The 69933-nt window shown below is 38.3% G+C and overlaps 6 protein-coding genes across 12 annotated transcripts; 5 read left to right on the forward strand and 1 right to left on the reverse strand.

The window, feature by feature from the left end:
* The first annotated feature begins 6776 nt into the window (after window positions 1-6776).
* On the forward strand, window positions 6777-19156 carry LOC141677237 (mediator of RNA polymerase II transcription subunit 25). Of its 3 annotated transcripts, none has more exons than XM_074483066.1 (15): window positions 6777-7033; window positions 7943-7973; window positions 8453-8522; window positions 8773-8903; window positions 9365-9571; window positions 9662-9727; window positions 10624-10858; window positions 11664-11731; window positions 12896-13774; window positions 14951-15004; window positions 15251-15279; window positions 16060-16128; window positions 16235-16319; window positions 18317-18403; window positions 18520-19156. In XM_074483066.1, exons 1-15 carry the CDS (start codon window positions 6924-6926, stop codon window positions 19018-19020), a joined length of 2622 nt encoding a protein of 873 aa, XP_074339167.1. In that variant the 5' UTR covers window positions 6777-6923; the 3' UTR covers window positions 19021-19156. The 3 variants fall into 3 exon arrangements, with proteins under 3 accessions (XP_074339167.1, XP_074339166.1, XP_074339165.1); XM_074483065.1 differs by having other exon boundaries at window positions 6779-7033; window positions 8456-8522; window positions 18496-19156; XM_074483064.1 differs by having other exon boundaries at window positions 6780-7033; window positions 18496-19156.
* Window positions 19157-22663: 3507 nt separating this feature from the next.
* LOC141680809 (uncharacterized) lies at window positions 22664-25592 on the forward strand. The gene is made up of 3 exons (XM_074486926.1): window positions 22664-23523; window positions 23799-25134; window positions 25266-25592. Exons 1-3 carry the CDS (start codon window positions 22664-22666, stop codon window positions 25590-25592), a joined length of 2523 nt encoding a protein of 840 aa, XP_074343027.1.
* A 4698-nt stretch (window positions 25593-30290) lies between these two features.
* On the forward strand, window positions 30291-33308 carry LOC141677577 (lysine histidine transporter-like 6). Of its 2 annotated transcripts, none has more exons than XM_074483570.1 (8): window positions 30291-30885; window positions 30975-31111; window positions 31286-31669; window positions 31843-32236; window positions 32298-32403; window positions 32515-32606; window positions 32704-32772; window positions 32898-33308. In XM_074483570.1, the coding sequence occupies exons 1-8, from the start codon at window positions 30859-30861 to the stop codon at window positions 32994-32996; spliced, it is 1308 nt and encodes a 435-aa protein (XP_074339671.1). In that variant the 5' UTR covers window positions 30291-30858; the 3' UTR covers window positions 32997-33308. The 2 variants fall into 2 exon arrangements, with proteins under 2 accessions (XP_074339671.1, XP_074339673.1); XM_074483572.1 differs by having other exon boundaries at window positions 30291-30856.
* LOC141677578 (GDT1-like protein 4) lies at window positions 33147-39361 on the reverse strand. Of its 2 annotated transcripts, none has more exons than XM_074483574.1 (13): window positions 39165-39361; window positions 38996-39064; window positions 36978-37037; window positions 36835-36882; window positions 35818-35903; window positions 35679-35715; window positions 35557-35601; window positions 34797-34865; window positions 34666-34710; window positions 34494-34555; window positions 33821-33893; window positions 33623-33700; window positions 33147-33460 (listed from the first exon to the last, which is right to left on the reverse strand). In XM_074483574.1, exons 1-12 carry the CDS (start codon window positions 39183-39185, stop codon window positions 33629-33631), a joined length of 687 nt encoding a protein of 228 aa, XP_074339675.1. In that variant the 5' UTR covers window positions 39186-39361; the 3' UTR covers window positions 33147-33460; window positions 33623-33628. The 2 variants fall into 2 exon arrangements, with proteins under 2 accessions (XP_074339675.1, XP_074339674.1); XM_074483573.1 differs by having other exon boundaries at window positions 33147-33482.
* Window positions 39362-41977: 2616 nt separating this feature from the next.
* On the forward strand, window positions 41978-48012 carry LOC141678314 (uncharacterized). 2 transcript variants are annotated; one of them, XM_074484599.1, is made up of 8 exons: window positions 41978-42217; window positions 42295-42349; window positions 42422-42487; window positions 42686-43540; window positions 43682-44078; window positions 44285-44537; window positions 44616-45634; window positions 46312-48012. In XM_074484599.1, exons 7-8 carry the CDS (start codon window positions 45602-45604, stop codon window positions 47641-47643), a joined length of 1365 nt encoding a protein of 454 aa, XP_074340700.1. In that variant the 5' UTR covers window positions 41978-42217; window positions 42295-42349; window positions 42422-42487; window positions 42686-43540; window positions 43682-44078; window positions 44285-44537; window positions 44616-45601; the 3' UTR covers window positions 47644-48012. The 2 variants fall into 2 exon arrangements, with proteins under 2 accessions (XP_074340700.1, XP_074340699.1); XM_074484598.1 differs by having other exon boundaries at window positions 42422-43540.
* A 1429-nt stretch (window positions 48013-49441) lies between these two features.
* On the forward strand, window positions 49442-54644 carry LOC141678243 (replication protein A 70 kDa DNA-binding subunit E-like). Of its 2 annotated transcripts, XM_074484509.1 has the most exons (21): window positions 49442-49629; window positions 49717-49878; window positions 49997-50279; window positions 50369-50465; window positions 50537-50658; window positions 50747-50828; window positions 50906-51008; window positions 51109-51263; window positions 51356-51476; window positions 51570-51776; window positions 51846-51995; window positions 52113-52199; window positions 52669-52948; window positions 53020-53119; window positions 53193-53309; window positions 53387-53470; window positions 53547-53655; window positions 53729-53883; window positions 53967-54077; window positions 54294-54361; window positions 54434-54644. In XM_074484509.1, exons 3-8 carry the CDS (start codon window positions 50150-50152, stop codon window positions 51160-51162), a joined length of 588 nt encoding a protein of 195 aa, XP_074340610.1. In that variant the 5' UTR covers window positions 49442-49629; window positions 49717-49878; window positions 49997-50149; the 3' UTR covers window positions 51163-51263; window positions 51356-51476; window positions 51570-51776; window positions 51846-51995; window positions 52113-52199; window positions 52669-52948; window positions 53020-53119; window positions 53193-53309; window positions 53387-53470; window positions 53547-53655; window positions 53729-53883; window positions 53967-54077; window positions 54294-54361; window positions 54434-54644. The 2 variants fall into 2 exon arrangements, with proteins under 2 accessions (XP_074340610.1, XP_074340611.1); XM_074484510.1 differs by lacking the exons at window positions 49442-49629; window positions 49717-49878; window positions 49997-50279; ... (7 more) ...; window positions 51846-51995; window positions 52113-52199 and adding an exon at window positions 52415-52600.
* Window positions 54645-69933: the final 15289 nt, after the last annotated feature.

A 69933-nucleotide genomic window follows, 5' to 3' on the forward strand; every position in this document is an offset into this window, starting at 1 on the left:
ATTTTATTTCAAATTTAGTAAAACGTAAAATGATTTCTTTCATAACTTCGGTTGTTGTTTTTATATTAGTGGAAAGATCATTTGACCAAAAGTTATATTCTATAATTAAACCTTTTTCAAAAAATAAGAAATATTTTAAATTTAATTTACGTTGTATAGTTTAAGTTCATTTATTTTAAACCGATGATTAAAGTAATTTATAAATTATTTACGTTGCTTGATTAATTTTGTTAGGTGATCGATACGTTTATCACCTCCAAATTTCTAAAATTACATAACAATATCGTGTACTAATCATGTTCTGCAAATTGTAATTTAAAAATTTTCTATGTTTAACTTTTGTAGCTTATTAAAGAACACAATATCAATCTTAATATTCGGATGTCATTACTGATTGTAGTATTTGTTGTTACAACAATTTTTGTTAGTGCGTTAACTTAATTATTTTGAATAATAAAGTTTGTAAAACCGTTTGTACCGAGTTAATATATAGATGTGAATAAATACTGCATTTTTAATCAGTTTCATTTAAATGAATAACTACATATCTGGAATTTTTTAATTTAATGGAGGATGCTAAAAGACCAAATTCGCATATATCTTAAGTTTCGTATGTACTTAGCCACGTAATACTGTATATTGCTTATAATAAAATTGTCAAAAAAAGCATTATGTAGGTACATTATTGTATGAAACATTGTAATATTTACCCAGATAGAGATAAAGGTATATACGCCCATATTTTAGAAAAGTGGATTAGTCGTTTAACTGGGAGCTCTAAGTTTCTGATGTCAATTTTACTGTAGTCGTCTTATTCGTTACGACAGTAAGTTAAACTATGTTTCGTAAGTGTTCAATTAATAACTTCAACTACGTATTTTTGAATAGGATGTTTTGAACATTTAATCCTATTAAGTTATAATGTAAGCAAATGTATAAAATTTGTGATTATGTTATGGACCTACAATTTAATATAATTTGTAAGTTACAGGGTCGTGGATTATTGGTTGCAAGTGACTGATCGTAGCAGAGGTACAAATTGTATAAGCACGTTACGTAAATGTAGGTACAAATAATAATTGTTTATTACTATAAGTAGTACTTGAACAATGTATTGGTACGAAAGAAATATTAAAATTTTGAAGTTCAACCTAGTTTTTTAATAGCACTTTTTTTTACAATTAAAGGAATTGTGTTATACTTTTATAATAAATCTTCATAATGTACACGATGTACATACGTTACATTAACCAAACTATATGATTACAGTGTCCAAATAATTTCCATTTCTGTATCGAATATATACATACTGAAATATAATTAATGATGTAACTAAACAATTCATTATATACATAAACAATCTTATCTGAAATTGTTTCATTTTAAAATATCTTTTGAGTTTTAATAATTAAATAATATATAAAAAAATTATCATAATCGCATATTAATTTCTGAATATTTGTAGATTCATATGTGAATAAGGATACGAAATGGCATATATAATAGAGGCAATTGTTTTACATACTATTATTTTGACATTAGTGGACCTACTATTTTTAATTTAAAAATAAAGTAATATATGTTATTATAAAAATCACATTGATTAGTAAACTGAAAAGTTAAAAAAAATTTATTAAATATTTCCGAATAGTAGGTCAGCCAATCAGGACTAAAGTTGGTTGTCTTAAGAAGAGTTTGAGCTTTTCTTTCCCCCAGTCCGGATTGCGTTGAGTTCAGCCAATCAGGACTAAAGTTTGTTGTCTTTAGAAGAGTTTGAGCTTTTCTTGTCTTCCAGTCCGGATTGAGTTCAGCCAATCAGGACTAAAGTTGATTGTCTTTAGAAGAGTTTGAGCTTTTCTTGCCCCTCAGTCCGTATTGCGTTGAGTTCAGCCAATCAGGACTAAAGTTGGTTGTCTTTAAAAGAGTTTGAGCTTTTCTTGCCCCCCATTCCGCATTGCGTTGAGTTCAGCCAATCAGGACTAAAGTTTGTTGTCTTTAGAAGAGATTGAGCTTTTCTTGCCCCCAAGTCCGGATTGCGTTGAGTTCAACCAATCAGGACTAAAGTTGGTTGCCTTTAGAAGAGTTTGAGTTTTTCTTGCCCCTCAGTCCGGACTGCGTTGAGTTCAGCCAATCAGGTTTAAAGTTGGTTGTCTTTAGAAGAGTTTGAGCTTTTCTTGCCCCCTTTCCGGATTGCGTTGAGTTCAGCCAATCAGGACTAAAGTTGGTTGTATTTAGAAGAGTTTGAGATTTTCTTGCCCCCCAGTCCGGATTGCGTTGAGTTCAGCCAATCAGGACTAAAGTTTGTTTTCTTTAGAAGAGTTTGAACTTTTCTTCACCCCAGTCCGGATTACGTTGAGTTTAGCCAATCAGGACTAAAGTTGGTTATCTTTAGAAGAGTTTGAGCTTTTCTTTCCCCCAGTCCGGATTGCGTTGAGTTCAGCCAATCTGGACTATAGTTTGTTGTCTTTAGAAGAGTTTGAGCTTTTCATGCTCCCATTCCGGATTGCATTGAGTTCAGCCAATCAGGACTAAAGTTGGGAGTCTTTAGAAGAGTTTGAGTTTTTCTTGCCCCCAAGTCCGGATTGTGTTGAGTTCAGCCAATCAGGACTAAAGTTTGTTGTCTTTAGAAGAGTTTGAGCTTTTCTTTAGAAGGAGGTTCGCCCCCTCCTTCTAGCGCCAAATGATAATTCCTGGTGGCGGGGCTGCTCCTTCAACGCTGTGCCTGGATCCTTCGCTACGGTGGTGGTGTAGCTGTGGTGGGGTTCCTACAAAAAAACACCGGAAGGGGGGTTTGGGTCTCGCGGAGCCTCCAGTGTGAGAGTAAGAACTCGCTTTTGGGGAAGATGAAGATAAATATAAATGCAAGGTGGCTCTGTGTGTGTATATAAGTGTAAGAGAGTGATTAACCTCAAAGCCTTACCTTATTGGGCTATTTATAGCCCAATGATAGGGTTTTGGGGTTGGAACCTTTAAATCGTGGCCATTGGTTCTGGGAGCGGAGGACACCTGGTTGGAGTGAATGCTTTACACGTATCAGCGCGGGACTGGTTGAGCAATGTTCTGAGGATCCTCTGATACGTGGCTTGATTATTCCCGTTATTGATGTGTGACAGTTCTCCCTGTCATGTGCTTGGGCAAGTGTCTCACGTGCTGGGATTTCCCAAGGTAGGAATTGCTGGATTGGGCCAGTCAGGACTGGATTGAGTTAGGATTTTAGGACTAGTCCTTCCAGGATCCATATGGAGTTAGGAGTCCAGGACTAGACCTTGCAGGAACTACATGTACTATCATGTGCCCCCACTCCCTTATGCAGATTTTCTATATAGGGGAGTAAGTTCGGGCTTGTTTGAAGAACATGAGCTCTCGATTGTTGTCTTTAGAAGAGTTTGAGCCTTTCTTGCCCCCAGTCCGGATTGCGTTTAGTTCAGCCAATCAGGACTGAAGTTGGTTATCTTTAGAAGAGTTTGAGCTTTTTTTGCCCCCCAGTACGGATTGCGTTGAGTTCAGTCAATCAGGACTAAAGTTTGTTGTCTTTAGAAGAGTTTGAGCTTTTCTTACCCCCTAGTCTGAATTGCATTGAGTTCAGCCAATCAGGACTAAAGTTGGTTGTCTTAAGAAGAGTTTGAGCTTTTCTTGCCCCTAGTCCGAATTGCGTTGAGTTCAGCCAATCAGGACTAAAGTTTGTTGTCTTTAGAAGAGTTTGAGCTTTTCTTGTCTTCCAGTCCGGATTGAGTTCAGCCAATCAGGACTAAAGTTGATTGTCCTTAGAAGAGTTTGAGCTTTTCTTGCCCCCAGTCCGTATTGCGTTGAGTTCAGCCAATCAGGACTAAAGTTGGTTGTCTTAGAAGAGTTTGAGCTTTTCTTGCCCCCCATTCCGGATTGCGTTGAGTTCAACCAATCAGGACTAAAGTTTGTTGTCTTTAGAAGAGTTTGAGCTTTTCTTGCCCCCCAGTCCGGATTGCGTTGAGTTCAACCAATCAGGACTAAAGTTGGTTGTCTTTAGAAGAGTTTGAGCTTTTCTTGCCCCTCAGTCTGGATTGCGTTGAGTTCAGCCAATCAGGTTTAAAGTTGGTTGTCTTTAGAAGAGTTTGAGCTTTTCTTGCCCCCAGTCCGGATTGCGTTGAGTTCAGCCAATCAGGACTAAAGTTGGTTGTCTTTAGAAGAGTTAAAGCTTTTCTTGCCCCCAGTCTGGATTGCGTTGAGTTCAGCCAATCGGGACTATAGTTTGTTGTCTTTAGAAGAGTTTGAGCTTTTCTTCCCCCCAGTCCGGATTGCGTTGAGTTCAGCCAATCAGGACTAAAGTTGGTTGTCTTTAGAAGAGTTTGTGCTTTTCTTTCTCCCAGTCCGGATTGCGTTGAGTTCAGCCAATCAGGACTAAAGTTTGTTGTCTTTAGAAGAGTTTGAGCTTTTCTTGCCCCCCAGTCCGGATTGCGTTGAGTTCAGCCAATCAGGACTGAAGTTGGTTGTCTTTAGAAGAGTTTGAGCTTTTTTTGCCCCCCAGTCCGGATTGCGTTGAGTTCAGCCAATCAGGACTAAAGTTTGTTGTCTTTAGAAGAGTTTGAGCTTTTCTTTAGAAGGAGGTTCGCCCCCTCCTTCTAGCGCCAAATGATAATTTCTGGTGGCGGGGCTGCTCCTTCAACGTTGTGCCTGGATCCTTCGCCACGGTGGTGGTGTCGTTGTGGTGGGGTTCCTACAAAACAACACCGGAAGGGGGGTTTGGATCTCGCGGCGCCTCCGGTGTGAGAGTAAGAACTCGCTTTTGGGGAAGATGAAGATAGATATGAATGTAAGGTGGCTCTATGTGTGTATATGAGTGTGGGAGAGTGATTAACCTCAAAACCTTACCTTTTTGGGCTATTTATAGCCCAAGGATAGGGTTTTGGGTTGGTACCTTTAAATCGTGGCCATTGATTCTGGGAGCGGAGAACACCTGGTTGGACTGGATGTTTTACACGTGTTAGCGTGGGATTGGTTGAGGAATGTTCTGAGGATCCTCTGACACGTGCCTTGATTATTCCCGTTATTGATGTGTGACAGTTGTCCCTATCATGTGCTTGGGCAAGTGTCTCACGTGCTGGGATTTCCTGAGGTTGGAATTGCTGGATTGGGCCAGTCAGGACTGGAGGTGCGCGGGACTGGATTGAGTTAGGAGTCCAGGACTAGTCCTTCCAGGAGTCATATGGAATTAGGAGTCTAGGATTAACTATCAATAACATAACCTTTTTGGGAAAATAAGAAGAGTACTATTATAATCCATTAGGCTAGAATCCCATTTACCATCAATCTCATTATTTCATTCCGAACCACAAAACTAGACACAAATTTGCTAATCTTTTTCGGACTTTTTATTACTTTCAGGCCCAACCCAAAACGTCCACTCACGCTTCCTTTGTGTTTATAAAATTCTCCTTTCTCTATTTTTTTCATGTTAGACATTTGAATTTTAATACTGAACACCTAAATGTGAAAAAACAATGTCAAAAAAATTACTATTGAAGTCTTGAAATACTTATAAAAAAAGTTATCGAGAAAGTTACGTTCTTATGTCATTTTCGAAGTTAATGACTCCTATCAAATTAGTCATCAAAATTAACAACTATCATTTGAATCACTAAAATCAAAAAAAAAATATCAAACCAATATCTCTAAAAATGTGCTTATAAACTATTTTTTTAGTGGAGTTCTATACATTTTTCTTGAATGCTACTGCAACCAAATGAAAGTTATGAATTGTACTCCCTCCGTCTCGGTGGGTTGTTTACATTGGGGGACGGGGGACCGACACACATTTTAAGGCTCCCGTAAAATATGGTTCGTTAAATAATTTTAAATATGTTTTTCTTTTAAAAAAAATATAATGTTTAAACTTTTATACAGAAAAAGAAAATTCTAAAAAAAATTATAAAACTATATTTTATAGTAGTCTTAAAGTGCGTGTCAAACATGAGGCAAAAGTATGTAAAGAATCCAGTGGGACGGAGGAGATAGTATTTTAGATAATATAGTAAAAACTTCAAAATTCTATCTAGTTACTATTTTTAATTTTGTAGTTACTTTCTTTGATTTAAATAAAACCAACTAATAGATAAAAGTTTAAAAATCTTACCATATTATCTAAAATATTAGAATTAATAAATTTTCATTTTGATTATAGTAGAATTGAAGAAAAATGTATAAAAGTTATAAATTGATTTTTATTTCTCGGACACATATTTTGAATTATATGTTTGATGTTTATTACGATTATAGTGATTCAAATTATACCAATTAAATTTGATGACCGACTAATTTGATATTGTCCCATAATTCATTGAGCACTTTGAGATTTAACGGTTTTAAACAGTATTGTAAAAATCAGTAATCGGAAAAATTCGGTCGAGTTACTGATTTGGAATTAATTAAAAATCGGGGAATAATCGGAAGGAGTAATTGAAGTAAAAATCGGATGTATTATAATATTAAATTATATTTAATATATTATTATGATTATATTAGTTTTTTATTAACAAATATATATTTATTATATCATAATTTCTATAATTATTCATATTTTAATTAATATAATATTTTAATTTTAATATACAATGATATATACTCCAATAAAGAAAATTTGTAAGGATTAATCGGATTTCAAAAAATCGAATCGGTCAAATACCTTATAGGGGGATTAATCGGTTGAATCAGGGATTTTTAGAATACCGGTTTCACTTAACATTGTTCTTCATTTTATTTTTCTCGAACTTGTTGTTAACTTTCCTAATCTCTTCTGGGCTTATACAAAAAGCCCACTCCCAGGCCCTTCATTTTGGTCGGAGTATATAACATTACATTCGAACATCGAAATGACAGCGCTAAATTCTCGGATATACACACAACACAACTATACATACAAACTAATCACAGTCGTTACACAAGCTTGAATCATGGCGGAGAAGCAATTGACTAAGCAATTGATCGTCGTCGTTGAAGGCACTGCTGCTATGGGCCCCCACTGGCAAACAATCGTCACTGAATATCTCGACAAAATCATCAAGTAATTCACTAATTCAATTTAATTATTAATTATTTTTTTAATTGTTGTTAATATTTTATTATTATTAGTGTTTGTTTGTGTGTGTGTTTATGTGTGTATGGTGAAAGATAGGGTTTTTATTAGTGTGTAGTGGTTTATGATTGTGTGAAGTGAATTTAGGTTGTAGTGTGTGTGAATTGTTGATTTTAGTGTTTGTTTATGTGTGATTGTGTTTGCGGAATTACGGAATTTTACGGTATCTGATTTTGTTGTTTTCGAAATGATTATATAATTGTAAATTGTTTTAAATTGTTTTGAATTATTAGTGGCTGTTTATGGTGTGTGTGTTTGTATTTATGTGGTGAAAGTTAGGGTTTTATAAGGGTGTAGTGGTTTATGATTGTGACTGTAGAGTTTAGGTTGTAGTGTGTGTTAATGCGTGATTGTGTTTAAGGAATTACGGTATATGTTTTTTTTTTGTTTTTGAAATGATCATATAAGTGTAAATTGTTTTGAATTATATAGTGTTTGTATGTGTGTGTGGTGAAAGTTAGGGTTTTATTAGATTTTAGTGGTTTATGATTGTGATTAGTGATTGTATAAGAGAGTTTAGGTTGTAGTGTGTGTGAATTGATGATTTTAGTGTGTGATTGTGTTTGCGGAATTACGGTATCTGATTTTGTTGTTTTTCGAAGTGATTATATAATTGTAAATTGTTTTGAATTATATAGTGTTTGTGTGTATGTGTGTTTTTATGTGCGTGGTGAAAGTTAGGGTTTTTATTGGGGTGTAGTGGTTTATGATTGTAATTAGTGATTGTATAAGAGAATTTAGGTTGAAGTGTGTGTGTGTGCGTTTATTTGTGATTGTGTTTGCAGAATTACCGAATTTTACGGTATCTGATTTTGTTGTTTTCGAAATGTTTTTTAGGTCGTTTTGTGGATATGATGCAACCGGCCAGGTAAGAATTACTCTCATGTTTATACTTATTGCTTTTAATTTTTTGTAGTAGATTTTATGATGTAAGGGTTGGAAATGTATTGGCAGTTATGTGATTGTAGTATTATTTTGTGGTTTAAGAGTGTTACGAGTAATTTATGAAGATGTGGATGTATTTTTTGTGTTCTTTCTTCGGATGAGCAACATATGGAAGCCATGGTAACCTAAAATTATAAAGTAATGTAGTATCAATCATTTTCTATCACTCTGTCATAATAATGGAATATTGATATAGATTTTTTCACTCTATCGTGATAATTATTTTTTATATTAATGTTAAATGTGGTAGAGAAATCTTGGTACACTTAGATGTGTGTTTAAAAGTATATCTGCGTGCTGAATGTAAATATATAGTAAGGAGGTGTCCCTGCTTTATAATCTACTATCAAGTAGCTTGATAATCATCAGATTCATTGTTTTGATTCTTAACTTGTTTTATAGAAGCCATCCGTTCCTGTTCCTGTTGTTGAGTTCTCACTAGTCATGTTTAATGCTCGTGGGAATTATAGTGGTACGTATCTCTTCAATCTTAATTAATGTTTGATGAAATGTTTAAGGAAATCTATATCAATTTCTTATGAACTTCTTTTTGGCTGAAATTATTTGAAATTTGTATATTGTTTTTTTAACGTGAACCAATTATTTAGCATTTCTGAATATGCTTCGGAGTTAATAATTAGGGTTTGTGAATACTCTCTCTCCCCGCCCTCTCTCTCAAATTTTAGTTTATTTTTATCTCTCACCATCATATTTATGTGCAGCTTGCTTAGTTCAAAGAAGTGGCTGGACAAGAGATGTTGAAAATTTTCTCAACTGGCTATCAGCTATATCATTTTCTGGTGGTGGTTTCAGTGATGTTGCAATTGCAGAAGGGCTTGCTGAAGCTTTAATGGTGTGTAATCTTTTATTGTATCTTATTCATTCTTCATTGACATCTATTTTCTAGCTCAGAGCGAATTCCTATAAGAGTTTCATAGTGTCTTTTACCTCTTTTCTCAATTCTCTTATCATTTTACTTAGATTTTTCCAGCACATTTCTTATCTCAGCGGTAAATATGTGACTTTAGATGAATTTAATGTGGTGGCATTGATATCGTTTTATGTTCTGAACCTCTGATGACGTAAGAACTTGTAAAGTTATTGTCCTAATCATCACACATGTGAGGTAGAGATCAGGTGGATGGGCAGAACTTTGATGAATGCTAAACTCTATATGTTGAATATCATCTGAAGTCATCAAGCTTGATATGTAAATTTGATAGATCGTATACAAAATGTTTCTATGTGATACTTATTACTGCTGCTTTCTTAATTATACTAATGCACTTTCACGTCTTTCTTTTCATCAATCAGATGTGCACTCCCTCGAATTGGAAACAACCTCATCCAAATGTAGATAAGCAAAGGCATTGCATTCTCGTTGCTGCAAGTAATCCTTTTCCCTTGCCTACACCAGTTTTTCGACCACAAATTCCAAAGTTGGAGCAAAGTGAAAGCACTGAGTCACAGAAAGAGAGCCGTTTATCTGATGCTGAGGCACTTGCTAAATTCTTTCCGCAGGTGCTATTCATTTTTCTGTACTTCCCAAGTTCATCACAAAGCAATTCTATTTAAGGTTTTTAATTAGCTGATCATTTCATTTTACTGCAGTTAAATGTCTCTCTTTCAGTTATATCTCCTAAGCAGCTTCCAAAACTTAAAGCAATCTACAATGCGGTAATAATACAGTTTTTTTTTTGTAATTTTAAACTTGTTGGTTTATGTTACCTTGCCATTGTGCTCATCAGAGTTGCAGTCAAGCAGTACATGCATTACTTTATGTTTCTTTTTCTAGCTTCTGTTGTAGGTACCTGAATTTTAATTGAAAATTTTATGCACCAATCATCATTTTTTGCTTTCTTCTTAGCAACTGATCACAGTTTTTGAAATTAACTTTAGAGAACTAGTCACTTTTCCGTAAATGAGTAGGGCCTACCTGAAATAATTCTATAGTTGCATTGAATTGAGTTCTCATGTTATTGCTAGTGTGACGTGGTATGAAAATTATAAAATTTGAGGCAGGGTAGCAGGTAAATACTAATAATTATAGTGAAAAAGAAGAAGTAAATAATGCACAATCACCTCTTACAGTTTTCTGTCATTTACATTGTCTAGGAAATCTCTTTTAAACCTGTACTTCTAGTTATTTTGGATTTAAAATGAGATAACTTGTACTTGCACTGCCACTGTCAATCAACCGCTACATCTTAAATTACGAATGCACACTTCTGAAAAAATAATCTTTGATACCCATTCTTATGATGGAAGCATGTTACTTTATGGTTATTTTATGGATCACACCTAATTGATGCAACCAAATTTTCATTACTGTCTGAAAGTTATATACTTTTTGTTTATCAATAATTTTTTATTGCTTTGGTTGCGATATTATCTTGGTACATATTTCTTATGGTTAAGCTTCAGGCTTCTCTATTATTGAGCATTTTTATGTTCAAATCTGGCATCTCTTCGTATAGATCGATTTTATTTTTACAATTCTCTTTAATACACGCCAGTTTTTCTGTCACCAGCAATAATTGTTAATTTGATTTGGGGGTCGCTTTTATTTACAGGGAAAGCGCAATCCTCGAGCTGCAGATCTTCCGCTTGACAATGTGAAAAGCCCTTATCATCTTGTTTTACTATCTGAGAACTTCATAGAGGCGCGTGCGGCTTTAAGTCGGAATGGGATTGCTAATTTGGTATCAAATCATAGTCCTATGAAAGTTGATACAACCTCGGTTATGAAAGTTGATACTGCTCCTGTTCTTCCAGTTTCAGTATCGCCTCCAATATCTCTTCCTTCAGGTCATTGACAACTTATAGCATCTGAAACAACTCCCCTACCCGGTCTATCACCGTGTTAAATTATCAGTTGCTCTACCATTTATGTTACTCTAACTCTTCAATTTTCCCCAAGTGCCTGTGTCGGACACTCGTCACTCGGACATGGGTATGGGCACTTGGCCACCTATTTTAGGCCAAAAATATGTAAAATTTTCAATTTTTTTCCGAGTCCAGCGTTTGGACTCGTATCCATGTTGGAAACTTCTAGCGGAGTCCGGGTTACAGAACTACCATAGGTTGCTAGAAGACATACAAATTCATGTGATGTGTCTTGACAGATTGCTAGTATTGCTAATATTAGAAGTTCAATTTAGAAACAAATCTTTCCCCAAGTACCCGTGTCGGGCACTCATCATTCGGACATGGGTATGGCTTGGCCACCTATTTTAGGCCAAAAATATGTAAAATTTTCAAAATATTTCCAAATCTGGCTTTTGGACACGTATCAATGTTGGACACTTTTAGCCGAGTCCGGGTAGCATAACTACCATAAGTTGTTAGAAGATATGCTAAATTATGTGATGTGTACTGAAAGTCTGCTAGTTTTTGCTAATATTAGAAGTTCAATTTAGAAACAAATCTGTTATGGGATTGGAAATGAATCTTACTAGTCATTAGTAAAACTGTTTATAGGAATTTGCAGCATGTAAATACCATTAGATTGGACTGGCTAATAAATAATGGATGCCCATGAGTTGTCATTTCTTTGTTGTTTCCACTCGGTAATCTTCGTGGAAGATGCTAATATTCTGTTTTCATCTTCCAGCTAATGTATCTGTCGTGAGTCGGCAGCCAATAATTGTTGGAAATGTGACCCCGGCTACTGTAAAGATTGTAAGACTCATTTAATCCTCTTATTTCTTTTTGCATTAAATAATTGTATGACACTAAAAGTTTAGGTGTTTGATATTGGCATAGTTTTTTTCGCTATTTACACATAGTCAAACACCTGCCTTGTGTTTGACAAGGTTCGAACCGTCGACATATTGTTAAGGAAGCGAGTGATATACCACCACACCAAGAGGTGTTGGGTGATCTCGGCATAGTTTCTTGAACTTTATTAGATTATTAGTGATGTCGGACAAGGATTAAAAACAAGTAAAAAGGATAGATAATTGTGGATTAACCGCAGAAAATCCACAAGCCTAAGGTGTTCCAACCGAGGAAGAATCCATGGGATTTCTCAATCGCAGAAGCGAAGTTTGTTAGTATAGCAACCCATAACAAGAGAGGTCTCAATTTAATAATTAATCAATCAATGTCTTCTGATTAAGAAGCAGGGACACTTGGGTTGCTGCCGAGTCCCCGTGTCGGATTCTGGGACACACGTATCCCCGCATCGGACACGCAGATTCTTCCATGATACTAATATGAAATTTTATCTTTAGAAATTATAGGTAACCTCTGTGTTAGCAAACTACATTTACAAAATTAAGTATCCATGTCTATTTGTTAATACAAAAATATTGATTATCGCATTCATTTTTGCATACTAAAAGATTTTGCTTATATTTTTGTGTTTTAGATTAATAAATGATGCATTTGATTCATTTTACATGTAATTTTTGGTATTGTTATTAAGTTTTATTATGTTCAACATGAAATATATAATAAATTTTGTTTATTTTTCCCGTGTCGTCCCGCACCCGTATCCCCATTTTTTTATATTTGTCGAATTCCCGTATCCCCGCACTTTGCACTCGCACTCCCGCACTCGTGTCCTTGCTTCCTAGCTTCTGAATAATAAAAGATTACATCTTAACTTGGAGTAAATCTCTAAACTTAGCCCCCGAGAAAATTCTTCTAATAAAGTAAACAAATCCTTTTATTACTTTACTACAATAATCTACAATCTAGAATTTTTCTAATAGATTATATAATTATTAAAACAATACACACACTTATATCTTAATAATAATATAAAAAATGCAAACTAAAATTCTAAATCTTTGTTTGGCATCAAATTTTGTGGAAGGATATAACTGTATACCCTTTCAGGAGCCAACCACTGTGACATCGATGGTTTCTGGACCTGGATATACACATGTTTCATCGGTCCCTCGTGCTGCTTTACAAGGAGTTCCAGCCTTGCAAACTTCTTCACCGTTATCTGCTCCACAGGAGATGATCCCAACTACTGAGACTGTGCAAGATTTGAAACCTATGGTTACTGGTCTGACACAGTCCTTACGTCCAATGGGTCCAGCAGCAGCAAACGTAAGCATTCTAAACAACCTCTCTCAAGCACGACAAGTGATGAATTCTGCAGCCCTTGCTGGTGGTACGTCAATAGGACTTCAGTCGATGGGTGGAACACATATGGCAATGCATATGTCAAATATGATATCTAGTGGAATGGTATCCTCTGTACCTCCTACACAAACTGTATTGTCTCCAGGCCAACCAGGCATGACATCAATGGCTGCATCAGGACAACCAGGTATAACATCAATGGCTGGGACCGGAACTTTAGCAGGAAATCCACAGGTTGCACTAAATTCCAATCCTGGTTCATTTGCTTCCGCATCTTCCAATCTTTCTGGAAATTCAAGCCTTGTCATGTCCCAGCCAATGGTTAATTCTCAAGGTGTTAGTATAGGTCAACCAGTACCTGTAGTGAGTCAAGGAAATATTTCATCAACACAAATGATGCAAAATGGAATTGGAATGAATCAAAATATGATAAGTGGTGTTGGTCAATCGGGTATATCTTCTGCTAATAGCACAATGATGCCGACTCCTGGAATGGGTCAACAAGGACAACCAGGACCTCAGTCTCTTGGGATGGCTAACAATGCAGCAGCAAATATGCCCCTTCCTTCGCAAACATCAAATGCCATGCAATCAGCACAGTCTAAATATGTGCGAGTATGGGAGGTAGATTACTATTCTTACAGCTAACTAAAAAATTTTAGTGCTCAAGACTATTTTGGGAGTTGGGTTTTCTAATTGATTCAGATTATGGTACTGTATTGTTGCACTACATATAGTAAGGTCCTTATATTTAAATTGGGTCCATGCTATTACTAATATTTACATCCGTCTTGCTTAAATGTGGAGCTTAAATGCGATCGGGGGTCCTTATGCTTAATTTGTTGGGCACCAAGCACATAAAATTGTTGCATACATGTGTTTAGGTCTAGAAGTTTTCAGATTCAAAAAAAATTTGTTGAAGATCATCATTATTATATATATTTAGGACAATATATTAGAAGAGCATGAAAGTGATAAATATCATATAAATAATCTCCGAGTGTCAACTTCTCTTGCCCCTTATTCCTCTTCTCTTCTCTCGTTTTCTTTTTCCTCCCTCCTCCCTCCTCCCTCTGTTCATTCTTTTGCTCTTTGTGTTTCTTTTAGGATCTTTCTTCTTTTTATTTTATTATCTTTCCTCTCATTATTCTTAGTACTAAGTTTTTTGTATATTTATAATATATATATATATGTATATATAACTGTAACATAATTAAACCACTGGAGTTGATGTTTTTTTTTTAATTTTAGGATATTAGGATCTTTAACTGTGGACGACAGGATGTTGATAAGAGTAAATGGTATATAATATTTATGCATGATATATGTAACTGAAAGTTATAGATGACATGTGTATATATTTGAAATGTGTGTGTGTATTTGTATGCGCGCCCGGGGGTAAATGGTAAATACCATACTGCTGCCTGAGCAGTGTTAGGGATATAATTAAACATTAGAAAGATAGTTTTGCAAAGTGCACTGGAGATGTATTAAAAATAACATTGTATTTGAAGGAAATTTTACTATGCTGTTTCCTCAGCATACCGGTAAGAACTATTTGACCCGTATGACTTCTCTTTATTGTGCTTAATATGTTTTGTGCAGGAATAATACCATTTTAGCATAATGTTTGTCTAGTAATGTTTTTTAGTGATAGTATCCATATAACTTCTGAATTTTCCAGGGGATCATTAGTAGATATTTGGGGTGTGTACACTCTTGTCTACTAAGATTTACTTTTGTAATGTGAACTTGGTCACGAAAGCAGTGAAGAATTACCGATTGTTCTGATTAATGCAGGGAAACTTATCTGGGCAGCGACAAGGCCAACCTGTGTTCATTACCAGATTAGAAGTACGTTTACACAAAACCAATATGTTTTAGTAATGCATTTCATGTATTACATGTTTATTTATTAATATTATACATGTAGTTAAATTGGACTATTCAAGTAAAATGTTAGTTTGAAGTATGTCATATTACTCTTTTGTAGCATATATATGACTGCATGTGAAGTTCATTATGTATTTAATGTTCGCACTGGTATTTAGAATGACCTAATTTGGACTTGGGACTCATGTTTTGATTTAAATGTTGCAGGGTTACAGAAGTGCATCAGCTTCAGAGACGTAAGTACAGAGCGTTTTACTTTTGTAATTTTTGTGTTTCAGATATCTATATGTTACTGCATGAATTTTAGAAATAACGAGACATTAAGGTTGGTTCTTGTATATATTTTGGTTGGGAAATTTTCTTCCAGGATTCATGTGAACAAAGAAAAATTTTGTTTTATGGTTACAAGTATTTGACCCAGGAATTATTAGGATTAGATTAACGTACAGGTGAAGATTTATGTTTGATGGTGTGTTTGTTCTAATTTTAACTTTTTTAGGTAAATTTGGTACAAGTTTGCCATGCATATATCCGTCGAGAAGCATAGATGAAACAAAGGCCTTTGAGCTTCCTTAAGTCCAATTATACTTTGATCGGTGTTTTTTTATTCTTATAACCACATGTCCTTTACATATTCTACGTTGACATGCTCTATTTAAAATAATATATAATTGTATATTGGTAATTGAGTAGTCCTTCATTTATTGATAGATGAATAAACTCACTGAATGGATTTTTTGTTTAGCCTTGTTGGTATGAACTTGGCAGGTAACTTTCTTTTAGCATATTATGTGAGTAATGATGTGATTCAGAGTAAATTTGTGTACTGTGTCATGTTGTATGAACACATTTCATTTTTATTTACGTCTCTATCGTTTATTCCTTATAACCCATCCATGTTGTAAGAACTTTAGAGGAAATACTTTTTAATGTTTTAAAGATGAATGAAAACCTAGGATTATGTTGAAGGCTTGAAGCAAGACCTGAGATATTTTGTGTTCTTTTTCTTGCTCCAGGCTGGCAGCTAATTGGCCATCAACTATGCAGATCGTAAGACTAATATCACAAGACCACATGAATAACAAGTAAGTTTGTTGGTTCTTAATATAGTTACATGTGTTTGTTTCATTAATTATTACTGCTCTGTCTTTATTATGGTCATTATGTGCATCTCCTTTCTTTTAACACCAGGCAATATGTCGGGAAGGCAGACTTTCTAGTTTTTCGGGCAATGAATCAGCATGGTTTTCTTGGGCAGCTGCAAGAAAAAAAACTTGTAAGTCATGTCAAAGGCTTTCACTTTATGTTCACTATTCAGGGCCTATAAAGAATATATATGATGTGCTAAAGTAGTTGAAATGAAAATTATCCATGTTCAGTACTATCTGTGGAATCGCAATACTAAAAGATAGTGTGAACTATTTTTACCTAACATATGAAAAATTATGAACCTCGAAGACTATCATTAAAGAGACAGTGACGCTGATTATCATTAAAGAAAAAGCCCCTCTCCACTAAATATATCTGTGTATCTTCCCCAATCCTCGAATTGTTTTTACAGATACATGCGCTGCAGGGCATATCTTCACTAACATTATGGCATGATGTGGTGTCTACACTTAGTCGTTTTCATTTAAGTTAGACAAGTTTGAAAGTAAGAGATTTTGAGTCACTTGTCAGCTTTTATAATATGTTCTTTTTCACCTTATTAAGCTTAAACTAAATGAGCAGAGTTTATAGGATTAAAACCATATCGTAAATTCAGGTTCAATTGAGTTCAAGTTCAAATGGTTAAGAGGGGACCAGATTATAGGGGCATCATTAAAATGGGACTCATATTGCTTTATAAATTGAAGACTAAAGTAAGATAAACCATAGGTCTGTTCAATTTACAACTAACTATTTGTAAGTTTCAAAAGAGATCAAATACCATGAGGTAAATTATTTGCAAGTTAATCTAGTACCATCTAAATCGTATGAGCATTTGACAACTGATCCTTTGTCTTCGAATTTGTACAGACAGATGCAGTTGGTTGTATCTTTTGACCAAAATGGTCTTTTATAATGTACTTGAAGAGTTAAAGGGTAAGAGTATATTTCTGAATAGAGTTGAACAAAACAAATTTATAGACTGCAAGTTGCAGGAAAGTGTCAAGACAGCCGGTGGAAGTTTTTGTTTACTTGAAAATTCAGGTCACTAATACAATATATACAAGTTACTTCTCTCAACTGAATATACAATTGTACCGTGTCTCAAGAGATCCCGTGTGCAGATGCACAACTGCTGATTTGATTCTATAGCCCAAATGCAAGTTTAGACTCGAATCGTTCTTTATAAATCCATTACAGGACCTTTTTACCAACAGTTTCATTTAGAATTATTAAGCTAATTGAGTTGAACTCTTAAATAAGGTTGCAAGTCAGTGTTTACCGTATCCCAGGCTTCTTAACTCAGAAGCACAATTGTTGATTCGAATTATATAGCCCAGATGAAAGTTATGGACTTGTAATGTTCATGAATCCATCAGATACCTTTTATAGACAATTTGTTTTAGTAATGTTAAGTTCAGTTGATCTAGAACTCTAGGAATGAGGATGAAAAAAATAATGCGTGGTTAAAGTTAAAATTTAATTTAGAGTGAGCAGAGTTAATGCTATCCTATCATAAGGTTGAAAACATTTAAAGCCCATATGGTCATTAGAGTAGATAAGATGTTGCAGGCACTTGAGATAGACAACACATCTAACTTACCAACATCACGTGGCTGGTATATGGTGGATCAGAAGCTACAGAAATTCTATGTGATTTACTCCACAGTGCTTACATCTATCTAAAGTATTTTATCATTTGATTATTTGCATATCTACTTTGAGTGTAGAAAATTTTCATTTGGAGTAAGTATCTATTTAGTTCAGAACAGAACTTGACTGATTTACTGTTTAAACAGAACTTCCTATTTCCTGAACCTAAAAGTTACATTTTGTGTGGAACCCAATAGGTAATTGTTTATTTATGCGTTTTTACATAATGCCACGTCTATTATTATAGAATGAGCAATTAAGTAGAATTGTGCTGCATAATTATTGTCTCATAGATCATATGTAATCTAGTTTGTCATTCTCACACACCTGATAATTTGAAAAATTGAAGAGGATTTACGATGATTAGACTTGGTACATGAATTCGATGTTCAATCCTTAAGGAGGAATATAATAAAATTCACCAACACACCACACAAGTTCTATGCTGACATCTTTGTTATAAACATCTAGTGTGCAGTTATTCAGTTGCCATCACAGACATTGCTGCTATCAGTTTCCGATAAAGCCTGCCGTTTAATTGGAATGCTATTTCCTGGGGTAAGTGGAATCTCACTGGTTTTCAAGAGATATTTGTAGATTACTTCTATTTGAGTCTGCTACTCTATTCGGTTTCACCACCACAATTTCAGGACATGGTCGTGTTCAAACCACAGATATCCAATCAACAGCAACACCAGCAGCTTCAACCACAGCAGCAGCATCCACAGCTACAACACCAACAGCAGCTTCAACAGCTTCAGCAACAGCCTCTACCGCAGTTGCAGCAGCAGCAGCAGATTCCGCAGCAGATTCCGCAGCTGCAGCAGCAGCAGCAGATTCCGCAGCTGCAGCAGCAGCAGCAGATTCCGCAGCAGCAGCAGCAGATTCCACAGTTGCAGCAGCAGCAGCAACAGCAACAGCAACAGATTTCCCAGATACAGCAGCAACAACAAATCCCTCAGATGCAACCTCAGCAGCAGCAGCAGCAGCAAGCCCCCCAGATGCAACAACATATTCCACAAATGCAACAACAGCCATCACAGCAGCAACAAATGGTTGGGACGGGAATGGGCCAAGCTTATGTTCAAGGTCAGGGTCGATCACAGATGGTAAGTCAAGGGCAAGTTACATCTCAAGGTCCAACCATGTCTGGAGGAGGGGGCTATTTAAGTTGATTGTTTTTGTTTCGATTATTTATAGTACTATTAAGATAAAACTATAAAGATAATAACTGTCCAGTGTTTTGTACATTTAGTGGGTTTTGGTTCCTGGTAATTTAGTCGGATTAATGAGGATATTATTCTCATCTCATGTGTTGGTGTTTTTTCTGATGGATTCAATTGGTTAATATGGGAAGCTCATCCTTATTAACCGCGCAACTCATCCCCCACTTGCCCATAAAAATCCAAATAATTTGTCCTCATTTTCCTCGTCCCGTTTATAGGAGTCCAAAACTCTACATGTATATATTTGTTGATAGGCCTGAAGTAACCAAGCCCAAATAAAGGAACAGAAGCCCAAAGAGATAACACCTCAGGCCCAAGCCGGGGTGGTTTCCGGTGCCACGTGGTGCAGGACAAAAAAGTCAACTGTCTCATGTTACCCAAAATAGAATAATTGCATCACAGTCGTCCATAGGTAAAGATCATAAGGCAACTCTGATGGAGAAATGACACCTGACCACACAATCTATCCGGACCGTCTAATCAATCACCAACCAAGAATGACCAAAGGTCAGGATGAAGAGGTACAAACCCCAAAAACCATAAATTTTGGGACCTATAAAAGGCCCCAAAAAGAGGGTTTTAGGGGTTGAAAAACATTTGACTGCTACACACCTATACACACACCATCACACATAATTTGAATAGCTCATTTTTCCCTCTTCTTTTTCTTCTTCAAGAAAACTGATTTCTTACTCTCACACCATAGTTGTCGCGGGAAACAACCCCCCTCCGGTTCTGTTTTGCAGAGACCCCTACCTAGCAGGTTAACCTCACTCCAACCGCTACAGAAGCTGGGTCCAGCTCACGTGAGAAAGGAGAAGACCCGGGAAAAAACAGAGTTATCATTGGCGCTAGAAGAAGGGGCCGAACCTCCGGTGGTGTGGTGTCATCTCCAGATACATTACACAGCTCCAAAAGCCAAGGAAATCATCTCTCTGGTAAGAACAAAACCCTCACTCTCTTCACAGCTCACTTTTCTTATTTTTCCCTCCAGAACAGTCACACACCCTGGTGCACCCCTGCTACTATCTCCCATAATCTGTTCTGAAACTAATGACCACGAGAAAAAGCAAAACTTCGATCTCCGAAACTATTCAGCCCACCGTTGCCCCGCCCAGGGACGGCGAGATGGAAGATATAGAAGAAGAGCCCCCCATAACTCGTGCTTCATCTCAGCTCCAGCCTGAAGACCAGAGGATAACTATAGAGAAAGCAGCCCACAAGTATGCTGAAACCTCTACAAACCCTTGGGGAAATATGACCCCGGAACAGATTCAAGCGGCTATGGACCTGTGGAAAGAAAAGAACAAGGCTCCTGAGACCCGTCTCGAAGACCAGGAAGAGCACTCGGAAGAATCCCGGGGCTCAGTTTTGGACCGAATTGGCAGAACTAAGAGGCCGTCAGAGGACGCCCGAGACGAGATCAAGAGAGCCACACTCCGGGACCACATCTGGAAGGAAGAAGAGGCCAAGGCGAAAGCTAACATTGAAAAGAGGGTCCAAGAGGAGGAAGCCAAACTAAAGAAGAAAACACGCCGAATTCATGTCTCTTCGGATTCAGAACCAGAGAAGGAATCTAAGTAGGAGCAAATGGCCCGGGTTCTCCGGGTTCTCAAAAGAAAGGTGAAAGGAGACGTGGAAGTTGGGGCGGAGGCCACGCCCTTCACCAGAAAGCTGGAATCCACCCCCAGGGAACCAACACTCAAACACTTCAACTTCGACTCTTTTGACGGGCTCGCCGACCCTGAAGAACATCTCAACTACTTTGAACAAATCTCAAACATATATGATTACAATGACCTCACCAAATGTCATTTCTTCGCTTCAACACTAAAAGGAGGGGCGCAAAAATGGGTCAGCAGAATCCCCTCCCGGAGCATCGATTCTTGGAAAGAATTCTGGAAGATATTTCTCAAGAGGTTTAGGGCGAACCACATGAACGAGCTCCAGATGTGCCACTTGGAAACCATTCAACAAAGAAGCAGAGAAACTCTACCAGAATTCATTAAAAGGTTTCAGGAATCAGTCAACCAGCTCTCCAACCTTGAGGAGAAGGAAGCCGTGAATATATTCCGGCATAATCTCCACCCAGTTTCATGCGAAGGCTACGTGAAAAACCTGATCCATAGGGAGCCCCAAAGCCTTGCTTCGGCTTATGCGATGGCTTCGAAGTTTATCAAGGATAATGACTTCCTCACCTCGATGAAGATGAATAGGCGGATCCGGGATGATGATGAGTCTCCGAAACGCCGCTCCTCCTACAGAGAAGAAAAGAGACACAGAACAGACAAACAGACCAATTATGTACAGCAATCTCGAGGAACCCCACCCCGGGACGACTACTGTAGACCACAGAAGATTTAAAAAAGCCCAAGCCCAAAAGGAAGCCAAAACCGGAGCCCGAATGGACTCCACTCAACTGGCCCCGGGCCGACATCTTGAGAGAAGTCAAGGGAAAACCCTTTTATTACCCCCCGAAGCCGCTATTGGCACCCCACGGGAACTGGGCCCGGGACAAACATTGCGGGTATCACGAGGATCATGGCCACACCACGGAGAACTGCTTCTCTTTCAAAATATTCATTGAAGACCAAATCAAAAAGGGCAACATGAACCGGTACCTACAAAGAAGACTTGATGACAAAGATAAGCCCTCTGGCGGCGGGAAACACGTGGTCAACATGATCTTCGGAGGAACCTCCTCCCCACCCCGGGGTCCAAATGTGGACAATGATGTCCTGATGATCCAGCTGCTGAAGACGAGCGCATATATTTCTCCAATGCCGATTATGAGGGTCTGGATCCCGAGCACAACCAAGCCCTGGTCGTGACTCTCTACATCGCCGACAATGAGGTACAAAGAAATTTGGTTGATAACGGTTCCTCGGCTTACATTGTCTTTGAGCATACCCTTAACAGGATGAAGTTGGGACACCTCCGCATGGATCCATGCCTCGAAGACCCTCTCTACGGATTCGGGAACAATATGATCCCGATCCGAGGGGTAATATACCTCCCCATGGTCTTTGATGTCGCACCCCGGCAGGTATCTCATGTCATGAAGTTCTACGTGATAAGTGTTGCATCCTCTTACAACATGATTCTGGGAAGACCCACCATCACCAAACTTCGGGCCATCCCGTCTACAATTCACTTGAAGCTGAAGTTTCTCACCCCGGGAGGCATCGGAGAACTCAGAGGGGACCGGGGCGTATCGGGAAAATGCTACGGACAAGCGCTGGTCATGGCCGAAACTGACCTAGAAAACAGAAAGAAGGCAATGGCCTTACCCAAAGGCCAAAGCCGCAAGAAGCATCGCGAACATTTTAGCAAAAGGCTAAAGTTGGACGTCAACGTGATAGAGGATTCGGGATACAGCATAACCAACGCCGACGCCCGGATATAGAAATTTATGGAAATAAAAGAGAAAACCAAGGTAGAACCTGCTGCCCAGACGGTGGAGATAGAGTTGGATCCCGGGAACCCCACCCGGAAGTTGAAAATTGGAAAAGGCCTAAAGACATCCTTCTAGAAAGAGCTCTTCTTGCTGTTAAGGGAATATGCGGATGTATTCGCATGGGCACCAGAAGATATGCCCGGGATTGACCAGTCCGTGGCGATGCACAGTCTGGACGTAGACCGGAGGAAAAGACCGATCAAACAAAAAATGAGAAACTTTGCCCCCGAGCGACAGCAAGCAATAGACGAAGAAATAGAGAAGCTACTCAGGGCCGACATCATCTGCGAAATCAAGTATCCCGGCTGGCTCGCCAATGTGGTGCTAGTCATGAAACCGAATGGAAAGTGGAGAATGTGTGTCGACTACACAAGCCTCAACGCTGCATGTCCCAAAGATTCCTATCCCCTCCCAAACATTGATCAGCTAATCGACGCAACTTCGGGTCACTCCATGCTCAGCTTTATGGACGCTTTTTCAGGATATAACCAGGTCCGCATGAATCCCGAAGACATCGCCAAAATAGCCTTCATCACTCATAGGGCAGTCCATGCCTTCATCATGATGCCTTTCGGGCTCATCAACGCCGGAGCCACCTACCAGAAAATGATGAACACAATTTTCAAAAGCCAGCTGGGGAGGAATATGGAATCTTATGTAGACCACATGATCTCCAAGTCACTCACGATCCCAGATCACATAAAAGACCTCAAGGAGTGTTTTGATAACCTGAGGAGATACAACATGAAGCTGAACCCGGAGAAATGTGCATTCGGGGTACCTTCAGGCAAATTTCTGGGATTCTTGGTCAGCGAAAGAGGAATAGAAGCAAAGCCGGAGAAAATCAACGCCATAATAGAAATGAAGATACCTCACACTCAGAAGGACATCCAGAAGTTGGCTGGATGTCTGGCGGCCCTGCGCAGGTTCATCCCGAAGTTGGAGGAAAGATGTCTCCCATTCTTCGAGTTACTAAAAGGTGCCCGGAACAAGAAGTTAGTGGATTGGACCCCAGAATGCCACACAGCTTTTGAAGAAATCAAGAGGCACCTGATGAACCCCCCCCCCCCCGGTGCTATCAAAAGCCAAGCCCAGCGACCCTTTATCATTCTACATCGCCGTCGGCCCCAAGGCTGTCTCTTCGGCTCTAGTCCGAGAGGAAGAAGGAACGCAAAACCCTATCTACTATGTCAGCCAAGTCCTCAAGGACGCCGAGACTCGGTACCCAAACTTGGAAAAATTTTGCCTGGGCCCTCGTACACTCCAGCAGGAAGCTGAGGCAATACTTTCAAGGCCGAGAGATTAGAGTGGTCACAGATCAGCAGCTCAGGAAGATCATCCACAAGCCAGACGCCTCCGGAAGGCTAGTTAACTGGGCCATTGAATTAAGCCAATTTAATATCAAGTTCGTGCCACGCACGGCGATAAAGGCCCAGGCCTTAGCAGAATTCGTCATGGAATGCACCTTCCCGGAGCAACAATTACCCTCCTCCCACGAGATAACCCCGGAAGAAACCAACCCGGGAACGGAATTCTGGAAGCTCTATGTGGATGGGTCATCTACGGCCGAAAGGTCCGGAGCAGGCCTCATTCTAATCAGCCCGGAAGGCTTTACCATTCAACAAGCAATAACTTTTGCCTTCAAAGCAACGAACAATCAGGCCGAATATGAGGCACTCATCTCCGGACTTAGATTGGAAAAATCTCTAGGCGTTTCGAAGGTGATCGTCTACAGTGACTCTCAGATTGTGGTCAAGCAAACCAGCGGAGAATATATTGCGAAAGATCCAACATTGGCACAATACCAGGGAATGGTGCGGAATATCCTGGAAGCCACTCCCGACATCACCATACTTCAAATCAACATAGAAGAGAACTCCAAAGCAGACGAGATGTCCAAGCTCGTACAAAACACTTCGGACCTCGCTAGTTCAGTGTACTTCGAGGAACTCAAGGCACCCAGCACAGAGCGATCTGAGGTCCTGTGCATCGGGAGCGCAGACAATTGGATGACCCCCTATATAGCTTACTTAAGGGATGGGACGCTCCCGGAAGACCAGAACAAAGCTAGATACTTAAAGCACAAAGCTGCTCGTTTCTTCCTGGAAGATGGTCAGTTATACCGAAGAACCTTTTCAGCACCCACCCTGAAGTGTGTGGACCCGGATGAGGCAAATTATTGTCTCCGGGAAGTTCATGAAGGCATCTGCGGAGACCACCTGGCGGCCAAAGCTCTAGCTTACAAAGTCATCAGGCAAGGATATTACTGGCCCACGGTCCACTCCGACTTCATCGCCTATGTTAAGAATTTCCCCCAGTGCCAGAAATTCAGCAACGTTCCCAGACAAAGCCCAAGCCTGCCAGCATCGGTATTATCTCCGATCCCATTCGCTGTTTGGGGCATAGATATCATGGGCCCCTTTCCCCGAGCGAAAGGTGATCTCCGCTACGTCCTGGTAGCCATTGATTACATGATAAAGTGGGCAGAAGCTAAGGCCATGAGGACAATCAATCAACAAGATTGTATCAAGTTTATGGATTCAGTCGTCATGAGGTTCGAGATCCCGGTCATTCTTGTCTCCGACAATGTTTGGTTATCTCAAAAGGTATCCCGGGTCCACTGGGCACCAAGAGCAACCACAAAATCATACATCTTCACCAGGGCATCTCCACCGAGCCGCTCGGATGGGAACTTGTTATTTTTTAAAGCAGTTTTGTACAAAGGCATAAACTCCAGGTCCCAGCCCCGGACGAAGATGAACTCCTGGTGCCAGCCCCGGAGCGAGTTCAACATAAAGACGGGTGCTTTTTTGGCATCGGAAGGGAGCCCACAGCCATCTATATTAAAGGTAAACTCAAAAAGGGGAGGCAAGGTGGACTTCTTAATCTTAAAAAGGTAGTGGAAAAGTTTAAATGTGGGAAGATACTTCTTTACATGGCAGCAGGCAAGGAACCAAGAAACCCACTTAATAGAATTCGGGGCCAACTGGGTGAAAGGTATCTCGTAGACATCACGACACCGAGACTTGGTAAATTGATGAAGGTTGGGCCTCATGCTAAGTAGATGCTCTAGAGGAATTCCTACCCAACCACCAACGGGGCGGTGATAAACCCTCTCATGAGGCTCGGGCCACCTCCACTCCATATCATCCCCGAAATGGAAGACGGCCTTCACTAGATCATCTATCTGCTGAAAGGTATACTCAGAGAGGTCGGGATGACGGGGGGCTGGAACATATTTAGTCCCGGGAGCATTATAGAAAAGCTGATTCATACGGGCCCCATCATAAGGTTCTGTGCCCCCGGGCCTGTAAGCGGTAGTAAGGTCCCTGAAGTAGTAATCGTGGGGAGGACTATTCTCACGGGTCTGAACAAAGTAATGATCTATGTCTATCCAAGACCCATCTCTCCTACCCAAAGTCTACCCGGGGTTTAAAAGGAAGGTAGGCAACTCCTCAACTACAGCTTGGCGATGGGGAGGCATATTTTCTGGTTCCGGGGAAGAGTCACTCGAAGAATGTTCGCGAAATCCAAAATGGGGACGGTCAGGTCTACGTTTTAGGTTAGCCAATTGTTACTAACCATATAACCCCGAAGTCTATGCCATTTCGGGAAGAAAAGGAAAAAGAAAGAAACACAAAAGCTACTCAGAAACAGTTAACCTCAAAATCAAAACACCAAAGTACATCACACAACCTATACATACATATATACGCCTACAACACATGTCACGAACAGTCACAAAAATAAAGAACAAGCATAGATTTTTGCATAAATTAAACCTCTTACTCGTGCAAATACAGACACCAAACACGAACCCAAATTCACTACAAACATCAATTGTTTCTATACAAACAAAAATTATAAATCCAAACAATAAACAACAACCTGTTCGATTCACCAAAACTCGACACAACAAAGGTAAACTGGTTCAGATGCCTGGACACGCATGCATTCTAAGAACTTAGACTACAAGTATTCGTTAAACAATCACGAGAAAGAAGAGAACAAAGAAAAGGACGAAAACTTACAAGAAAGCAGGAGAAATAAGGCGGCTTCAAAGAGAAAAGCTCCCAAATTCGCCTTAGAGAAAAGTTGCAGAGAGTTTTTGTGTTTGTAACTGCGTAAAGAAAAAAGAAATGACAAAGGTGGAGTATTTATAGGCACAAATGAAGAGGTAACTTACTCAACTGCAGTTAATGATTACACGTGGCACAATCCTGAGCGTCCAGAAAATAACCGATGCAGTTAATGATTACATCGCTGTAATTATTTAACAAGCACGGCTTTTGAGGAGAAAAAGGGGGGGGACTGCAACATTTCGTATATATGCATATACTCACACATATATTCGTACAAGAAGCTCAACCGCCGCCTGACACTCCGGGAAAAGCGCTAAAGTACTACCCATCTATCGCATCTGCACCCAGTCACCCAAACACAACCCCGGGGACTTGTATCCAACAACACACCGGGGTTAGGGGCCCCAAATCAGAGAAAAATGATAAAAAAATTCCAAGTGTCAAGAACCAAAAGGCCTACCCAAACGCAACCCTGGGGACTTGTATCCAACAACACCTCGGGGTTAGGGGCCCCAAATCAAAGGAAAAATGATAAAAAAAATTCCAAGTGTCAAGAACCAAAAGGCCTACCCAAACGCAACCCCGGGGACTTGTATCCAACAACACTAGGGCTGAGCATTCGGTCGGTTCGGTCCAAAACCGGACCGAACCGAATAGACCGAGAAACCGAATAGTCATTTTTTCTTGGACCGAACCGGACCGAAGTTATATTATGGACCGAACCGAACCGAAATAATTCGGTTTGGTCCGGTTTTGGACCGAATAGACCGAAATTTTTTCTAAAAATAAAATTGCATTAAAAATTAAATCACAAATTATTAATTTTAAAATATAATTAAAGTAATGTGATATGTAGAGTTCTAATACTCCATAAATATAATTACAAATTAAAAATTTTGATTATAATTTTTAAGATATATGTAAAATATATGTAATACAAAATTATAGTATTTATGATTTGGTCTATTCGGTTCGGACCGAAATATTTGTGAAAAGAACCGAACCGAACCGAATTTTATTTCGGTCTATTCGGTTCGGTCCGGACCGAATAGACCGAATTTCTGAAAAATTTAGGACCGAACCGAACCGAATTAGCACGGTTCGGTTCGTTTTTCGGTTTCGGTTCGGTTTTGCTCAGCCCTAAACAACACCCCGGGATTTGGGGCCACAAATCAAAGGAAAAATGATAAAAATAAAAAATAAAAAAAATCCAAGTGTCAAGAACCAAAAGGCCTACCCAAACGCAACCCTGGGGACTTGTATCCAACAACACCCCGGGGTTAGGGGCCCCAAATCAAAGAAAAAATGATAAAAAAAAATTCAAGTGTCAAGAACCAAAAGGCCTACCCAAACGCAACCCCGGGGACTTGTATCCAACAATACCCCGGGGTTAGGGGCCACAAATCAAAGGAAAAATGATAAAAAAAATTCCAAGTGTCAAGAACCAAAAGGCCTACCCCAACACAACCCCGGGGACTTGTATCCAACAACACCGCGGGGTTAGGCGCCACAAATCAAAGGAAAAATAATCAAATTTTTCCAAATGACAAAAAACAAAAGGCCTACCCAAACACAACCCCGGGGACTTGTATCCAACAATACCCCGGGGTTAGGGGCCACAAATCAAAGGAAAAATGATCAATTTTTTCCAAATGACAAAAACCAAAAGGCCTACCCAAACACAACCCCGGGGACTTGTATCCAACAACACCCCGGCGTTAGGGGCCACAAATCATTGGAGTGATAAAAAAATTCCAAGAAAACTACTCCCCCATCCGGGAAAACCCGCATAAGGGAGTGGGAGGCAAATGATAGGCCAGAAGTAACCAAGCTCAAATAAAGGAACAGAAACCTAAAGAGATAACACCCCAGGCCCAAGCCGGGGTGGTTCCCGGTGCCACGTGGCGCAGGATAAAAGAGTCAACTGTCTCATGTTACCCAAAATAGAACAATTGCATCCCAGCCGTCCATAGGTAAAGATCCCAAGACAATTCTGATGGAGAAGGGACACCTGACCACACAGTCCATCTGGATCGTCCAATCAATCACCAACCAAGAATGACCAAAGGTCAGGATGAAGAGGTATAAACCCCAAAAACCCTAAATCTTGGGACCTATAAAAGGCCTCAAAAAGAGGGTTTTAGGGGTTGAAAAATATTTGACTACTACACATCTATACACACACCTATACACACACCATCGCACATATTTTGAATAGCTCCTTCTTCCCTCTTCTTCTTTTTCAAGAAAACCCATTTCTTACTCTCACACCGGAGTTGCCGCGGGAAACAACCCCCTCCGGTTTTGTTTTGCAGAGACCCCTACCTAGCAGGTTAACCTCACTCCAACCGTTACGGAAGCTGGGCCCAGCTCACATGAGAAAGGAGAAGACCCGAGAAGAAACAGAGTTATCATCTGTAAACTATTCCAAGTCATAGATTGAGCGCATAAAACAGGTTTATTGACAGTTCGTAGTATCTCTTGAATGTTATGACTTTTCGATTATGAGCACCTACTTTGCTTGATTTGAAGTTCAGCGCTGCCAAATTTTAAGATGATCACATTATCATGTCAGCGCTGCCAAAGTAATATTTGCTTTGCTGAGCCTATTGTCTTGGTAATGTGATTTACTAAACCCGTATAGAACCGGTACATATCGATATATGTATTAAATTATTTTGAATTTAGCATGAATAATATTTGTGTCGTAGGGAGAAAATGGTGTTGATGTTAGTTTTCCTGTAATTTACATGGATCTGGAATGGTGCTGAAAGGGATCCATAATACTGCTTATGAACACATTTTACATGAGTTAAATGCCGGAATAGTTGCTAAGAAGATCAATGTGCAGAATGAAATTTTAAACCTAGTTTAGTTCTTCCCGTCGTTCTCAATTTCAAATGGCGATCACTATAACAGTAGTCCTCCTAGACAATTTGGAGAGATGGACCAAAATGTCATTTTTGAGTGTTAAATGGTCCAAAATGTCACTTTTGAAAATAATGGCCCAAAATGTCACTTCATAACGGTACTTCGTCTTAAGTTTTGTATTTTTAATGCAAAACGGTACATAGTGTGCCGTTTTGGTACTTAATTTTTTTAAAATGTGTAAAACGGTGGTTGAAGTAGCGTTTTTGCTCAAAACGGTACATCATATAGCGTTTTGTACCAAAACGTTACTTTATCTACCGTTTTGCGCATACAAAAAATTCAAAATGTCAAAACGTTACACGAAATTCCGTTTTATGTGTTTTGCATAAATGATACATGATGTACCGTTTTGAAGTGACATTTAGGGCCATTTTTAACCACAAGTGACATTTTGGGCCGCCACCACCCTACAATTTGTGTCTCTTAGCTCAAAATTTAAGAAGATGGTCTTCAGATATTGTCCTTAGTTTCGTTATTGAATTGATCTTGTAATGATTTCTGCATTCTTCCGGGTTTTACTTGTTGAGGCCCTGGTTGGGATTTGTTAAGACTCATGGGAGTTTACACGATTGAAATGCTTGCATTAGCTTAGTGTGACTGTTGCCAACTTGCTAACATTAGTTAGACGTATCTTGTAAGTATTGCAGTTATGCCTCAACAAGTACTTAATGCCTACCTCAATGATCTTCCCATTTCACATGTATCTTTTAGTTTTAGTGCAAATCTATGATAGTTGCTTGCTGAACCCTTCTGGTACTATGAATTACCATAAGTGTGTTAGTATATTTAGAGTGTGGGATGTACTTACCCATCTTGTGATGTGATCGCCTGATAGATATGAATTACCAACCTGCAAATTTTCCGTTTTGTTTAAAAAAGCCTTGATCACTTCGTGTGGGTTACCAAAAATCTGCTAAACCCTTAAACGGGAAAAATAACAAGAACTCTTCATAACATTAGAATGTGTTGGTATAATCTGTTATTTTTAAGAAAATTAAAGGTAAGGATGTACGTTCGGGTATTATTTAGACTTGCTGATACGAGAGTCTTGTGCACTGGGTACGACCTTTATATATACCGAATCAGGATGTGTCCAAACTTTAGTGTTTAGGACCACAAGTATTTGGAGTAATGTTTATTATAATTTGGACAATAGTAGTAGGAGGCTGGGGCCTGGGAGCAATGTTTCAAGAGCCTAAAACAGGAAGTAATCTGACATAAATTTTTCTAATTTTTTTTATATAATTGGCTTTGCTCTCAAGTACAAGTTTACAAACACCTCTCTTAACTTACACAACTTACCTATTTCTTCTAAGTATGTCAGCTTCTCCTCCACTTCCAAATGTAATCTCTCATTTGAGTTTCTTATTCATTCTACCAAAGTTGATTATAATTGTAGTATGGTTGTTTTTCTAACCGTGACATATACGCAGGAAGTTCCAACATATGATCAAGGGAAAAACGGACCTCCTCGAGAAGCCAAATGGTGGTACTCGACGTTTCATACTGTCACAGCCATGGTTGGCGCAGGTGTTCTCAGCTTGCCTTACGCAATGTCCCACTTAGGATGGTAAATCTACAACAGGACAATCTCTTGTGTTCATTTTTTTCATGTTGTTTTAATAAGAATCCTATGATTATGCAAAATAAGTGAAAATAAACTAAAACGCGACATTTCCTATTGTTGGTTTAGTATAGATAGTATCCAGGCATCCAGCTTTCCTAATGCTGAAGTCTTTCTCAGGGGTCCTGGCATCACATTTATGCTTCTATCCTGGATCATGACATTATATACAATATGGCAGCTGATACAGCTCCACGAATGTGTTCCCGGGGTCCGTTTTGATCGCTATTACAGCCTTGGTCAGTATGCTTTTGGGCCAAGACTTGGAGCATGGATTGTGCTTCCACAACAACTCATTGTACAGGTTGGCTGTAACATTGTGTACATGGTCACTGGTGGCCAGTGTCTCAAGAACTTCATGGAAAAAGTCTGTACAAACTGTCTAAAGCTCAGGCAATCTTACTGGATTTGTGTTTTTGGTTCTGTACATTTTGTTCTTTCCCAACTCCCAAATATCAACTCTGTTGCTGCAGTTTCAGTGGCAGCTGCCATCATGTCACTCAGGTGATTATTGACTTAAGTTGCCAGGACTAATATAACATTCTGCAGTAAAACCGAATGCTAGTGTCTTTTGCTGCAATTGGGACATAATTCATTAGTCTAGAAACATTGGCATCTTCAGATTCACTTGCTTTACGCATACCTTTAATAAGACAAATCTCTGAATGTAATTGCAGCTACTCAACTATAGCTTGGGTGGGAAGCTTACATCAAGGCAGGGATGAGAACGTGAGCTACACGTATAAATATACCAGTGGAGCTGATTCAGTTTTCAGAATGTTCAATGCATTAGGTCAGATTGCATTTGCATATGCGGGTCATGCAGTGACCCTTGAAATCCAGGCAACAATGCCATCAACCCCCGAGAAACCTTCCAGAATTTTAATGTTTAAAGGTGCAGTTGGAGCCTATATAATAACAGCGATTTGCTATTTGCCAGTTGCCTTCATAGGATACTATACTTTTGGGAAAGATGTCGCTGATAATGTACTAAAAAATCTTGAAAAACCCTCATGGCTCGTTGCTGCAGCAAATCTAATGGTTGTCATACATGTCATCGGCAGCTATCAGGTACTTGCAGCCTGTAACTTACTCTGTTTTTCTATGTAGCCTAAACCAATTATCTGGCCAGGTTTTTGCAATGCCGGTGTTTGATTTGGCAGAGAGAACGATGGCTAAAACGTTCAAAGTTCCAACAGGAATCTTAGCTAGACTTGTCGTTCGTTCTGCCTACGTTGGTAAGGCAGTAAGGCTACTTCTGAAATTCTGATAACAAGATACGGCTTATGAGTGTGTGTTGTGTGTAAATATTTAACCACCTTGAATACATAATTGATCAAACCTTGCAGCCTTCACTTTGTTTGTGGGTATAACATTCCCTTTCTTTGGGGATCTTCTTGGTTTCTTTGGTGGATTTGGTTTTGCTCCCAGTTCTTATTTTGTAAGCACAAACTTCCCATATTATCCATCTAGCCCTAGAATTTATCAAAAAACATAGAAAAGTGAAATGATGGACTAACATAATTGTGTTTGTGCAGCTGCCATGTATACTCTGGCTGACAATCAAGAAACCTAAAAAATTCAGTATTTCATGGCTCATCAACTGGGTAAGTAGCAAAAATTAAAAAAAATTATGTAAAACGACATTGTGTTGTGGCTAGATGGTGGTGTAACAGCAAAACAAGCTTAAGCAGAAATTATATATGCTTATCTTTAGTATATTTGTTTCCAGGTTTGCATATTTGTGGGCGTGCTCATCGTCGTAGCTTCAACCATTGGAGGGTTTCGGAATATAATAGATGATTCTTCCAGCTACAACTTCTACTCATAATTCATCATGTTCTTGTTACCCTGTAATTTGTACTTGAACATCTGATCAGAGTTAATAGTGATAAAGAATTTGCCGTGGCTGGTGCATACATTTGGTTACCCATTTGTAAGCGAGTCTTAACCTGTGCCAAATAGATTATTACACATCACATTATACTAACACACTTTGCAATATATGTATTACAGCATCCATGACTGACATTGTCAACAACTTCGTAGCCCTATGCTTCTAATGAAAATATGCTTCCACTGAAAATTTAAATAATTATGAATTAGCTTTTAATAGCCACAGGCTCGTCATATGTCATTGATGTCTAAGATACAATGTGTTTGTCCGATAAAATGGACGATATCAATAATGTCTCTGTTTTTTCTTCTTTTTTTGCTTTTTCACCTTACTTCGCCGGTATAGTCCATCAACCAAATTCAAGATGGCAATTGATTCTCCATCCAAGAATGCTGCACCTATGACAAATGATGGAGAATACTGTGAAACAGCAACAGTACAAGTTACTTTTGTCTCCAGTTTTGCAAGTATCAAGAAAGCTACTCTTTTCCGGATACAACTCATAGTAATGCAAGGAATTGAAATTTTTCATGATGTAAATGCTGAAATAAATGTAATACCAGATCTTATGACTCCACTGCTGAAAGGACCGATTGGATTCCAAAAATAATGAAAAGAACTCCACCTGATAGTGCAATCTGCAGAATAAAAATAGTAAACTTTTATGTTGCCTGTATTTGGTCAATTTAGGAGAAAAAGTAAGTTTATTGAAAGGAATACAGGATGAAACATAATCTAAAGATTGGGCAATTTATTACTAGTCTCTCAGATATCTGTTTAGCCAAACTCTTTCCTCCGACGACGGCAGCGGTGGTACACAAAGCTTGTCCTCTGAAACCAGAAATACCATAATATTATTTTCATAATAACTTTTTACAAGGGAGATAATTCAAGACCTGCACAGTCGTCTGACCAAATGTTCCAGGCTGGACTGTTATTTATATATTGCTTGATGATTCAACATCAAAACATGCCCAACTATCCAAGTAACCCACAACATTCTGCTTTTATATATAAATAAGGTAGACATGCAATGCAAGGGATTCATTCACTGGTATGCGATTTCAGGATAGGATGCAAGAAAATAATGCTGGTGCAAGGAAATTTAGTGAATCTTGTGTGTTATATATACAAAAGAACATGTTTCATTTGTGTACTATGATCTAAGGCAAATAAGAGTGAAATGGCTGGCAAGCACAGCTTCTCTATCCCCACTTTTCGAATATAGTCAGCTCAAAACTATAATACATAAATGATATACTTTGATTATGAATCTCTCTCTTCATTCAAAAGAATTCCAATTTTTTGTGAGGTTCATACTGTCTGCCCATTCTTCCTAGTCTAACACAAACATATGTTTGGCTCAGCAATTAGTTCAGCGTGTTTTTAGGGGAATTGGAAAGTTTAAATTGAAAGAGGTAGCTTACTTACAAGATTCCTCCGAGTACAACACCAAACGGATTTTCATCTGCTGCCAAACCAATTGTAGCCAACTGACAAGATTACATACACAACCTTAGATGAACTTGAATACTATAAAATACAGATAAGGTGAAATGTAGAACATATTATATATGTATGAGATTCTGGTAGGATGTTAAACCTGGCTCTTGTCACCCCATTCACCAAAAAATGTGATTGAAAATGCCTGTGAAGGGAACAATCTCAGCTTAGATTATTACTATCTGCATGTCGAATTTATCAACTTCACAGTAATATTTTTAGGAATAGAACCTTTAACAGGATTGGGGAGAAGAACTGGGTGAGAAATGACCGCCTCTTCTTTTTTGTATCATCATCACCCTAAGAAACAGTTGAAGAATACTTTATTACTCTTTTTCAGTAACTAATGAAGCATCTCACATTTTTTGATGTAAATACAAAGTTAAACACAAATAAGAAACTGCCTCACCCAAGTAAACACACAAGCCTTCATAAAGCTTTCAATCAGAGATCAGATTATAACACACTTACAAGAAACATATTTATTCCTAGAGATATAAATAATACAAACTAAGCAAGATTGGAGACTTGAAATGAAGATTGCTGAAATACTTTTTAAGGCATATAAAAGCATTCCCAAAAAAAAGAGGAGATATACATTTGTCTTTTTAAAATATACGTCAATGTAAAGCATAAATTTGATGTACCTGTTCTATTTCTTCATATATTAATATTAATTTATGTAACCACCCTTAATTGGTTCTTTGATGTAGTTGGTTCCGATAAACAACTCAATGGAACTCAAACACAGTACAATCCATGAAAAAGAAATTTGTCAACTATTATAAGCCTGCCTTTAGAAGTTAAGGAAATTCTTAAGGGGACCAAGTATCATGCTTAAGAATAGACGAGCAAAAAAACAGCAAGGAATGATCAAAGCAATGCATCTAAAACATGGTAAAGATTTACAGGAAAAAATAGGCACTATTACAGTTCAAAGAAAAAACTGAGCATTGTCAGAGTTCATGCAAAAAGTTACCAAAGGCTTTACCTTGCTCTTGTCTTTGCCTGTTCCATTGGTTTTCATATTAGCATCCTGTTCAACATCATAGAGTAAGATTGTGATAATTCAGGGCAATATGAGTAAGTTTTGGATATGGAAAAGAGATTAACCAATTCTGCTTCAATTTCAGCCAAGTCTTCGGCCTCCCTATTAACAAAATAATATAATCAATTAATGGAGTGAACCGCTTTTTCCCATAAAGAGCACTATGAATGTGAAAGGCAGTAAAAGGAGTGGATTTAGTGTTACCCGTCTTTGAATGCATCCCACAACGACCATAGCCCAAATGCAAAAAATAATAATGTTGTTATGTGATGAGTGAGTTTACGAGGAATCTGCACATGTTTACAATCAAATACTTTTACAGATAGTGCTTAAAAAACCAGGTGATACGAGCAGGTAAAGCATGATAAGTTCTCTACGAAATCCCAGCTAAAGTAAAGCATCGGAAGTTGTTAAATAACTAAAGAAACTAAGAAAGTTAGTGCTAGTTCATATGGTTGATTAATACCTGAAACAGACCAAAATTTTATTAAGATATGTATTGAACATTATAATAGTCATTTCGCTCCGTTTTGCTTTATATGTTGCCTGGAAAAAAACTTTCCAGTTGGCAGACAACATAAACAAGTACACAAATCTAACAGAGATAAATCAAGCAAAATACTTTCGAACTGATAGCTAATGAAAAAGAACTAAGCAAGGGGTTGAATTCACTCAAGTGATATACGAACACCGTTGGTGAAACACCACAAGATATCAACTGTAAAACTTGACGATCTGATCTGTCGACTGTGGATCTATGTAACATTTTAAAAGTCTATCAATACCATTCCTCCTATTTGAAATTATGACTACAAGGTGATTAGAATTCCCCATATCTCTATGACCATTACCGATAACTGGCCAAGTAAACTCTAGGCCTGCAGATTTTGCAAACCCCCATTCACATCAACAAAAAAAAGAAAAAAAAAGTTTTAGAGAATTTAAAAAAAAAATTATTTCCCTGCAGTATGGTGAATTTCCTCATCCCTTCTCAACAAAAAAAAAAATTTGCTCATATTCAACTATATCAATGAGAAACATGTAGAGCCTGAGAATATACGTTGTGGTAACAAAAACAGCATTTATAATAGATAATCCTACTCATTAGTCAAACTGACCAGGGAGGCGAGATACTTCTTTAAAATGATACAGTTAAACATACTACATATGCCAAATGAAATCAAATTAGGATCCTTAAGAATCCAGACTGCCAGATCTTACCAAGTTTGGAGCAGCCCAGCCTAAGAGAGCTGAAAGAATAGTCATCACCTAAAAAATGGGCATGCATATATTATAAAAACTTTAAGCCTTAAAATACTGTGATTGAGTTTGATAACCAAATAGGCAGATATATATTCGCTTACAATTAAAGCAGATAGGCACCCTGCCAAAACCAGTCTCCTGGGATACCGCATCGCCAAGATCTAAAACAAGAAAGATTTGTTAGATAGAGCAGTATGAAATTGTGTCTTGAAGATGTTCGTTGCACTAGTATAATCATCTAAGATAAAAATCGCATAAGTAGTCCAATATCATAAGCTACTTGCTCTTTCCCTCACTAGTAATTAGTAAAATATGAGGAACATCAAATCTGACCAAAAAAGTGTCGATAATCCTTATAATTTAAATATTCTGAACTTTATTGAAGCACAGTGGCATATATTATCCACTTGGTAATATTACAGTCATACACTCTAAAGAGCTAGAGATTCCTTAAAGAACTTAATTTTGTATTTTTACTATGGGATCAGTTCCACTTCCACACCAACAGGTTGCTCGGTTGAGTTCTGAAGCAACCATTATCTGCCCATTAATCTATAAATCACTAAGAAGGAAGACAGGAATCCAACTATTCTTACATGTTACCTGTAAAGGCAAAGAAACAACCCTTCTGCTGCAAAGAGGTAAGGAAGGTTAAATTCATCTCTTCTTCCTTGGCCACAATCAGCAGATTAATGGTTAAGCAAATTGTTGGTCATGCACATTCAGGCAAACTTATTGCTCTTCACCAATGTCCAATATCCTTTTCTTACGACTTTGGCCCAACACATATATAAACACACACGAAGACAACTTGTCACCAGCCTAGTTCTGGTAAGAGCTGGACACCCCTTCTACAAGTTAAAATATTTGAAGTGGAATGTCGTTAACAATCACCAAGACTGTTCTTATAGACTCGTAGTCTATCATGATGGCCTTGATATTTTAGTTACTATAGGACAAAGTCATAGATTTGTGGATGCTCCTTAATGCCCGCATTAAAACAATTAAGATTTTATCTGTTGATGTGTCATGTTCATTCATCATCGGTGCAAGCCAACTTTTACTGCGACCCATTTTTATCTGTATACCTATTTGTCTTTTATTAATTCATGCTATGAGTTTGTAAGAGTGTTATGTGCTGCTACGCCTCGTATATAATGCACTTACTAGGCCTATTGTTGGTCGTCTATTTATAATAAGCTCTTATTATGCTCTTCATCTATTTAGAACATTGAAAACTGGTTGCATGTCAAGGAGGGACGGACATATATTTCCAGAGTAATAAATTTGATGTTATCAACCACCTTGTGTTCCTCAACAAATTTAAAAGCAGTCAAGTTGTGTGATGTGTGTTGGTCCTCAACTTGATCCTCAATAGTGATTTCCATATCTTCAACTTGTTTAAGCTCGTCAACAGTGATATAATAGTGCAAAGAAATTAATGTTTTGATTTATTATATGCTCATTTACCTTATTCACAGTGAACCTAATTGTTTATGGCCATAGTCCATAGGTTGGTTTATCATAGTCCCGTTCTCTATATAAGTAATGTTTGGCATGAAGCTTACACATTATTGAATTAAGTCTCCCCTCATATTACAGAAGTGATTCATCATATTTTCTCTCGTGTGGATGGGAATTTGTAGCGAGTATGGTGCTTTTAAAAGGCATCATATCTCTTGCATAAAAATAAGTATTCAAGTAACTTGAACGGGACATAGGTGGCTATATTATCAATAACCTAGAGTTAAAGCCTAGCTAATTGCAATTGATAAAACCAGCCTTAAAGCTAAAACTCCTTAATATTTATATCAATAAAACAGTTAGCAAAGAAATATAAAATCCACTAAACCGCTTTATTTATAGTTTGCAATGCATCATAAAACATACAAAATAATATAAACTAACAAACTAATAGGTTCGTGCTCTATGGAGAACGACGACAACACGTGAGAAAAGTGGTGAACCGTTAAAAGCTGTTCTCCATAGAGCTGAACAATTTCCTCACGTGTTGTCAAATTAAAATCCACAACTACTAAATCACTAAATCTAATAAAACTAATCACGTAAACAAATTACGAAAAACGTAAATAAAAATAAAAGTGATCAACTAACTAACCGCAGCTGCGAAAAAGGTCTTATCTCCGATTTCAGAGAGCACAGTCATAGCAAGAGACTTAGTAAAACCCTAATAACAAACAAAACACAATCATTAATTAATTAATTAAAACAATTAAAATTAGTGTGTGTGTGTGTGTTTTATATAGAAATAAAGGGGGTGAACTTACTTGTAACACTGAGTGATTCATTTTGGCGAGAGATGAGAATATGTGTGTTGGAATTGGTGATGTGTGTGTGTATTGTGGAAGGTGAGTTACTGAGTCGCGAGGTGACTCAGTGGGACTGTAGGAGTGAATAGTAAAGGAGAAAGCAGTGAGTGTGACGCAGAAAGAATCGGACTGTAGGGTGTGATTAGTCAACGTCTGCTGAGCCAATTATAATTGAGCAATGCTAATAAATCCAAAATCTTACTAAAGGGTCCGCAATGTTTCATTTCGGCGGGTGAGTACACCCGCAATGAAACAATGCACCCGTCGAAATAAAACATTGCGGCTGCTGTATCCCATACAACGATGTCTGGGATCAGTTCCCCTTATTAAATGACACGTGAGATGCCTTTATTTTTTTACTAACGGCTTATAATTTTAGTGCATTTTTATTGGTTCATCTATGTATATCTATGTATCTATCTATGTATCTATGTATATTATAGTTGCTACTCCCTCTTTGGAACAATAAATTCACCTCCAAAATGTTTGCCCTCTCACTTCTTCCTTATTACAAAGATTAGCATAAAACCCGTGCCATGCACGGATTATTTTTAAAATTATATAATTGTTTTGAATTTAATTTGAAGTAAAAAATTTAAGTTTTGAAACTTATTTATTTGAAATTTTAATAATATGATTTGATAATGCTTATTAATATACACATAGTTGTATAAGTTAGTGACATTACAGTTTTAAAAAAAATAATGATTGAATTTTATATTTTTATTGATAGTTATAAGCGCGTTTACGAAAGATTATTATATTTAATTAAAAGGTAAATTTTAGCTGAGATCAATAGTATACGAACTGTCAAGACTGTTTTAGTTTGATGACATTATATCGACCCCACAAATTTCCTTTCAAATTTTTATTCTTGTTAAGGTCTGGTCCAATAATATAATATTTTTAGTGGGATCAATAATATTTATTATATTATTTTAGCCCGATTCTTCAAATACAACTAACTATATGTAATTTTTTTAATATTTTATTTAAAATTTGATCAATAATATAATTTTGTTTAGCCCGACCGGGTGAATTTTACATTTTATTTTTGTTTTAACGAAAATCATTAAACATATTATAATTTTGTAATGAATATTTTTCTATTTATGAAAGTGTTTTATTTTAAATAATACTATAATTACGGTGACCAGACCGACTACCAACAAAACTTAGATTGTTTCGTCTTTAATATAATAGTATACACAATATAAAAGATAGATAGATTAATAGATAGATAGTCAACATATATTTAAAAGAATTGTGCATAATATTTTTAGAGAAAGATTTGTTTTATTTGAAGAAAATAGAAAAGACTAACATGTTTTATTTAAAAAAGGTATAGATTAAAAATAATTGTCTAAAATATTTGTAGAGAATGAGCTGTTTTAATTGGTGAAAATAAAAAAACAACGCATTTTACTTATAAAGGTAATTGGTTAGATATTAATTAAGTAAGGGCATTTGAGTAAAATATTAAAAAAAAATAAAAAACGGAAATTATGTAATTGAAGGAAGTACCGTAAAGTTTCGTATTTAATATAATAATATAGATAGATAAATAATTCGACTTCAAAAATTAAATATTTTTTTCCTATTTTGTTTATGTAATTGAATTGTAAGATAATACTTATTTAAGTATATTTGTCTTTACATTAATACTAAAAATTATATAAAACAAATATTTTTTAATGTGGACCCCGTAAAAAATATATCTGCGACAGGTTAGAGCTACAAATGATTTTGATTTTTGCATTGTTTCAAGAAGAGAGGGTTTTGCATTATGAGATGAGATTGTTATTATTGTTGAGGAATAGGGATGATGATGTTAAGTTATTTTTGTAAAGCAGTTAAGAAGTTATTGATTGTTAAAGTCAAGGAGCTTAACAAAGTCTTTAAGTAAAATAATAATTAAATAAAATAAACAATTAAGTAGTTGAAAGAGGTAATTTATTAGTTATTATTCGCCCGCAAGGGTTGACTCAGCTGGTTAAAGAGGGGATAACTATCATCTTAGTCACAAGTTCGAATTTATCTTGATTCACGTGATTTGCAGGCTATTGCGTGAGTCTGTAGGGTTTACCAGTGCGCACCCGAAGGGTAGCGGCTGTGGGTTACCTACGATAAAAAAAATTATTATTCTATTTTATTAAGTTATTAGTAATAAAAAAAATTATAAATTTTTATGGTATACAGTTTTAATCGAAATATGGAAATGAATGCATATTACTAATTACTAGCATAAATCCCGTGCGATGCACGGGTTTCCATTAATATTTTAAATTTTTATTTATCAATAATATATTAAATTTTTATTTATCAAGTTATATTATATTTTTAAAATATTTATATAAATATATAATGATTATAAATTTATAATAAAAATAATAGAATAACATGTGGTCGTAATTTAGTAGAATAAATAGACTATTTCTAGTAGTTTAGCAATCTAGTAGTTTGGCAGATATGTAACACTATTATTTATATCTTTTAATAATAGGATAAGTTGTATTCGTAGTTTAGTAGAATAAGTATACTATAGTTAGTAGTAGTTTAAAAATTTAGTAGTTTATTAGATATATAACACTATTTATCTATTTTTGTAATAATCAAAATTAGGGAATTATTGTTAAACCAAACCGTTGAACCAAATTATCTCTATTCCGGCTATTATAATATTGTATAGATACCACTCACCTAACTTCTATTTAATGCACATGCATTTGTTCACCAGATTTGCTCTTATCTCATCACGTAATGCACTGCTGTCTCTTTTTTTTCTTTTGTTTATGCTTAAGGTTTGTACCCACCAGTTCTTACCAGTGACTGCCAGATTGCAACGACACGACACCGGTTCCGGATTTCACTATTTCCGTACCACTGCTGCAGAGGTTTCAAATTTAAATTGGAATTAGCATTTAATGATAGAGTCTCAAACACACAAAAGATGGTTTGAATTGGTTTATTCAAATTTAAGCAGCATTTCATCCAAAAACATGGCTGATCAGGTAATATTTTGAAACTCTTTCAAATCTTGGCAAATATGAATCAAGAATCAAGAACATGATTATTGTTTGTAATATAGGGTAGCGGTGAAACCAAACCGTGGCATCTGCTTTCTTCAGAGGATTTGAACACAGGTATATCATTGTTTCTTGCTATTTGTATGGTTGATTTGAAAATTAAAGCTAAATGTTGTGTATTGTTATAAGGTGGTCATCAGGGTAATCTAAAGAAGAAACGGCGAATGAATTCAATATCACCCATTACCAGGACATGTAAGACTTTAATTGGCTTTGTCTCAAGTCCGGAAACTGCTTGCATTTATATAAACATCTGCATTTATGAGCTCTTACTTCTTTTATGTTTGGTTTGCATTTATTCTTTTTGTCTTATAGCAGTTAAGATTTATTCTTTTTATCTCATAGCAGTTAAGATTTATATGTTATAAACCATTCATTTGGTGTTTGTTACAGCTTCAGATAGATTTGATGTTACTCCTCGCTGCCCTTTATCATGTATTACAAATGTAGGACAATCTTCTAGCATAGACAATTCAACAGGTTCTAAGAATGGTGGACATAGGAGTAGAGGTACATAACAGTATGGAGTTTTATTATATTTTAGTCATATACGTAGTTCGTAACTATTTTGTAACAATTTAATCAAATTGTGGTTATCAGAAAAGAAAACCACTGTCACTCTATAAATAATGGTGGTGCTCCATATATTTATAGATTAAATGGATAGAACCATCATCTTTTCGGTTCTTTGATACATGATGATCACACAACTCCAAAATTATGTCAGTTGTATGTTTACGACACTGCCAATGAGGTGAACAATAGACTTTGATGGTTAAATATTAAGGATCAACAGGTTGTTGATGTTGAAGTTGTTCAAGGACTTATTACCATGCTTGATCAAACTAATGAATTAGTCCATAAATTTCGACAAGCTCGGGATCGTTTTGAAAACTATGATATTGTTGATTTGAAAGTGACTCTGAAGGTATGTCGTTCTGAGAGTGGACGCGAGAATCATGTATCTACTTCGGATGAAATTGCTGGAATAATTGGTTGGCGACACTGATGATCACGAAGGAGCACGTGACATTATAGTGGAAGAAAAATTTGAAGGATTGAAACGCATATCATACATCCATCCCAAATTGATGGCTCTTCAATATCCAATATTATTTCCTCATGGTACAGATGGTTACCGGGATGACCTACTTTTTGAGAGTGCAACAAGGGATTCAACCAGCGGACGTGATCACATGTCGATGAAGGATTATTACTCCTATGAACTGCAAGTCAGACCTAATGAAGGTTAAATCTATACTTTTCTCTTTCATTAGTTTCTCCTCAACTATTACAGTGTATAAAATTAATTTGAAAATAGCTTTATGGTTTCGTTTAGACATATTTCTGTTTTGTATATGTTATTAACCAATTCAATTTATAAATCAGCAATTACACCACGTTTGGGAGGGAGGCTTTTTCAGCAGTATATTGTTGATGCATATTCGTGTATAGAACAGACTCGACTATGGTGGTTCCGTAAGAATCAAACCATATTGCGCAATGAATTTTATAGTATGTGACTCTGTACGTTCGGGCGATACCGAAGCCACTAATCTTGGAAAAGGAGTCATACTTTCTGCTGGATATGTTGGATCAAAGAGATACATGCGGCAGAATTTTCCAGATGCTTTAGCTGTGTGTAGATATGCTGGCCATCCCGATATTTTTCTAACAATGACCACCAATCCACTATGGGATGAAATACTGAAAATGATGGAGCTCAAGCTCGATCAACTTCTTGAGGATATCAAAAAGAAAAACTTTTTCGATGTTTGTATTGGAGGTATTATTGGATTTATCTACCACTGTAATGCCTACTGTTATTTATAAGAGTTATATGCTTTTATATTTTTCATTTTATTTCTATAATAAAATCGTGTTTTCGCATGAGGCATTATTAGATTTATATAGCACTATAATTCTTTTTTATTTCTTACAGATAGTGATATGCCTCTGTATTTATCCTTTTATATCTTTAACTTTAAGCAGTTATGTACGTTGTCGAGTTCCAGAAGCGAGGTCTACCTCACGTGCACATGTTGATCTGGCTGGACAGTGCTTCTAAGAAGGTTTTGAAGCAAAATGTTGACAAGTTTATTTCCACAGAGACTCCTGATGAGTCGTTAGATCCGATTGGTTATGCTGCTGTTAAAGCATTTATGATCCATGGTTCATGCGGCCTTCAAAATCCAAAATCAACTTGCATGAAGGATTTCATATGCATACGCCATTTTCCCAAGAAGTAAGTTTGTACATCACACATAAGATATCAGTATAATTTCACTTCTCTGTTTACTAGCTAAAATAAACTCATGATTAGGTACTGTGTTAGGACAGTTTTTGATGAGAGTGGCTTCCCTTTGTATATGCGTCGTAGGACTGATCACACTGTACAAGTACGCAAAGCTATTTTGGATAATCAATGGGTTGTACCTTAAAACCGGGATTTGTTAGTAAAATATCAGTGTCACATCAATGTCGAGATTTGTTGTCATGCCCGCAGCTTGAAATATTTATTTAAGTATTGCCTCAACGGACATGATCGTGCAACTATTCAGGTAAATGGTCGGAAGAAAAAGGCAGCAGCTACTGATAAAGATGGTGAAGTTGATGAAATCCAGGCCTATTTTGACGGCCATTACATCTGTGGTGCCGAAACCTCTTGGCGGATTTTTGGTTTTCCAATACATCATAGGACTATATCAGTAGAGCGGCTACCATATCATTTACCTGATCAGAGAAACTGTACTTTTCGTTCTAATGAGCCGCTTCACAAAGTGGCTGAAAGAGAGAAAGAACGGATTAGCAAGTTGGAAGCTTTCTTTCTACTGAACAAGCTTGACTCAAATGCCCATCAATACACGTACGATGCGATACCGCGACACTATGTGTGGAATGATGGCGAGAGAAGATGGAATCGACGTAAGAGAGGCTTCCAAATAGGACGCATGTCCTACACTCTCCACAGTACTGGTGAACCATGGTTCTTGAGGTTGTTACTTACCAAGGTTCGTGGTCCTGTATCTTTTGATAGTTTAAAAACTGTTAATGACATACTTTACCCCACATTTAGAGATGCCTGCAAGGAATATGGGTTGTTTGACGATGATAAAGAGTGGCATGAAGTCATGACTCATTGTGTAGCCTCCGGTTTACCTCCTCAAATTCGCCAACTCTTTGTGCATATTTTAGTCAACTGTAAAGTGACAGACCTGGCAAATTTGTGGAATTGTCACTGGAAAAATATGGTGGAGGTTATTCTATTGAAGAGACGACAAATGGAGAGTAATGCTAAGCTGATCCTAAATGACAAACAACTACAGTTCTATGCACTTGCAGGTATGATAATCTGTTTACTTGAGAAGTTATATTTCCTGCATAGTTCAAATGATCTATTATAACCTCTATTAATCTGTATTGGCCTCTGTGCAGAAAAATTTTTGTTGCGTTCAATTTGAAACTGATAATTGTGCTTGCAGAAATTGATAATTTGCATAAACTGATATAGTCATATGGTATTCATTTAATTTAGTTAATGCAAATGCAAATACAAAGCCAGGGATAATTTAAAATTATACATTTAAATATAATTTCAAATTATACATAGAAATTAATATATTTAATTTGTGTGATATAATTTAAATTTCAAATTATACATTTAATTGATAATTTCAAATTATACATTTAATTGATAATTTGTGTGATATCAGTTGATGTATTCATTTAATTTAGTTGATGCAAAAGAAAATACAAAGCCAGGAATAATTTCAAATTATACATTTAATTGTAATTTCAAATTATACATTTAAATTAATAAATTTGATTTGTGTGATATAATTTAAATTTCAAATTATACATTTAATTGATAATTTCAAATTATACATTTAATTCATAATTTGTGTTATATCAGTTGATGTATTCATTGTCTGAGTTTCATATAATTTGTGCTTGTAGAAATTGATAATTTGTTGCGTTCAATTGAAAAATCTCTCTCACACTTCACACTGTTGCCTCAGCCTCCTTCCAGTTATTTGAATCAAGGTTCAAATAATTTGATCATTGAAGAAACAAACTATGACATAAAGGAGATGGAAGCTCAGCACCAGCAATTATTACAGAATTGTAATGAACATCAGTTACAAGTTTATGATTCTGTTTTGGAATCAGTAAACCAAAACAAGGGTGGTCTTTTCTTTGTTTACGGTAGTGGTGGATGCGGGAAGACCTATTTATGGATGACCTTAATTTCCAAATTAAGATCAAAAGGAGACATTGTTCTACCTGTTGCATCCTCTGGCATAGCAACAACTCTTATGCCTGGTGGAAGAACAGCACACTCCCGTTTCAAGATCCCAATTGTTCTTGATGACTTTTCTTTGTGTAATATAGGTCATGATTCAGACATTGCGGAGTTGATTAAGCAAACAAAGCTAATAATTTGGGATGAGGCGCCCATGCAACATAGATATGCTTTTGAGTGCTTGGACAGGTCTTTGAAAGATATAACGAAGTCTGTGGATCCTGCACGTGCTCAAATGCCATTTGAAGGAATAACCATGGTGTTTGGAGGGGATTTCAGGCAAATTCTGCATGTCATAGCTCATGGTGAAAGAGGTGACATTGTCTCTGCGTGTATAACCAGATCTCGGTTATGGTTAATTTGCAAGGTGTTTTTGCTAACCAAGAATATGAGGTTGGATAAAGGTAACAACGAGGCAGAACTGGAGAAATTGAGAATATTTGCCAAGTGGGTTCTTGACATTGGCGATGGTAAAGTGCTTCCACCTGTTGATGAGAGCAAAAAGTTTCTTGAGGATGATATAGAGGTTCCACCTCATTTCTGTGATTTAGAATCTGACAACTGTGTTGACAAGATGATCAAAAGTACTTATCCAAATTTTACTGAGAAATGCAGAGATCCAACATACCTAAGTGAACGAGCTATACTAACTCCAACAAATCAAACAGTTGGACATGTTAATGACCTTATTGTTGAAAAGCTTCCAGGTGAATCTGTATCGTACTTTAGTGTGGACCAAGCGGAAGAATTTGGAGGCACGAAGGATGACCTCAAATTTGCATTTCCAGTTGAGTATCTCAACTCAATTACATTCCAGGATTACCACCTCATGATCTCAAATTGTGGTATCGTATTAATGTTAATACGAAACTTAAATCAGACATTAGGTTTATGCAATGGCACACGGATGATGATGACCAAATGTCTTAAGTTCTGTGTGGAGTGTGAAGTCATTTGTGGATCGTTTGTTGGTACTCGATATTTTTTACCCCGTATGGAGTTATGTCCAAGTGATACAAGAATGCCATACAAATTGGTGCGGAAGTAGATGCCACTTCAAATATGCTATGTGATGACTATAAATAAGTCCCAGGGTCAGTCATTGTTAAATGTTGGCTTATACTTGCCAAAATCTGTTTTTACACATGACCAGTTTTATGTTGCCATCAGTAGAGTCACATCTCCTCAGGGTCTGAAATTTTTCATTGATGATGCAACTGGAAGGTCTACAAATATAACACAGAATGTGGTGTACAAAGAAGTGTTATATGCTTTACCGCGTGTTTAGGTTGTCTTGCATTCATTTTTGTTTAACATGTATGTACTTCAACCTAATCAACTCTAAGATTTGTAGTGCATTCATCTTTTGGGTTAAATTTATGTACTGCAACCTTTATTTTCATCTTTACTGAATGAAAATGAGTACATGGTTCTTTTAATTAGCTATGTTTTTTAACAGTTTACTATGGCTTCTAAAATCAGAAATTGAAAATGAAAAAAAATTACATCCTGCAATATATTATTTTAACAATATTATTTTTCAATGAGTATTGGAAAACTTGGATAAACAAAACTATATATTTAAAAAGATTTTTTCCTGTCAAATAATATATTAAATTAGTGTCACAAATTATTAAAAAAATCATCTATACACATCGTATACCACTTTCGTCTTACTAATTGAATCCTTTTTGGATAATTTAATAACATAACAAAACTATAGAATTTGTTAAAATTAAATTTCTTGCTATAACAAGAAAAAAGAGATTTGAAATAAAAAAATTTGTAAATTTACGTTAATCTATGTAAATTTATGTTTTTAATAAACAGTTAATCAAAATTAGAATTTTGAATCTCCTTTTTTGTGTTATTATTATATTCCCATTACGTATCAGCTATTTAACAATTTATGAAAATTAGCCTTTCAAAATCATAAAGACCTCTTAGTTAAAATAAATTTATTGGAAAATAATCTTCTTTGGTCTATTTGAAATATTATTTTCAAAAATGTCAACCACCTAATATTTAGCTTATCATTTAATGAATTTTTTTATTTAGTTTGGATATGTAGACATTTTATAGCAATTTAGATATTGTTTGGTGTGAAAACAAATGTTTTAGATGATCATGTTTTCAAATGTGTGAGACAGACAACATACTACTTAAAATTGATGTTAATTTATGTAAATTTATGTTTTTAATAAACAGCTAATTAATATTAGATTTCTGTCTATACTATTTTATGTTACAGTTATATTTCTGTTACGTATGAGCTAATTTACGACTTATGAAAATTTGTCATTCAAATTTATAAAGACCAGAATATAGTATAGGAACAAAAGACTCCTTAGTTAAAATAAATTTATTGGAAAAAAATTCTTTGGTGTCTTCGTAAAATTAATTTCAAAGATATCAAACAATTCAATTTAGCAGATCATTTAATGAAATTTTTTATTAAATAAAGATATCTAGGCATTTTACATCAATATATATATATATATATATTCTGCTGTAAAAAAAGTTTTATATGATCATGTTTTCAAAAGTATGAGAAAGACAAAATACTACAGAAAACCTCTTTTACATATAAAACTATTATGTTAAATATTAAGTAGTTAAGTCTTTAATAATAATTTATATCCTAAATTTAAAAGAAAAAAAAAGTCTTTCATATAAAATTTATAAAAAAATGAAAAATTTAAAAATTTGGATACTCAAATAGTAATAATATATATTGCTTATTATGATATACTCAAATAGTACAACAAAATCGTATGCAAAAGATTGGTTCAGACAGTTTACACATTTTATTAAATATAAAATTGTTTCACGTACTATAAGTCTATAAACCTGCATAGTTCGGCGGTGCACAGCTACCTAGGAACAGAGAGTATACACAACAATCGATGAGACTGCAAGCACAACCATTACACATGAATACAACCTAACACCACTTTCAGATTTGAACAATAGAGAAGTTATTGCTTCAACAACAAACCAGAACATTCAAGTGTGCTGCTACTTCAAAACATAAGTAAGTTGAATTCAATGTTACTTAAATTTTTCCATTTTACTGCAGTTGTCTCTGTACCGATGATTTGTAAATATGAAATTAATTCAGGAAATCGGCACAATGAACCTCGATAGTTATGACCCCTTGAACAGTTTAGACACGTCGATGTTCACCTGGAGATGCAGAGTGAGGCTTCAGACTCTGTGGAAGGGGGTGAACCGCCTCACAAAAGAATATTATGCACTGAACATGATTTTAATCGATGATTCTGTATGCTTTTAATATGCAACATTATTTGACTATATTTTGTTTTTCATGAAGTCTTGGTTTCTTTAACACTAACTGTTAGTGCAAGCTTTACTAAATGACTATGTTTTTGAATTTTTAGAACTCTTGAGTACATGCTTTTGCAAGTGCTAAATACTGTGAAGATATTGAAAAACTAAATCTGAAGGAATGAGAGATCTGTAGTCTGTCAAATTTTAAAGTAAAAGACTTCTTAGGAGACGAAACCTACCGCCCAGTGGGGACCAAGTGTAGGATGTTCTTCACTAAACACACCAAGATTAACAGAGATGCTACCAAAGGAATCGAGATAGAGAAATACGCCTTTGATCTAATACATATTGATGAACTTGAGAAAATGTCAGAGGACAACAGATTCTTAGTTGGTAATTTTATTAGTAGTGTTGCTTTCTGATAAATAAAATTGATTAGTTTGATTAATTTGTCAAAAAATACTAAAAAGTTACTATACTAGATGTTGCTGGAAACGTAGAAAACTTGGAACCATTATACACAACACAGAAGACTGAGCATGAAAAGAAGATGTTGAAGTTCGATCTGTCAAACGGGAGGTTAGTGAATTCAACTTTAGAATTTATAAAAAGTTGGATGCTATTTTATATATATTTTTTCTCAATGACAGGTTTTCTGTTAAGGTTACGTTATTTGACGAAATAGCAGAAAGATATGAGTACTTATTGAAAAACAAGAATGAGGAACCTGTTATGATTATTATTGCCACTGCAAAAATAAGCAAATATCAAGGTTCATTATATATTTCTTACGTTTCTGTTGCCAATTAATATTCTTTTGTCATACAATCTTATTAGAGTATTCAATATATGTTCTACAGGTTTAGCTTATCTAACCAACTACCCAGCTACCAAAATATATGTCAATCCATCACACTACAGCTCGAAGCAGATCACAGTAGGGTATGCAAGGAAGTCTAATAGTTATTGTACAGTATAATTATTGTACTCAAGTCTTTAATACAATGTGCATCTCTTAGACCGGAACCAATAAATGAAAGGCAGTATAGTCCAGAGGTGGAAGAAGAAGAAACAATGATGACTGTGAAAGATATCAAAGCTGTTGGTGAAGATTTTTTGGAGGTAAGGTTCTTAAATTTAATATTTAATTGTACAAGTAACAAAAAAAATTTAGGACTTTAGTAAACAAATGTATGACAACATAATTTTGCTTTCCAAGCAGAAGAAAATTTGGTGCAAGATCACAGTTAAAAAGTTGGATGAAAAAGCACCATGATATTACAGGAAATACACAGGCTGTGTCAAAGAACTGTTTCTTGAAAATGGTAGTTACTCATGTACCTCATGCGCAAGAAACATACCATACCCTGATAAAAGGTTTTTCACTATAATTTTACTTTAAAAAAGAACTTAATAATCACCGTATTCATATCGTCTATGTTTTTCAATACCAATATTAATGTTCTCAGATTCAGAGTACCTACAATTTGTTCGGACGGTACTGGAAATATGACAATACTCTTCGAAGACTCTCATATTAGGCGTCTAATTGGTAAGACAATTGATGACATTCAAGCAGATGTCATGGAGGTATATCGAGTTATAATATTTCTTTTTAACTTTAGTTAACTGCGTCTTACAAATTTGTTTAATGTTCATTTTTGCAATTTGTATAAATTTTAGGCCGATGCAGAAGACAATTTCCCAAAAGAACTCAAACAACTTCTCAGGCAGAACTACACAGTTGTAATTATAATCAAATATGACCACATCAAAAATGGATCCAAAATTTATGAGAGCACGGAAATTAAGCAAACTATGGACATTAGCGGAGATCATAATCCCTATACATGCAATAATATGCAAGTTGATCAGCCAGAGGAGATCCTGGTAAGTGTACCAATTTTTAAACTATGTACAAATGTGTGAAAGTACCAATGCATCAAATATTTAGAACAGACGGAAGCAAAAGAACAAATGGATGTAACACCTACCACTGAAAGATCAGTTAACACAAAGACCAGAGCTCGGAAATATGTTGCTCCAGTAAGATATGATCCATCGGACAAAATTACTATCCATCAGCTGAAAAAGATTACAACGGAGAAGGTGAGTCAAAATTGTTTTCATTCATTTCCACTAAAAAAACCGTAGACACAAATTTTTAATCACACAAATAAATTCCAAAATTGCATTGTGTTAACTAATTTAGTTATTATATTGCAGCCGTAAAAGTTGCAAAAAAATCTGAAGGCAGACATATTTTGGGATGGAGACTGAAACAAACTCTTTTGCTAAAGTCATGTTGGATTTGTAATGAACTTAAACTTTCCGTACTTTTCAAATAGTAGAATTATTCACTCAACTGCAATGTACTAAACAGGATGTGATTGGCCTTTAATTCTATGTCTGTCTTTGTTGTGTTGTTCAGATTTGTATTAAATGTTATTGCTTTAAAAACTAATCACATCCGCAAATATATATAACCTCATCACCTGTTAAACATTTGAACCCAAGAACTAGAAAATACTAAGAACATAACCACTATCAGAGCATTTTAAATTATGTCTTCCACCAAATTTGTGAGCATTTCCAAACTACGTGAAAGAAAGTATGACTCAAAGATTAAAGTTAGAGTCATCCAACTATGGAGATGAATGACAATGGAAGGAAAACAGTTCAAAGGGTTCAATATGGTGTTATTAGACAGTCGGGTATGAATTTATATATAATTATATTTTACATTTTACAATTATTTAAAATTGTTAGTTCTTTAATGCAGAATTCCAGAATCCATGCATTTGTTCCAGCAAAATGTGAGGATGAACATTACATGAAACTCAAGGTTGGGAACGTTTATAGCATAAGCAGGTTCATATATCAACAATACAAGAAAGATTTCAAGTACCAACTTGTCCGGGGTGACTACCAATTAATGTTCAGCAATGACACGAACATAAAAAAACTTGATGCAACTGACACAGAAATCAATGATAACGCGTTCGATTTCTTTGATCATGCAGATCTTAAAAATCTGGCTAAACAAACAGCTTACTTAGCAGGTATGGGACTACCTCATGCTCATATATTATTTGATGCAGAGACATTATTCTTATGGATAAACTACTAGCAGATGTGGTTGGGATAATAAAGATTCACCGAGGAATAGAAGACATAGTTAACAAGCACGGCAAACCGCAGAAACAAGCTAAGTTTACTATATCAAATGGAAGGTAAGATATTTACGTTATAAATCTTCAAATTTGTTTGCCTAATACTTTGGTAATAAACATCTAAATCTAAAAGCTCAAACGTCAACCTTCTGGGACAACTATGGAGTAAAATTCCAAAAAGATATTGCAGAGGTTAAGGAATATCCAATCATAATTATCATTGCAGGCTGTAAAGTTCGAATGTGGAATGGTATGTTACTACAAATTACTCGGCACATTTTCAAGAGAATAACAGTACGGATGTATAACATGTTCACTTTTATGTAGATTCAATTGATCTGGGAAACTCTCTCATGCCACACAATACTACTTCAATTACAAACATCCTACTGTGCTGACGATAAGGAAAATGTATGTTATACATCTTTTTTAGCTTTTCACTTTATTTACTAAAATATTACACTTATGACAGAATCTCTTCATGCAGGTTAGCGAAGCCAAACTTTTCACAACAGGTTTTTGAAACAAAAAAAAGGACAAAAGCATAACTACTTACAATAGAGAAGATCAAGAAGCTAACTGAGGAATCCAATGAGGTTAAATAAATTCTATTTCATCGCATGAAAATCCAAAACATTAACATCTCTCAATGTTATATTACTTATACAGATGAAAGTGATTGTACATGTCAAAATCAATTCCGTGAAGGAAACCAGCAAATGGTTCCTATATACATGCACCACATGCAACCAGGTCATTGAAAGGACTGATGAATTCTTCATTTACGCAAGCTGTAACAGAATTGTTCCGCACCCTGACAAGAAGTATGATTACCACTTATCAAATAGTACAGTTTTATTCTCAAAAAATAATACCAAACAGACAGTGTGTTTTTATCTTACAACAGGTTCAGTGTAGAGGTTGAAGCATCTGATGATACAGGAAGCATGAAAATTCTCCTCACGACAGGCAAGTGCGTACAATCATCGGGAAAATAGTGTACAACATACTGACCAAGGTACAAATACTACTCAAGACGTTCACATCTAGCTAAATATAGTGAATTGTGAAATTATGATTAATATACTACAGGATGAGGAAAAAATAACATTCACACATCAGTTCAAGAAGATTGCAAAGCAAAATTATACAGTGATGATGTTGATTAGGGATATCAACACCAAAAACAAGATAGATCTTTACTCCGCAACTAACATTTGTTATGGTTTCAAAGTGGAAGAAGAAGAAGAAGATGATGAAGCTGTTGAAAAGATGGAAATCACAGAAGATGATGCGACAGAGGTAATGCCTACATTATAGTACACTTACATTAAGATGAGACTTCAACTTTGTACTAATACAAGTTTAATACAGGCAAGAACCTCATTTTGCCATCTCGACAAGATGTTAGCACAGACAACAATAATCTAAAGGAGATGACCTCATGCACTGAAGGAATTCTAAGACATTTTTAAAATACATTTTCACCATATGAATGTATTTTCGGTTAAAAATTTATGTAATTCGCGTAATGTTTGAAACTCAACTGTGGCCGTTATTTAATGGCTAATTCTGCATTATTGAATGATATGTAATTTATTTTCGTTTTATAATTATAAGTGCCCTGCACTGCGGGCATAAATACTAGTTATATATAATAGTGGTAGATTCTTGTAGTATTTTTTTTAATAAATATGGCTTATAGCCTTGATAGATGATAAACTGAGTTATCCAACTGTGCTCGTTGAATTTTTGTATTTACATCAACTCCGACAATTAAATAACCTAAAATTATAAATTTAAGCAATTATGCGTATCATGTGCTCATGGGTACTGTTGACGGAGGAATTTGGTATCAACAAAAATTGAGGTTTCTCGCCGGAATTAAGATCTGTGACGGTGGTTCTTTGCCGGAAACTTAAGCGGTGTATGGTTGATTGTGGTTGTTTTAGGCTGAGATTGATCAGAGTAAGTGGTGGCTCTCTTATCAGCTCTCAACTTCTTACCCTCTCAATGTGCCTACGTACCCTTTATATAGGGATCAAGCCTGACGTAGTTCTCGTAGAACAAGAAGTCTAACGCGTTGAGACTTCTTACTCCTAAGCCCAGTAGAAGCCCATCCGATATCCATCTTCCGCTAGCTTTAGGAATGTCCAACTATGAGGCCCAACCGCAAAGGCCCAAGGCTCGTCCGTAATCGTAGGACTTCACGGATAGTGCATCTCCCTGCGCAAGGATAACACTCCGCTACAGCTATCTCCCTTGATTTACGAACGCAGGTATAGCCGCGGTTCACCCCAAGTGCCAGACGCGTCCCTGTCCCCCGAATGAGGATAACCCACCAGATAACAGGACAGGTGATCCCAAGCTCTTGGGTGCAAAGTGCAGGATGACTCCAAAGTTCTCCAACGAGGACACCCGTTGAATACAAGAACAGAGCTCCCAAAGCACACACCAAAGTAAACCCCACATCCCCAACGAGGACACCCGTTGAATACAGGAGGAGGCCTTCAATCATCAGGTACACCCCTGGAGGCCTTCAAGCTTTTCACGGACATCCCCCTCCTTGACCGTCTCAAGGAGGGAATTCTTCAAAGAATACCTGCAACAAATATGTTAGTAAAAATACCTCTTCATTGCTCCTTTCCATGCGTGCTTTGTCCTGAGCTCATCCTTGAGAATACATTTACCACACAGAGGACGCGTCCTAAGACATTGGGCGCGTCCTCACCCTCTAGGCACGCGCTCCAACCTTTATTAGCCTAGCGACTACAATTGCCAAATATGGACGCGTCCTGCATCCTTTGACGCGCTCTACACTAGGTAGGTACCTCTAAACCTCCTTTCCACAAAAATTAGTCTTTAAAAACATTTCCACAACAAGTGGGCGCGTCCCAAGCTCATGGGCGCGGCTTCTCCTTTCAATATCTTCCTCCCCATCTCTTAACACAACCCAAGATACAATCTACACAATCATGGACGCGTCTTAAGACTAGGACGCGTCCTCCCCTCATGTGTTGCGGCCTAAAACCTAATCCTTCATCCTTTTGTCCCAATTCAATTCCAATTAACCCGTACTTGACCCGAGACGATCCAGTACCAAATTTTGGCTATAACAACTACCCCCCAAATTCCATTTGCAGTTTAAAAACAAAATTGGAATTTCTCTTCAAGCGAAATTTGGCTCAAAATATGTAGACGCGTCATGACAGGAAGACGCGTCTTAGGGTGCAGCTGTCATCCTTAGGGTCGTCCTTCTTCTATAAATACCCTAGTTGTACCACACCACCACTACCATCTCTTTTTCTCTCTCATACAACCGCCATTGCCACCTTTTCAAACAGGAGTTTCGAGGTCCAAATTCCGGTGATCTATCCAGCCATTTCCCTATTTCTTTAGCTGAATCCAACCGCCAACTCACAAGGTATGCAAATCTTCCATTACTTTCCTATTTAATTAAGCAAATTGAGTTTAATAAACAAAAAACCCGTTCATATACTTCGAGTTCCATACACCATTCCTTGCTCTCCTTGTATGTATATGCGTATATATCTGTAGCTATAACATATTTTGCTTCCCTGATCTCCCAATTACATGTTTCCAGGATTTCATCATATTTCCCCCAAATAGTTAACGGTCGATTAACATTCCGCTATTATAATTATGTAGGACGCGTCTTCCTGTTAGGGCGCGTCCTGTACCTCCTAATTTAAGACATGTTCAAGTTGTCCCAAACAAAGGTAATATAGGACCAAAGGTTTATTAGGACGCATCATTGTAGCACACCCCCCTGCGGTAGATTCTCAGGACGCGCCCCCCCAATATCCTCCTTCCATCTTTCTTTTCCTTTTCTTCTCTCCTCTTTTTTTTTTTTAAAATGGACGCGTCCTCAAATTGTTATTTATTCTTTTGCAGCTGGAGGACGCGTCTTCTTCTTCACCATTTCACCCGTTTAAAGCATTCAACAAGCGTATCGGAACCTACTCCCCACACCTGATCTCTTTTAAACCCGACTTTCCCAACATCCACAGGACGAATTCCTTCCTAAGAGCAGAAAGACGCGCCTTCTGTTCCCTTAAATCAAAAACCTCAATAATGTCCAATTCCAGTTCTGACTCCATGGATCATGTTCCCATACTTTCAAGAATGGAGAAGAAGGGAGTCAAAAGGCAAAGAACTCCGGTTCTCAATACTAGGGCTGCCATTGAAGATTGGACAGACGACGAAATTGTTTTAACCACAAGCCAAAAACCCCAAAAAATAGCCATTTCAGGAGAGGACGCGTCCTATTCCCAGGACGCGTCAAATTCCCAAGGCTCGGCTCCCTCTCAGGACGCGTCACCTCTCAGCGTGAATGAATTTGAAAGGAGGATTCCTGACCCCGAAACATATCCAGTATCCCCTCAGAAATCAGACTCCCCTCTGGAACATTGGAATCCTTCAGATGTTGAAGTGGACTGTGACTGGACCAAGCTTGACACTCTAACTGAGGCAGAGAAGAATGCTAGAAGAAAAAGAGAGGGCAAGCTGGCATGCGTAGCTCTTGACTCGACGGCAACCGATTGGGAAATTCAATGGCACATGAAGTACTATGACATGGAGGGAATCTGGGCGCGCCCTCTTCGAACCATGAGGCCACACATTTTCAATGTCGGGAACCAAAGGATCCCCAGAATGGTGCTTACTCCAAAGTTAATTTCCTTGGGTGTGGGCGCGCCTTTGCATCCATACATTAAGAAAATCTTAAAATGGTACGACGTAGCTCCAGTCCAACTATCACCAAATTCATACAAACTAGCTTGGGCTCTGTTCATCATGTACCATAACTTAAGGCTGGGCGCGCCCTCAATGAAAGAATTCAGCTTCTTTTACAGCATCAGGAAATCAATTCCCGGGTACCACTTCCTGGTAGTCAACAAATGGTTGAACAACAAGGGATTCAATGAAGGTAAAATTAGCCACGAAAGAGACTGGAAGGAGCCATTCTTCTATATTTATGATGTCAAAAGGACACGCGTTCGCTTCAACTTGGAACCAAGTGAGTCCAACATTCAGGACGCGTCCCCTTTATCAGGGCGCGCCTTTTCTTTTATACCCCTTTCTTTGTCTTCTTTGTTGTAACCTATCCTCCCTTCTCTTAGATAAAAGGACCCAGAAAGAGCTTGCAGGAAAGAAGAAGAAGAGGGCAGAAAAGGTGTTACAGTATGCTGAAAAACATTTCAACCTCAAGAACATGATCACCGAGGAGAACTTGAAGAAAATAGGAGCTTTGTCCCCACGAGTGGGTTCTCTCTGCAAATTTCGAGATTTCCACAATGGGAAACCTATCCTTACCGCTTCTGAAAAGTCCAAAGGGCTCCAAGCCACAGAAATTATTCAGCCAGACATCACCAAGAAGGTGGATTTAAAGCAGGGTAAGAAATCATTGTACGTACGACGCGTCACGGCGTTAGGACGCGTCGTATTTATGCTCACTTTTTTTTCTTTAATTTTAGCGTAATTTATAAGAGTTACTTCATATATGCACTATCACTTTGGACGCGCCCTACCCCCCGGGCATGTCTCATTATAGAAAACGTCATACCGTTAGGACGCGCCATTACCACACATTTATTCATCTTTATGTTCATTTATATCTGACATGCACATAGACCTTTATATCATTAAATGGGCGCATCCTACTTTTAGGACGCGTCTCCTTGTACCTAACTAATTCCTTTCAATATTTATATTGCAGATATGGCCTCACTCCCCAAAGGGTTTGCAATTGGGGCTTCCAAAAAACTAAGGGCAAGGAAGCAGGCTCCCATAAAGGTTGATTCAAAGGCAAAAACCCCACCTCCTGCTGCAACTCCTTCTCCTCCTCCAAAGATAATAGAGACTCCCGCGTTTGAAATTCCTGAGGGGGAGGACGCGCCCTCCAAACGCCAAAAGATCATTCCTGACGATCAGTCCTTCGTTCTTAGATACCTGGGCGCGTCCTCTGTTGGGGATTTTTCAGAGGATGAAGTCAGAGGCTGGACTTTCAGAACAGAGCAACAAACAGAAAAAGCCATGGTGAAGGCCGCAGCCGAGCTTCACCTTCATGCCAGACAGAGTGCCAACATGGCGGCAAGGCTCAGGGCGCGTCTTGCAGTTACTGATACTGCAAAGTGCCAGGCCGAAGACAAAGTCAAATCTCTGGAAAAACACATTGCCCTGCTCACCCAAGAAAAAGATGCTGAAATCAGACGCCTGGAGGGGGAGAGGACGCGTCTAGAAACAGAGAAAGCTGTTTTGGAAGGCAATGTCTCTGCAATGGAAAAGCAAGTGGACAGCGTCATCGCCCTGAACTCCACCATGCAGCTGGAGCTCGACATCCTGAATGATGATAGGCTGCATGGGTGGACAGAGGAGAAAAAGCTAGTTTACCAGCATGGTTTCCAGGCTGGGTTTGAAGAATGGTGCTCTGGGTTTATTGCCAACGACCCAGAGTATACATTCTCAAAGTTTGATGCAGATACCCAGATATGGGTAAACGACTTCAGGGTAAGGGCCGCAGACTCCATCAAAAACAAGAGGATTTTCCTGGGCTTAGAGGAGGAGGACGCGTCCCCTGCTCCTCTCCAAACTCAACCTCCTCCCGCAAATGATCAAGACAAAACCCTGGACGCGCCTCCTGCCTAGGACGCGTCCTATGTTTTCTATATATTTTTCCTAAACTATCTTTAAAGGCGCAGGCCCTTTGAAGCCTTGCAAATTGTAAAGACTATTTTTGAACTTCATTCACTTGCACTCTCTTTTTTTTCCTCAATCATTCACATGGGCGCGCCTTGTGTTTAGGGCGCGTCGCCTTTGATTAATTTGTTATTATTTTCTCCCAATAAGCAAATATCCATTATGGGCGCGTCCTCTCTAGTTGGACGCGTCTTTGTTTGTTTTGGAAAGTGCATGAGCACGGCACTACACTGTACTTGTGTGTTTAACCAATGCACAAGGCACGACGGGGCGCGTCCTAACTGTTTGACATGCCTTAATGTTCTCTTAGAAATATTTCCTCTCAGGGAGGACGCGTCCTTGGTAGGGACTTGCTTTTGCTTTTAAATTATGAGCATCAACCAATATTACTTGGGCGCGTCCTTGGAAATACAAAATACATCACCCTTCCCGCTGGACGCGTCTTTGACAAGTACTTTTTCTTTTTCATAGTAACATCTAGTCTAAAGGAGCATCAACCAAAATAACTTGGGCGCGTCCTTTAAAATAGTATTTTTCTTGAGTTTCCTTTATACAAAACCCTAGCTTAGGGCGCGCCCTATACTTAGGACGCGTCATGAGATCAAACAAATTGAGCAAATATCTTTTGGGAAAGTTTCAAAATTTTATTTATAATACGCTCTGGTGTCAAAAGTGCACCAGTCCCACGGCTACTATGCTTTGTGGGAAAATTATTTCTAAAAATTGACCCTTCAACTAATCCCAAGGTAAGTAGTACATGCACTACCCCCCTAGGCTAGGAGGAATTTATTTAATTCTAGCCTATAAACTGGGCATAAACCAAAATAATAAAAGAAATATGCAAGGGGCCAAAGCCACGCCTTACTGGTAATACTTTCGGAGATGTTCCGCATTCCAAGCTCGCGGAATCAGCTTCCCGTCCATGTCTTCAAGGTGATAAGTCCCCTTCCACAGGATAGACTTTATTCTGTACGGTCCTTCCCAATTAGCTCCAAACACTCCATGTTGGGGGTTCTTCGTATTGGGCATCACTTTCCTAAGTACCAAATCCCCCACCTTCAGCAACTGTCCTTTTACCTTCTTGTTATAATACCTTGCGACGCGCTGCTGATATGCTGCTAGCCTTAGCTGAGAATTTTCCCTCGTCTCCTCTAAGAGATCTAAATGAAGCCTTTGATTAACCTCAGCGTCCTCTTTCCCGTAACAGTCTCTGCGAAGTGATCCCGATCCAACTTCCACGGGGACCATAGCTTCGTAACCGTAAGTCAGCATAAACGGCGTTTCTCCCGTAGTAGATCGCGGTGTAGTGTTGTATGACCACATCACCTTCGGGAGTTCTTCAGGCCAATTCCCTTTACGTTCCTCCAGCTTGGTTTTGAGGGTATGTTTTATTATTTTGTTAACAGCCTCTGTTTGTCCATTGCTTTGAGGATGATAGACCGCCGCAAATTCCTTCTTGATTTTCAACTCCTCACATAGCTGTCGCAACTCCTTGCTATCAAATTGTTTTCCATTGTCGGAGACCAGCTTGTAAGGGATTCCAAACCTGCATACAATTGAGTTGAAAACAAAATCTCTGATTTTCTTTGCGGTGATAGTAGCCAGTGGCATAGCTTCCGCCCATTTAGTAAAGTAATCGACCGCAACCACTGCATATTTGACGTCTCCTTTAGCTTTCGGCAATTCTCCGATAAGATCGATTCCCCACATGGCGAACGGCCATGGGCTTGCCATAGGCGTCAAGAGTGTAGCCGGCATAGACGAGTAGTTTGCAAAGCGCTGGCAGCGATCACATGCCTTGACGAAATTTGTAGCATCTTCTCTCATTGTGGGCCAATAATACCCTTGGCGCAACACTTTCATTGCCAACGAGCTACCCCCCGAGTGATTGCCACAGATTCCTTCATGCACCTCTCTTAGGATGTAATTTCCTTCTCCTTCTTCAACACACCTGAGTAGAGGTTGGTTGAACCCTCTCTTGTATAGGACTTCATCGTATATCACATATCTTGCGGCTTGATAACGGAGTCGACGAGCCATAAACTTATCTTCGGGGAGTGTTCCCTTGCGAATGTAAGCTAGAATGGGCGTCATCCATGTTTCTTTGGGAGCTTCATCCACTTGCATAGTTTCTATCTCTGGGATACTAGGAACCTCCTGGATTTCAAGAGGGATGGATCCTAACAACACAGCCTCTTGTTGTGACCCCATTTTTGCCAAAGCATCCGCATTACTGTTTTTCTCCCGCGGAACGCATTCCAATCTAACTTCTTTGAACATTCCAATCAGGCGCTGTACAGATCTCAAGTATAATTCTGTTCGCGGGCCTCGCGCTTGAAATCCCCCATTCACCTGATTCACTACCAACTCTGAGTCACTTCTTGCAATTAAGTTTCGCACCCCCATTTCCAGAGCGATTTTCAGGCCATTAATCAGCGCCTCATACTCCGCATCATTATTAGTTGCATAAAACTTGAAATGAATTGCACTCATCAGGTGGTGGCCTTCCGGAGATACAAGTACTATGCCCGCACCTGCTCCTCCATTGTTAACCGCCCCATCCACATGCAAGATCCACCAAGGATGCGGAAACTCCTCCAAAGACTCCTCGACATGAGGTGGATATAGCATCACCAAAGCTTTATCATCAATTTCAGAATCAAATTCCAGCAAGAAATCGGCTAAGGCTTGCCCTTTTATCGCTGTTCGAGGCACATATTCCAAATCAAACTGTCCCAGCTCCACAGCCCATTTCAGCATTCTACCTGATGACTCTGGTTTGTGCAGGACCTGCCGCAGCGGGTATGCTGTACGAACTTCAACTCTATGGGCTTGAAAATACGGCCGCAATTTTCTTGACGCAAGAATCAGGGCGTAAACCAGTTTCTCCATACTTGTGTAGCGAGTTTCCGCATCGTGTAACCGCTTGCTCACGTAGTACACTGGTGATTGCTGCCTGTCTTCCTCTCTTACCAGAACCGCACTGATCGAATATTCAGACACTGCGAGGTACAGTATTAGATTTTCCCCCTCCAATGGCTTTGACAACATGGGAGGATGTCCCAGTTGCTCCTTGATTCTTTTGAAAGCCTCTTCACATTCTGACGTCCATATAAAGTCTTTCCCAGCTAATTTAATCGCCTTGAAAAACTCCTTGCATCTATCAGACGACTTGGAAACAAATCGATTTAACGCGGCGATTCTCCCAGTCAAACTCTGCACCTGTTTCACATTGGTAGGTGACTTCATATCCAACAATGCCTTGATCTTCGCGGGGTTGGCCTCAATTCCCCTGTGGTTGACAATGAACCCGAGAAACTTTCCCGATTCCACGCCGAACACACATTTTTGCGGATTTAATTTCATACGAAACCTCCTCAAGATATTAAACATCTCCGTCAGGTGCTTGATATGGTCAGTTGTCACCTTAGATTTCACCAGCATATCGTCTACATACACTTCCATGGTTCTCCCGATTTGGTCTTTGAACATCATGTTTACCAGCCGCTGGTAGGTCGCGCCAGCGTTAATCAAGCCAAACGGCATTCCTATGTAACAGTATAACCCCCTGTCTGTAATAAAGGATGTATGTTCTTGATCGGGGCCATACATCGGAATTTGATTGTATCCGGAGTATGCATCCATAAAACTCAACAACGCATGCCCTGCCGTCGCGTCAACCAACTGATCAATTCTTGGCAGCGGGAAGCTATCCTTTGGACATGCCTTATTGAGATCCGTGAAATCCACACATGTCCTCCACTTCCCATTCGGTTTCTTCACCAGTACTGGATTTGCAAGCCATTCGGGGTAGAACGATTCTTTGATCAACCCCACTTCCAACAACCGGTCTACTTCTTCTTTTAATGCTATCGCCCTTTCTCCACTTACTGGGCGGCGTTTCTGGCGTATGCCCTTGCAATTCGGGAGGATATTCAAACGGTGACACATTACTTCCGGGTCGATCCCTATCATATCTGAATGACTCCATGCGAAAACATCGAGGTTTGCAATTAGAAAGCGGGTAAGACCTCCTCTCATCTCCTCATCCAACTGAGATCCCACTTTCAAAACCCTGCTTGGGTCATTTTTATCAACTGGAATAGATATTGTGTCTTCGGCCGGTCCCGTTTTTTCAATAGGCATAGGGATCCTGGGATCCAAATCGAAATCAAAGTCTCGGGGGTCTTCAATTTCCACTTTTTCACCTGAGGGCGCGTCCTCGTTTGGAGGAGCATCAACCTCAACTTCATTCAAGGGCGCATCCTTCTTTTGAGGAGCATCAACCTTGCAGTTATCGCCGAGACCTTGCAAAATCTCACTTCTCCCTTCCAACTTTTCCCCGTTAACCTCTTTCTGCGTGATTCCCTCTGTATTACTCACCATCACTTCTTCTACACTACGGATTTTCGAAACACGTCCCTGCGTCACAAAAAGGTTCCTAGAGGTATTGGTTTCTTCCTTTCCGGGGTTCTCAAGAAAATAGTGGGCATGGACCTCTCCACTCGGTTTTGTATGAATATCTTCTATATCTTCAAATGGGAGACCTTTCCCTTCATACCTTCTTCTGCGAAATTCCTTGACAGCCTTGTGATAGCAGTCACATGACTCATACTGTGACCCTCTCAGGCTGCCAACTCCGTTTGGCGTCGGGAATTTTATCATCAAGTGGTGTATCGAGGTTATCACCCTGAACGCCCGCAACCAAGGCCTGCCGACCAGTACGTTGTGCGCGGAATCCTGATCTAGCACCTTAAAATCTATCATTTGAGTAACCGACAAAGCCCCTTCCCCAAGCGTGACGGGAAGCCTGACTGAGCCCATAACTCTCACTGCTTCCCCCGTAAAGCCATAGACGTGCGCATCTTCAAAATACATGTCACTATCTGGGAAACCCAGCTTTTTGTAGGTGCTATAGTACAAGATGTTTGTAGAACTCCCATTATCCAGGAACACTCGATGTACGTTCATTGCCCCAATAAGCATGGTAATCACCAGCGCATCGTTGTGAGGATGATGCACCCACCTAGATTCTTTTTCCCTGAATGTAATATCAGCGGACTCCCCCTTAAAGACCTTCGGGGGTCTATCTTCCAAGCTGTGGATGTTAGTGAGCGGTGGATGTCGCGCTTCTCTCGCATTTCTCTCAAGTGCTCGATTACTGTCACCAACAAAAGGGTGTCCTCCAAAAATTGCCCTGATGCTGCCGGCCCTCTGAAACTTGACCTCCGCTGTTCTCTCAACATCCCCCGCCCGCGGGGGTTGTTTTTCATCTTTACCCTTGTCATCAAGTCCCCTGCGTCGCTTCACCTTGTCGATCCATTCTCCTAGGTGTCCAGCCTTGATCAATTCCTCAATCTCATCCCGCAAGTGACGACACTCGTGGGTGTCATGGCCAGTAGACTCATGGTAATCACAGTACTTCTTTTTATCTCTGCTTTGCCACGAAGTTAGACGGTCGGGCTTCTTGAAGATTCCCCTGTCCTTATTTACCTCGAAGATATGATCAATGGACGCCGCCAGCGGGGTATAATTGCTGACTCTTCTCTCGTAGTTCGATGGTGGGCTCCATTCTCTTCGCGAGCTCACAGAGTTTACCCTGTTAGGGCTTCTGGCGTTTCGCCGATAACCCGGACTTACAGATCTGTCCCTTCTCTTGGATCGCCCCTTGGAGTTATAGGTATCATCATTCTTTTTTGTTTCTGCAAGCGACTGCTCGATTGCTTTGAACGACTCCGCCTGTGCGAGCACATCAGCCAATGACACTGGGTCTTTCCCTTGTAGGTGTTTCCAGAAATCCGTCCCCACACGCAACCCAGCTATAAGCAATATTTTCAATGTTTCGTCAGTTGCACCCCTCACCAAAGTAGATTCTGCATTAAACCTCTTAAAATATGAAGTCAAACTCTCTCCTTCCTTTTGTTTCACATTAGCCAGCGTGGTAACAGGTGGTGTGTACTTCACCGCGGCTTGGAATTGTGTCAAAAACAAAGTTTTCATCTGTTCCCAGGATGTAATTATACCTGGACCCAGCTTTTGGAACCACTGCTGAGCGCCTTCTCTGAAAGTGGCTGCCAAGAGACGGCATCGAGCCAAATCAGGTACTTGATATACATCCATTTCAATGTTAAAACGCCCCAAGAACTCCACAGGATCAGAGTTCCCGTGGAAACGCAAGTCGTTGGTTGTGTTCCGGTATCCCGCGGGCAATTGCGCCTCCCTCACAATAGCAGCAAAAGGAGAAGGAGCTTGCGCTGTCGCCGTTACTCTTCCTCCCTCAAGATGGTTGAGTAACCGCTTGAGGTCGTTCACATTAAACGTTCCTACCCCAGGAATGGTTTGAACATTAGGCTGCTGGGGCTGCTCCGCGACTTGCTGAAATTCCCCTTGATCACCCCCCGGGTGTGGCGGAGGATCTCGCCGCCCCTCACCTTGAGGCTGCGGCGGTGGCATATTACCATTTTGGTTCTGAACGTTTTCCCGTACACGAGGTTCATCCTGACCGTGTCGCGGAATTTCGTCATTGTTCTGCATTCTTACTTGAGTCCGCCCGCCGTCCTGGTCATGAGGACGCGCCCCAGACCTATTACCAGTGACGCTGTGGGAAGCTACGGGGATAACGACGGGGATTTCTCCGGCGGAGTGTGTTCCACCTCTCCTACCATTGTAAGGGGCTCTTCCGTATTGATATCCCATTCTTCCCCGTCTATTCCTCTGATATCCCCGGTAGTAATTCCCGGGCCTTCCTCGCGGGGGGGCACGCTCGTGCTCGCGGTGCCGCGCCCCGTCATCCCTTTGGGATGCAGGGGGCACACGCGTTGTGTCACGGGGCCTCGCCTCTCCGGCGTTTCCTTCCCTTTGCCATTCTAGCAGCAACATTCTCAAATCGTCATCCTCCAACCTTATGCCAAGCCTCCTTTTCAAGGCTGAAAGATCCCTTCCTTCCTCGTCTTGGTTTTGAGCGTTCTCCGCACGACGACGCTCGTCCATCGTACGCCCAGACCTATGTGGGTGTGGCACTACCTGGTTGCCTAGGCTAGGCATTTCTCTGCCTTCAGTGTCCTCATCCGCAAGCTCCACAATAGGTTCTACATCATCCGAATATTGCAAACGCCGTGGAGTGATTCGCGTGTGATCCCCGCTCCCCTGTGTATCTCCCTCAACTACAGGGGCTTTCCCCAAGGCATGACCATGACGGGGGAAACGACGACCTCTCCTCGTCTTTCGGCGCTCCACCGTACTCAGTCTTGAGTTAAAACTGTTAAGAGTATCCCCCATGTGATACAGTTGCTCCAATATATCAGCGTTGCTGATGAGAATTGGAGGTGTTCCCCCCACATCTGGAGCCCTCGGTGGATCCGCCATGTTTCTGGGAACGTAAGGTTCGTGGCGAGCATAGCGCCCCCCGCCTTCTTCTTCAGACCTGCTGTCACTTCCATCATAAGAACTTCCATCACGGTTGTAAGACATCTTTTCCTCCTAAGATTGCGATCTTAATTAGCCCCCTCCTTCTAGCGCCAATTTGTTGACGGAGGAATTTGGTATCAACAAAGATTGAGGTTTCTCGCCGGAATTAAGATCTGTGACGGTGGTTCTTTGCCGGAAACTTAAGCGGTGTATGGTTGATTGTGGTTGTTTTAGGCTGAGATTGATCAGAGTAAGTGGTGGCTCTCTTATCAGCTCTCAACTTCTTACCCTCTCAATGTGCCTACGTACCCTTTATATAGGGATCAAGCCTGACGTAGTTCTCGTAGAACAAGAAGTCTAACGCGTTGAGACTTCTTACTCCTAAGCCCAGTAGAAGCCCATCCGATATCCATCTTCCGCTAGCTTTAGGAATGTCCAACTATGAGGCCCAACCGCAAAGGCCCAAGGCTCGTCCGTAATCGTAGGACTTCACGGATAGTGCATCTCCCTGCGCAAGGATAACACTCCGCTACAGCTATCTCCCTTGATTTACGAACGCAGGTATAGCCGCGGTTCACCCCAAGTGCCAGACGCGTCCCTGTCCCCCGAATGAGGATAACCCACCAGATAACAGGACAGGTGATCCCAAGCTCTTGGGTGCAAAGTGCAGGATGACTCCAAAGTTCTCCAACGAGGACACCCGTTGAATACAAGAACAGAGCTCCCAAAGCACACACCAAAGTAAACCCCACATCCCCAACGAGGACACCCGTTGAATACAGGAGGAGGCCTTCAATCATCAGGTACACCCCTGGAGGCCTTCAAGCTTTTCACGGACATCCCCCTCCTTGACCGTCTCAAGGAGGGAATTCTTCAAAGAATACCTGCAACAAATATGTTAGTAAAAATACCTCTTCATTGCTCCTTTCCATGCGTGCTTTGTCCTGAGCTCATCCTTGAGAATACATTTACCACACAGAGGACGCGTCCTAAGACATTGGGCGCGTCCTCACCCTCTAGGCACGCGCTCCAACCTTTATTAGCCTAGCGACTACAATTGCCAAATATGGACGCGTCCTGCATCCTTTGACGCGCTCTACACTAGGTAGGTACCTCTAAACCTCCTTTCCACAAAAATTAGTCTTTAAAAACATTTCCACAACAAGTGGGCGCGTCCCAAGCTCATGGGCGCGGCTTCTCCTTTCAATATCTTCCTCCCCATCTCTTAACACAACCCAAGATACAATCTACACAATCATGGACGCGTCTTAAGACTAGGACGCGTCCTCCCCTCATGTGTTGCGGCCTAAAACCTAATCCTTCATCCTTTTGTCCCAATTCAATTCCAATTAACCCGTACTTGACCCGAGACGATCCAGTACCAAATTTTGGCTATAACAGGTACAATAGAAAAACTGTTCATATTTATGCATGAGGGTCCATCTCGTTTTATATAAAATAATAATGACAATTAAGTATTTAGTAACGATTTTGGAAACTGTTTTTGAAACTCTAGTATTTCTTATTATAATTTAATGGTCACAATAATTTTTATTCTCATATTTACCACTATGTCATGCCAGGCATCACACGTTTAAAAATTATGCTATTTATTGTTTTTTATAATATCAATCTTATATATTACTGCTATTATTTATTAATATATTTATTTCCGCAGTCCCAAATCTTTAATCCTTTCATTATTGAACGTTTCATTAAATCTTAACATTTCATAAAATAGCATATATTTTTTATCGTCAAATTTTAGTGTAATTGAACGAACGGAGGGAAAGTAATTTTTGTTAAATTAGTTGTAACTAGCTCCTTAACCCGTGCAATGCACGGTTTGTTTAAAATACAAATAAACTATGTGATAAATAAGTTACATAATTATTGATCTTGGTGAAAATATGTATTGTGAGATTAATTATCTCCGGGGAGTTTGTGCGTACGATTACTAATCCTACAAATTTGCTCAACTGTTTTGTTATATACATGAAAGTTCAATATTTGTTATATATATAAATACGTTTAAATTTGTTGGCATTATATCACATATATCTTTCAATCTAATATTTGTGTACGTTTGATTTAAGTCGTATGATGACAACTATGCTTTCTTATAATAGATTTTTGGATAACATTCGCATAAAAATAATTTGTACTCGTCACCCTGAAATCTTTGTATTGTGGGATTAATAATTTCCAAGTAGTCTGTGTCGTAAGATTAATGACCCCATAAAATTAAAGTTCAATATTTGTTACATTTATATACGTTTAAAACTTTTATCATTATATCACGTATATCTTTCGATCTAATATTTGTGTACGTTTAGTTTTGGTCGTCTGATGACAACTATGTTTTTTTTTATAATAATTCCTTGTACCATTTTTATAAAAATAATTTATGCTTTTCACGCTGAAGTCTTAGTACACTAACCTATTTTTTTCTTAAAAATAGTTTTTGTATTAAATATATTCACTCAAAATAATAAATTTTTAAAATTGTGTTAAAATTATGTTCAATTTTAATATTAAGATAAATGTAATATATATATATATAGTTATATATATTGTTTTAAATGATGAAATAGTAATAAATATATGTCATGATGAATTAGACTAATTAATACATTCACATTAGTTGTAATTAATACGTGTAATATATATAAATATGAGGGGTATTTTGGTAATTTTATAAAAAATAAAATGTGTCAATGAACCGCATAGTTGCTCTATTATATATATAT

This window comes from Apium graveolens, chromosome 8 (assembly GCF_009905375.1).
Source record: "Apium graveolens cultivar Ventura chromosome 8, ASM990537v1, whole genome shotgun sequence".
Classification (NCBI taxonomy): domain Eukaryota; kingdom Viridiplantae; phylum Streptophyta; class Magnoliopsida; order Apiales; family Apiaceae; genus Apium; species Apium graveolens.

What these genes read in the sequence shown, in the direction of transcription:
- LOC141677237 (XM_074483064.1), top strand. Translation starts at nt 6,924, where the DNA reads ATGGCGGAGAAGCAATTGACTAAGCAATTGATCGTCGTCGTTGAAGGC. An exon ending in TCCAATATCTCTTCCTTCAG is followed by an intron (nt 10,859 to 11,663) that starts GTCATTGACAAC and finishes TTCATCTTCCAG; the next exon opens with CTAATGTATCTGTCGTGAGT. An exon ending in TGTTCATTACCAGATTAGAA is followed by an intron (nt 15,005 to 15,250) that starts GTACGTTTACAC and finishes TAAATGTTGCAG; the next exon opens with GGTTACAGAAGTGCATCAGC.
- LOC141680809 (XM_074486926.1), top strand. Translation starts at nt 22,664, where the DNA reads ATGCCCGGGATTGACCAGTCCGTGGCGATGCACAGTCTGGACGTAGAC. An exon ending in AAAGGTGCCCGGAACAAGAA is followed by an intron (nt 23,524 to 23,798) that starts GTTAGTGGATTG and finishes ACACTCCAGCAG; the next exon opens with GAAGCTGAGGCAATACTTTC. An exon ending in ATGTTTGGTTATCTCAAAAG is followed by an intron (nt 25,135 to 25,265) that starts GTATCCCGGGTC and finishes CATAAACTCCAG; the next exon opens with GTCCCAGCCCCGGACGAAGA.
- LOC141677577 (XM_074483570.1), top strand. Translation starts at nt 30,859, where the DNA reads ATGTCAGCTTCTCCTCCACTTCCAAAT. An exon ending in GCTGCCATCATGTCACTCAG is followed by an intron (nt 31,670 to 31,842) that starts GTGATTATTGAC and finishes ATGTAATTGCAG; the next exon opens with CTACTCAACTATAGCTTGGG. An exon ending in ATGTCATCGGCAGCTATCAG is followed by an intron (nt 32,237 to 32,297) that starts GTACTTGCAGCC and finishes TTATCTGGCCAG; the next exon opens with GTTTTTGCAATGCCGGTGTT.
- LOC141677578 (XM_074483574.1), bottom strand. Translation starts at nt 39,185, where the DNA reads ATGAATCACTCAGTGTTACAA. An exon ending in TGGGATGCATTCAAAGACGG is followed by an intron (nt 35,716 to 35,817) that starts GTAACACTAAAT and finishes TTTTGTTAATAG; the next exon opens with GGAGGCCGAAGACTTGGCTG. An exon ending in CTGAAATTGAAGCAGAATTG is followed by an intron (nt 35,602 to 35,678) that starts GTTAATCTCTTT and finishes GATGTTGAACAG; the next exon opens with GATGCTAATATGAAAACCAA.
- LOC141678314 (XM_074484598.1), top strand. Translation starts at nt 45,602, where the DNA reads ATGACAAACAACTACAGTTCTATGCACTTGCAG. An exon ending in ACAGTTCTATGCACTTGCAG is followed by an intron (nt 45,635 to 46,311) that starts GTATGATAATCT and finishes CTGTTGCCTCAG; the next exon opens with CCTCCTTCCAGTTATTTGAA.
- LOC141678243 (XM_074484509.1), top strand. Translation starts at nt 50,150, where the DNA reads ATGTTCTTCACTAAACACACCAAGATTAACAGAGATGCTACCAAAGGA. An exon ending in TTCGATCTGTCAAACGGGAG is followed by an intron (nt 50,466 to 50,536) that starts GTTAGTGAATTC and finishes TCTCAATGACAG; the next exon opens with GTTTTCTGTTAAGGTTACGT. An exon ending in TCGAAGCAGATCACAGTAGG is followed by an intron (nt 50,829 to 50,905) that starts GTATGCAAGGAA and finishes TGCATCTCTTAG; the next exon opens with ACCGGAACCAATAAATGAAA.